The sequence below is a fragment of the Nicotiana tabacum genome, chromosome 7 (assembly GCF_000715075.1).
Source record: "Nicotiana tabacum cultivar K326 chromosome 7, ASM71507v2, whole genome shotgun sequence".
Lineage (NCBI taxonomy): Eukaryota > Viridiplantae > Streptophyta > Magnoliopsida > Solanales > Solanaceae > Nicotiana > Nicotiana tabacum.
Window position 1 is genome coordinate 68154699 of NC_134086.1, and position 72089 is coordinate 68226787.

A 72089-nucleotide genomic window follows, 5' to 3' on the forward strand; every position below is an offset into this window, starting at 1 on the left:
CTAGTATAGTTTACATTATTCTCTGTGTGGTTTGCAGGCTATTACACAGAGGGAGTTTACCCAGTACGCGCAGAGTACTCACCACAGAGAACTCATCATAAAGTATTCACCCGAAGGGCAGAGGTTGTAGCAGAGGCTGTAGCGGTTGCGGGTTTTTCTGGGATTCCAAAAAAAAATTCTAAGTGCTCTTCTTTAAGTTGATGATGGTAGTGTCACACTCTCAAATTGGGATAGGACGTGATTGACACCTAACCTATATTACCCCATCTAAAAAATTACGCTAATAAAAAATTAATTTACTTCTCTCAAATAATTATAATAATATCAAATTAAATGAGACACAAAAAGTAGTGTAAAAAAGATGGAAGGATTCTTTTCTGAATTCATGCCCACAAGTTGTACATTATGGGCAACCCTAAGTATTTAGACATAAGACAAACCAAAAAAATTCCTCACACAAGGCTCCTCTCCAATATTATCATACTCCTAATTTTAGGTTCTATAATTTACACCTTTGCTTTAACTTTGCACCAAAAGCATCTCAGTAGGTATAAGTACTTTATTATGGAGGCAATACACATGGGTTTCGGCCAATAGATATGGAGCACGTAACCAACTTGGTCCTTTTCACATGTCAAGAGAATCAATCTCAAATATTTATCGAAAAAGAAATTTCCATGGCATTTTCAAACCATGTATAAACTTAGACACTGGCATTTCATTACCAACAAAGATTTTATTATGGTGTGATAAATATGATCCTTTTATTCTTAATCGCTTCAAATTAAAGAAGAATCCGGATAGAGAGCGGTTCTCCTTTTAGTAAACCTTACGTGGCTGCTTCCGAATTAGTCGTGTATTTTAATAAATTAGTATTTTTACTAAACATAATTTAAAGTTAAAGAGAAGAATTTGATTCAGTACATAAACCTAAGTAAATTATAATCTATCTTTTCTTTACCTTTTGGTCTTGAGATTGTTCTCACGAGAACTTTTGAAAGACAAAAATGCGTACCATTAATTATTACTTCATATGATTTTGAAAATTATTTCAAAGAAGAAAGGACTTTGGGTGAAGTTTAAAAATCATGAAAAAAGTATGATAAATTTCCTTTCAACAATTAAAAACTCTATACCTTATTCTTTCCTTTAACTTTCTTATACAATCTCAATTTGACTCAAATTGGTTTGGTTTGGTTCGGTAATTGCAAAATTTGAACCAACCCGACCTATATACACCCCTAACCTCAATACCACATTTTTCAGTATCAGAGGCTTTTATTGTCTAGTTTAACTGTAACTCAACATTTTATTTGTGTAGTTACAATTACAAAATGTATCCTTAAACTAATCATATTTCCATTCCGGAAATTTTAGAATTTTCCTTTTTTTTATACATTTCTTCCTCTAATTTTTTTAGAATATTTCATTTATAATATTTTCAAATTTAGAAATAAAAATAGTAAATGTTTAAAGGAATGGCTATTAATTATTTATCAACTCAAATAAAAGGGTTAGCTTTTGTTTAATCGTATATATTTTGAATAACGCAACATTTAAGAGGGTTGAATGGTAGTTGTAATAGTATCAAACTTTCAATAGAATGTCTACCTAAAAGAGGGTTGCAACATCAAGATCGATTTATTGCCTTTTTCTTCTGCCTACTCATATACTTTTTAAAAGTATACCATGAATGCATAAAATATTCTTAATTTCTTATCCTATCAATTTCATGACTCATCTAGGAGTCTATTCGAAGCATAAGATCATGACTTGTGAACTAGGAGAAGTAACTATAAAATGTTCATTAAATAACCATTTTATTGACAGCTTGTTTGGATGGTTGTTACGCATTGTTTTATAATGTATCGTATCGTACTGTATTGTATTGTACTGTATCGTTTGATAAATATAATATTTGGATAGATTACTGTCGTTTGTCATCGTTTCATGATATCACACACCAGCAATATGAAGAATAAACTTGCAATATTATAAAGAAAAATTATTATACAAGGTAAAATTTACTATATAAAAAAGTAGGCTAAATAATAAAATAAAATAATTTAATAATAATAAAGGGTGCGATTGAGAGAAAAAGACAAGGTAACGACGCGTCCACACCAAATTGGTCGTTACATAAAGTGGCACATTTCGTCGTTATGTAACGACGAATTTAACGATACAATACAATAAAATTTAAGTAACAATCAAAAATAAATATTATATTTAAAATAACAATACAATACGATACAATGGGTAACAACCATCCAAACAAGCTGTGAGTAAACGTGACCACTATTTTAAATTGAAGCTATTATATTAGTACATTTTCGTATTACTTGGTCAATTTTGATGACCACATATTCATGACTTCGTGTGAAAAAAATGAAAGATGTTCCCTCATTTCGCAACTTGCCCCTTATTGGAGACAAATCTAGAAATAAAGAAGTGAGAAATTCATATTATGGCTTTTTATCAATAACGTGGCAATGTACAATTGGTCCCGGTGTAACTTAATGTGAATTAAATTACCAAACCCATATGTATAAATTCGCCCCACAATTTTATCATTGAACCGGAATTTAATAATTAACCTTCCACCTCGATTCTTTTTTTCTTCCTTACATAATTGATTCTATACTGAACTTCATATCCAAGAGACTCATAAATAAATCTTAAGATAACTGCTATCTGAAAATTGAATTATAACATACACATTAACATGTCTGTAACTGAACGCACTAGCAAAATCATGAGTCTATCTGAAAATTCTGAGTACATAAGACTTCCAGGCATTCCCCTAGAATAGTATAAATAAAGGTGTCTAAGAATAAATATAGGGAAAGGTTTGCTGCTACCACTAAGATGAATCAACAGAGAGTGCACTCTAAGTCACGTAAATCTGTCTCTAGCCACGGGCTTCGTCACCTACAAACACAATGCCTACTACACGACGTAGTAGGACCAAACGGGTTAAGTACCACTAAAAGGATACCTAGAAAGTCTCACTGACAACCCCCTAAGGCGGAGGACAAGGGTAGCATGGTGTCACGCCCTTACTCTTGAACTAAGCGCATGTGTGACACTTGACAATGCACCCACGTTCTTGCACAACTTGATCATAATTATGACGAGTGCAAAATCGGTGTATAAAAATGATACTCGCTAGTAAAAGATGGTGTAGTTATTAAATCGACTCCACAAGAATTAGTTTAAATAATGTTTGAATAATTTTCACCTTAATACTATTCAGGAAAATAAACCTTTGGTTTTGGATTATTAAAGAACTAAGAATAACAACTAAGATTATCAATTACGATTAATTATGAGAGAATATGGGATTAGGTTGCAACGATTGAATATCAGTGAGAGAAATAAGGGCTCTAACAATACAAGTGCACAACTACTATTTAAGATCTAACTTTGTTCTATGCTCTAACTCTTAAGTTCTATTAACTCTTTCGATTTCAATAGCTGAGTAGATTATCTTTAGAACTCAAATTCTCTCCTCAAATGAATGAGAGTTCCGTTAAACAAGCTAATGAAAAGCACTATGAACATGTGCAAGAATATGTTCAAAGATTGGTCCAAAAAAGAATGTCTCTCGACTATTCCTCAAGATTAGGTTAATTGATAACTCCATGAGCTCTTTCGATTACCTGTAAGAGTAGTTAAATTCACCCAAACAAGATAACACAAAGATATTTGCAACAACACTTGTCTTTCGATTAAAGTAAAACCGCAATTAGCTTTGCAATTCAATTAGAAACTCGTTCAACGAATTCAAGCAACTAACAGAAGTCAAATTCTTAAACAACAATCTTGGCAAAATATCTGCCAATAACCGTAAGAAAGACTACTCTATGGCGGAGAAATTGTTCATTACAAGAGTATTAAGAAAACAAAAAGACATTACAACCCACAAACTCAAATAAACTTTCGTATTGAATGATTCGATAAAGTGTTCCAAGTCTTCGTTATTTCCTTGCCTTCTTCTCTCCAAAAGCTGCTCCAAATTCCAAGATACCTAGTTTGGGACGAGCTTAGGCTTTATATAGGTCGAGAAAAATGCCCAAAAATTACAAAAGTAGGCCTGACTTAAGTTTCCCGCAGGCGAACGTGCGTTGTCGCGCACCTGGGTGCGCATTTTTGGTAGTGTCCAATAAAAAGAATGTAACTTTGTGTATGAGAGTCTAAAAGAAGAGTCCTTTGAACTGATGGAAACTAGACCCAAAACTCTACAGTTTTTCACAAGAATGATAAAAATTATGACGATCTGATAGTTCATTTTGAGTACCAGCACCTTTTTCTCTGTTCCGAGACCTCCAATAGCTTTATTTGATAATTTATGATTTGTGTGCGTAGTCCTCATCAATTTTTGAAAAGTTTATATGTAAAATTGTAAAGAATGTGATTTTTTGACTTAATTGAGGCTTGAGTTGACCACGGTCAATATTTTTGGTAAACGACCTCGATCGGTGTTTCAACAATTTCAGTTGGTTCATATGATATTTTTGGACTTATACGCATATTTTGTTGGGGTCCCATATGAACCAAGTGCGTTTCGGCATATTATGTGTTAATTGGCAAAAGTTGAGTTTCAAGTTGAAAATCTTGAGTTTTGATGATCGATTCTTGATTGTTATTACACTTGTGTGCATGTTCATATTGGAGCCCGAGGGATTCGGATGAATTTCAAATAAATTGTGGAATGTTATGAACAGCTGCTGGAAATTCTGCTGGTGTGAGGTTGTAGGTCTCACGTTTGCGAGAACCTGATCGCAATTGCGAGCCTCGCATTTGCGATGTCAGGCTCGAAAGTGTGAAGAGGGAACTAGGGACTGGCCTTCGCTTTAACGAAGGATTCGTCGCATTTGCAAACATGAAGGGAGTCACATTTGCGATATTAGTCTCGCATTTGCGAAATAGGCAGGATAGGTGATAGATTCACTTTTGCGAAGCATTGTCCGTATTTACGAACTGGAGGGACTTTGCGAATGCGAAGGGTGCGTCTCATTTATGATGACTGCATGGCTGGGACAGTGATCGCATTTGCGATCAGTGGTTCACTTTTGTGAGTGTCGTAATTGCGAACAAGAGTTCGTGATTGCGACATTTGCAGCTGGGTGAAAGTTGAAAAAATCGGAACTTATCTCATTTTACACTAGCTTTCAACCCTAGACTCTATAGAGGCTATTTTTGAAGAGTCATTTCTTTCTAAATTCATTGGTAAGCAACTTTAACTAGTCTTCAATCAATTTAAACTACTTTTTCATGAATTTTAACATCAAATCTATGAATTTCAAAGTAGAAATTAGGGGTTTCGGGTAGAATATAGAAATTTTATAAAATTGAGATTTAGACTTCGAATTGAGATCAGATTTCGAAATAAATATCATAACCGGGCTCGAGAGTGAATGGATAATCAGATTTTGGTCCAAATCTCGAATTTCGATCAAGCGGGCCCTTGGTTGACTTTATAGATTTTTTCAATTATGATCAAAATTGTACCTTTTTCATTTGTGGATAGTTTCTAAAGCATATTTTGAATTGTTTGAACGATATTTGATTACATTCGACTGGTTCAGAGGCTTGTTCTAAAGGAAAAGCCGTAGTTGATTATTAATTTATTTTGGAAAGAGGTCAGTATTTTGGTTAAGCTTGATTTGAGAGAAATACTATATAATCGAGTCTATTTGCTATGTGAAATATGTGTAGGGAGGCATATATGCAAGGTGATAGTGTATATGTGTGGGCCATGAGATAAGCATGCGGGTGGAATTTACCTTACTTGTACCATGTTAATTTGTGTATTGTGTCTTCCATGCCTTAGATAGATTGTTAATTCTTTGATTATTCACTTTCAAGTTGCTTCATATATTGTATTGAGATTGTTGCGATACTGGGTATTAAAAACGTGGAAATTGTTGATTGGTTGTTGACTCTAATTGTGAAAAGATTCTCATATGATGAGCGGAGTTCAACACTATTGTTGAAGTTGAATTTGCTTTCCACCTTGTTTTGTATTGTATTGTTGTGATTGCTTGGTGAGGAGGAGTAAAAAGCACGAAGGGTGTTGTCATGCCTTATTTTCATATTGACATCTTTGCTTGAGTGAACGTGAGGCTAAAGCACGAAAGTGATACCGTGCACATGCTTATTTATACTACATGGTGAGGATGAGAATAAAAGCACGAAGGATGATATCGTGCACTTTCACTTATGATATATGGTGGGGATGAGAGTAAAATCATAAAGGGTGATGTCGTGCAAGTTGATGACTTTGTTGCTTTGACTTGATATTTGAAATGCGGACTTGCTTTAGGGGTTTCAGTATTTCTTTTAAAAGAGGTTTACTTGGTGATTCTTACTCCTTGTTTTCGCTTGTTGCCCCTCTATACATGTCCCTACCCTATTGTTACTTTTGATGCTTTACTTGTTATTTCGTTGCTTTATACATATAATTACATAGGTTTTAGTAGGTGTCTTGTCTTAGCCTCGTCACTACCTCGTCGGGTTAGCTCGACACTTATTGAGTATATTGGGCCACTTGTACTTATATTACACCTCTTCACTTATTGTGTAGATTCTGACATTGGTACCAGTGGAGTCCCGATAGGTACTTAGCGGATACCAGACAGTTATTCAAGGTAGAGCTGCATCCCGTTCGCAGGCCTTAGATTCACCTTCCTACTTTTATTGCATTGTTTTCATTTTGTTTCGGACAGTGTTGTATTTCTTTCAGAGTCTTTGTGTTTAGTTGGATCTAGAAGCTCATGTGCTTTTCTATTTTTATTGTACTATTTCCATTTTTTTTGGATAGTGTTGTATTTCTTTGAGAGTCTTTGTGTTTAGTTGGATCTTAGCCTCATCACTACCTCGTAGGCGTAGCTCGACACTTACTAGATACATTGGGTCACTTGTAACTATATTACATTTCTGCACTTCTTGTGCAAATTCTGACATCGGTACCAGCAGAGTCCCGAAAGGTGCTTAGCGGATACTATACGGTGATTCAAGGTAGAGTTGCATCCTGTTCGGAGGCCTTAGAGTCACTTTCCTATTTTTATTGTATTGTTTCCATTTTGTTTCAGACAGTGTTATATTTCTTTTAGGATATTTGTATTTAGTTGGATCAAGAAGCTCATGTACTTGTGACACCAAGTTTTGGTGTGGTTTACGTTAGTTATTGGCTTTATAAAAACTTTTCTTAAGTACTCCATATGCTCCTCCAAGGTGTTATTGTGGATGAATACGTCGTCTAGGTAGACTACCACAAACTGATCATGGTAGGGATGAAAAATCTTGTTCATCAGGGTGCAAAATGTGGCTGTTGCATTGGTTAAGCCGAAGGGAATCACCAACCACTCAAAGGCTCTATATCTCGTCATACATATTGTCTTCGACTCATCCCTTTCTGCAATGCAAGCCTGGTAGTAGCCTTTATAAAGATCACCCTTGGTAAAGTACTTGGCTGCCCAAGTCTATTGAACAAGTTGGCAATGAGAGGGATGGGGTACTTATTCTTCAGTGTGACCTTATTAAGTGCCTGGTAGTCTATGCATAAGCGCAATAATTCACCATTCTTCTTCTGGACAAGACTAATGCGCCAAAAGATGCCTCCGATGGGCGAATGTGACCGACATCTAGTAGCTCTTTCAATTGTTTCTCGAGCTCCTCCAGCTCGTGCAGGGCTATACGATATGGGGAAAATGCAGGTGGCTTAGCCCCTGGATCTAACTAAATCTCGTAATGCACCTCTCTCCTAGGAAGCAAGTGCTTAGGTAGCTCCTAGGATGTATTATCTTTGTTCTCCTCAAGAACTTCTCTATGCAAGGCGGAAGTGTCTCCTAAAAACCTTTATCTTCCTCCAGACTTACAATGGTTGAGACAAACGTCGGCTCCCCCTTCTTAATCTCCTTGAAAAGTTGCATAGATGAAAGTTGTGCTTGTCTCTATCCGTGTGGCATAGTCAGACACCATGGAGCTCCTTCTCGCTCCATAATAGGAGATGTTAGAGGTAGGGGTCGATCAAAGTATGACAATGTATAAAGAACTCTTGTCCTAGTATGATGTCAAAGATATCCATAACAGTTATAGTAAAGTTTGTCTTACTTTTCCAATTTCCTAAATTGACACCAACCCCATTAGCTAACCCACGAGCATTTTGTGCCTCGGCATTCACAGTCTTGATGCGAGAGTTAGTTGGATCAAGCTTCAACTTTAGTCTCTTTGTGGAAGCCTCGGTCATGAAATTATGAGTCACTCCAATATCCACCATTGCACGAGTGAGCTTGTTGTTGATGGTGAGATCCACGTACTGATTGTTATTCTCGGTAGGTTGGATAGCTTGCTTCATAACAGTACCACATAATCCAATCATACCGAACTGTGCAATTCCCGAACTCTCTCCTTGCGGCTGCTCCTTCATTCACACACCATGGCACTGAGGCTCTTTAGGTTGGGATAATTCCTGAATCCGTGCGACCCTCCACATATGTAGCATCCCTTCTTCTCGGTGTAGCCTTGGCGTCCTCTTGACTTTTTGGCGTCTTGAGTCTTAGAGTATTTTTCTTGTATATATTTGTCTTTTCCATGGTCCTCCCCCCCCTCCCCCACTTTTGACGGACTCCTTGCCTTTGCCTTTGTCATGCTTGTCATGCCTGAAATCCATCAATGATTCAGCCTCCTCCACTATTGCTTGTTCTATGTTCGCTACTTGTCTGCATTACAACTTCTACTTAGCCAAATTTTGTAACTCGTCCATAAAGTGAAACAACAAGTCATCGTTGGTCAGGTTGGGATTTAAAGCATAAGGGTAGTGAACTCCTTGATATAGTCACGTTTTCTTCATGTTTGCTTCAACTCCCTAAGCTTAAGCCTTGCCTCGTACAAAACATTATTTGGGAAGAATTGTCTCTTAAACTTAGCCTTGAACTGATCCCACGTACTAATAACACATAGAATTTTCTCCAAGTCATCCATCTTCCCTCTCTACCATATCATGGCAGTCTTTGAGAGATACAACACAATAGTATTGATCTTGTCCTCGTCGTCTCTCACTTTGACATGTCTGAAGTAGTTCTCCAAGTGCCAAAGAAAGTTCTCCACTTCTTGTGCATCACGGACAACTTTGAACACTGGGGGTTTAGGAGCCTCGATCTTGGCCTCCCTCGTCATAACAACATTGCTGGCTGCTTTGGTTACGCCATCATCGATGTGCTCCTCGAATGACTTTATCTTTGCCTTTATGGCATCGATAGTACTCAACATCTCCATGAGTCTGTACGCCAAGGCAGTGATGGTTTTGCCTTAGCTCCATCTCAGTCTGTGTACGTCCCTCCAAGTCATTTCAGATACTCTCAATCTCCTCAAGAGTATGCCCATCAAGAATGCTAAGGGTGTCTTCCACCTTCTCCAAGTTTGGCCAAAGATCTCCATGGTGTCCATCCCTGCATTCACCTTCATAATCCACTCTTTACCGAGCGAGACATCCTCGGGCAGGACCTCCACTTCATCCTTGCTCGCCTTAGGGACAATTGATTCTTGGGATGTAAGCCTTTTATTTGACACAACTTCGGGCGACACCTCTTCGCTTTTGTTGGTGGAATTCCTCTATTTTTTACGGCCCTTCTTGCCAGCAACATCCTAAATGACGTTGGCTTAGGTGTTGGCATCATTAATTTCTCCGTCGTTCTCCATTTTCTTAGTTGCAATCTTTGTTCTGATACCATGTTGTCATGTCCTTAGTCTTGAACTAAGTGCACATGCGGCACTTGGCAACTCGCTCACGTTCTTGCATAGCTTGATCACAATCTTGCTATGTCAAGTCTGGCTAAAATTATACACTTAAGATTGCTAAGGGAATGCTAGATAATAAAGACAAGAGAATTTTGCCAAAGAAGTTTTTGATATTATACAGAACTTGATTGTTTTGCTTGGTGAGTTATAAATGAATGTCCCCCTTTATACACTAGTTTTCAAGGGTCTAGTGTGTAAATATTAATTGTTGCACAAGTCTTTAATATTTACAAGATAAGAGTTTTCTCTAGAATTCTCTACAATGATAGAAGATTCCAAGGACTTTCCTAGCAAATCTATAAGGATCTAGGGTCTTCCAAGAAAAATATCTATATTTATCTAGAATCTTCCCACAGCTGCTAGCCTTCTTCCTATATAAGCTTCAACATGACATTAATATATGCCAAATAGCGCCTATGACCCATGATGACATGGTGGTCATCACAATGGGCTATATAACTATAAAAATACAGCAAGTAGAGAAGACAATTCACATAAAAATAATTGAATAATCTAAAAGCTAAAACTGATTTTGATAACTGAATTCAAACTGATAATTGACGGTTGAAGCTATAAACTGAGTTTGTATTTAATAACTAAAATTAAAGCTGAAAACTGAGTCTAAAACTCATATCTGAAATTGGAAATTAAGATTGAGTTATTTTTAAGGAAATAGCTTTTCTCAAAATTTTGCACATAGTGGCCCTACATATATAAGCATCTGGGGACGTGGAAGAACTGTTAAAGTTGTTTATGGGCCTCTGGTCATGCTCACTCAAGCTCAACTTGTATGTGAGGCCACCAAGTAACTCAATCAAGCTTAACCCATCTGAACGCTAGCACCTGCAAGCATGGGGTAGCTAGCCTGGCCACCGTGACATTCATGCTCGTGGAGGTTGGCTACTTCTCCCTTTTTGAATCTGAATGTGAATACTTAGGCCCTCATGGATAAAGTGCCTAGTAGACTAACTCACACACACTATACTCTTGTGGATAAAGTATCCACCATACTAATTTTTTTTTTAATATGAACCGAAAGTCTAAGCAATACACGCAATTTCACATAAATAATCAATCACAGCACATCAAGAAACTAATCATTATCTGTTCTAAATCTAACTGGAAGGTCTGAGAAATACAAGTTGCTTCACATAATTGAACAATTAAACATAATCGAATAATTACAATAAGTCATACTATTTAATCTTTCTCTGTCTTAGAGGTTTTCACTTGTATATATATAATAAGGCTAGCAAACAAGCAATATACTATGCACATTCTAATCTAACCCTTGACTTTGGGGAATAAATCTCAACTCACCTCTAATAGGGTGCTCAAGCTTTTCCTTCGAAAAACTCATGAATTCGGCTCCTCAAAATCTATAATTAAGTAGTTACAATCATTATTCCATCTATTAACTCAATCACATATTTCATTCTAGGAATTATTGGCCATTAATGGCTTTTTATAACTCTTCACCCATAACTCTTATAAATTTCTTAATCTCTAATCATAATCTGTTATAAATTAACTAGCTCTAATACTAGAAATTAACGAAACTTACTTTGAACAATGCCTTCACAAACCCTAAGTTTTGGATCTTGACAATTTCTTTGATTCTTGGGCAAAAACTTAGGTGTTAGGAAGGGAAATTTTCATAAAACACTATCTTTTAGTAGTAATTAGCCATTTATAGATACCATTTGCTATAATACGGATTATAGATACCTTTTATGTGGTTATAAGATGTATTTGATATATTTAAGCTATTGTATTCATGAATACAATAGCAAAAATAGGCATGAATCAGGGATGTCCAGCTAATCGGTTGTTGTATTCGAGTGTATTCGACTGTATTCATGGAGTGAAATATGGGATTACAGCTGGATAGATTATTGTATTCGACTATATTCACAGCGTGAAATAGAGGATTACACTATTTTAAAACAGAAAGTGAATCAATTAACATAATAGACTCCTAATATAACTCAACAAACTCAATTATAACACACAAATTTTGTATTTTCAGTTATAAAAAAGATTCTCAACCGAAAATACCCCAAAAACATAGCAATCTTCAGAGAAATTATTTAATACATCTGAATACATAAATTATATCAATTAAAAAAAACTTATGAATACATTCATGGTATATAGCGAGACAGTGAATACAATGAAATACATAGAATACAGCGAGATACATTGAAATACAATGAGAAAAAAAGGCAGTGAATACAATGAAATACATGGAATACAACGAGACACATTGAATTACAATGAAAAAAAAGACATGAATACAATGAAATACATGAAAATACATTGAAATATATTAACAGAAGATCAAGTTGCTCAGCCCCAACCTTCATCGTCTTTGTTCAAGAACAAACCAACCGAATTATATGTCGGCGGCTGCTGTCTTTGCAATCTTTAGGTTGCCAATGCCATTTAGTATAAAAATTATCAGGTCTACCATTCTCCGAACAACGAAAGCCTTCATCTAAGAACTTACAATTCTTTGATTTATACAGTGGATAAATTTCATCCCAAACCCAATTCCCATAAAAAAGATCACAACTTTATGCTCCCTTTTCCAAAAAAATCCAACTTTTCAGTCTTGTTATATGGGACAGACGATCCATTCAGCCCAATCAACGTAGCAAACAATGATGTTTGCTGATACAAATGAGGCCCTTTGTTTACTTTTCTGTAATCCAACAAAAACAGACACAAGAATAAGCAAACAGTGAAGAAAAAGCAGTCAAGTACACCTGGTGATGGCTCAAAAAGCTTCAAGCATTTGAATTTCTTGAAATTTTTTAATTGGGTCATTGTGTTGAAGAATGTAGGAGATGGGCTTTGCACAAATCCGGTGGAAGAAGGAGGAGATCGGAAATTTTAATGGGATGGGGGAAGAGAATGGGATGTATCAAAGTAGAGAGAGAAAGAAAATAGTGTAACTGATTAGCATATTTAGTGGCTTAGGGCTAGGAGGTACCCAAAATTAAATATTTTGCTATAAACCTTAAAAGGTATCTATAGAATATAATTTTTTTAAATGGTATTTATTTAAAATAAATAAGGTGTTAACCTTTGCTATAAGAGGTAAAAATTCCTTTTAGGAATTAGAAGGTATTAAACGATGTTAATCTAAAGTTTCTAACTTGAATCTAGGGGTGGTAAATAGGCGGGTTGGGCTGAATTTGGGTGGGTCAAGATGGGTTAGGTCAATAAATGGGTCATTGCCCAACCCAGCCCAAAGTGTACTTGGGCTAAGATGGGCTGGGTCAAAATGGGCTAAATAATGACTCATAGCCCAACCCGCCCAACTTGATCTATATTTTTTAACCTTGCTCATCTTGCATAATTTACCTTAAAAAACAGAAAATTGAAGGGAAAAAAAAGTAAAATCGGGGCAACTAACTAAATTTCTAAATAAGTTGGGTTGAGATCCCATTATTTTGGGTGAGTTTCCTGAGTTGTATTTGGACTGCTTAATGAGTCAGAATGAGATATAAAAATAATGAGTTAACTTAGGCTCAGCCCAAATAAACCCATGAACTAAAATATTTGTAGTCCAACCTATTAATCTCTAGGCGAATTGGACAGGTCGGATAGATTTGGGTTCAAATTGCTACCCCTACTTGATTCTATGGTAGGAACCTTACCTGGGTGGATTGGTGAAGTGCTAAATCGTTCTTGCTCTCAAAAAAACTGTAAAAATAAGTGAATTTCTCTCTTCCCAGAGTGCCTTAGCCTGGCACATTATTCCACACATCGCATGGCACCTCGGGATTTTTCAGAAACTCAAAATTTGCCCATCTGACCCAAATTTGGCTTGGCACGTTGTGTTAGGGTATTTTTTTCGAAACAAATTGCCGCTTTGCTACCCTTCAATAAAAAGTTCATAACTTCTTGTAAGAATGTTGGAATGATAAACGTTTAAAATTTTGAAAAGTAGACTCAAAGTGCTTTCATTTGATAGATAACTTATAGCTTAATTTATTATACATTAGGAGATATAATTGCTTAAAGTTAGGTCATTTGCGACTATGTTCCACTTTTTCTCTTAAACATTTTCGCTTTGTTCCAAACTACCTCTCATCCTTATAGATATCTATATAAACTTCCAAACATAAAATTTAGGTGTTATATACCTTCAAAACTTCTCAAACACCCATGTATCTAACTTAGGGTTGGAACGTTAACGTAATACTAAGTGGAAAAATTTTCTGAGGTATTACATTGTACAAGAATATTCCCCTATAATTAATCTTCAACGGAACTTGAGAATATCAAATACGGTACTCCTTTCAATTTGAAGTTTTAGCGGAATAATATTTGGCCCTGCTTCCGTCAATTTTCTGCTAGATTTGCAGAGATTTAACTTCTTGGATTTTGAATTTCTTGTTAAGAAAAGTTGTTAGCTTAAAGGAAACGTATAGTATGAAGAAGAAGAAGAAAGAAAGGAAGAAAGAAATCGAGGTAGGGGAGGGGGGGGGGGGGTGTTAATTATTAAATTATGGATTTGTTGGATCTTTAGATATGGATTTGGTAGTTTAATTCACATTGAATTACGCCTAGACCAATCACACACTGCCGTATTATTAATTAAAAGTCGCAATATTAGTCCGTTAGTTTTAAGAGATATTTTTAAGGCTGTTTAACGGGTGGGCCGGGTTGGAAAAAGGAAACTGGTCGGTTTTCAATCCGGGTCGGTTACGGGTTAGTCTAAAGTGGGCTTAACGGGTTTGGGTCCATCCAGGTAATAAATGAATCGTAAGGGTTGCGGGTCCAAGGGGCCGGGCCGGGTTAGTGTTTATTTTTTTTGGTATTTTGTATAACTATTGTAACTTATATTAATATAAGGTAAAAATATAAAGAATACAATGAAGATGGAAAAAAAATTGCACTTATAAATTGCAAGTGCTTTTTTATTTCAAAATTCAAACTTATAAATTGAAGTTTACATTTAACAACAAGTAAATTAACGAAAAAAGAGTAAATTCAAAAGTTTTGTAATGCCTTAGTAAGTTCTTCATAATCAATATGATTTTCTTGGCCATCTTCTGGAGTGTTAAATTCATATGGGTTATCATGTGTTAATATATCTCCAAGTTACTCGCCTTCTGGGCTATCAACATCTTCGCGTCCCTGATTTATTCGTTCCGATCTAATCCAATCTCTGAAACATACTAAAACTTCCAAAGCATTGCTTCCCAATGAGTGACGGGTGTATCCAAGTTGTTGTCTTGCTTGACTAAATGCACTCTCTGATGCAACAATTGAAATTGGCACATTCAGCACGTCCCGAGCCATAGCGGAAAGAACAAGAAATTGCTTTTCATTCTCATGTCACCATCCCAACGGTGAAAATTCCTTTGTGCGAGGCTCTTTTTGCTTCTGCAAGTAGAATTGAAGTTCATCAATGTTCCTGCTACTGGTTTGAGTGTTAAAAAATGTAGAAAAAATATTAAAACTATCAAGGCCTTCATCATCATCCACAGTAGTAGAAGTGGTACAATGCATAGTGGGATTAACATTGCCTACATTAATAGCAGCATCATCAATTATATTTGCACAATAATTATATAATTGTTATAAATAATCATTTAGCTTGTTCATACAACAATATATATCTGGGTTTCAGTTGGTCCAATATTCATATAAGTATATAAAGTATTGATTAATTGGTGACAATTAGACATCTTAATAGAAGGAATTGATCGGAGCCAACCCTGCACCACTACAAAGTAGCAAGAGTGGTTGAAGTAGCTTTTACCCGAGATGGTCGGGATCGAATTCACAGGGAGCTAGAAGTGGGAATTGAATTCCTATCTAAACTAGAGATGCGTATTGCTCTTAATTACTCTTCCAATTATCTTTTGGTTGGTTTTTCACTTCGAATATTTATGCTAATAGTATGCTAAATTAAACTAAGAATGATTGCTTGTAGAGTATTCTAATAATTAAAGAGTCACTAGGGAAGTGACTTTCTCCTAGGTGAATGTTTGACGGGTTCTCGATTGTAAGACAAGATTGTCATGTTGGGGATTACGATATAACCAATGCACTAAACTTTTCACTCTATACCTCTCGGTAGTTTGAGTGATTTTGCGCTAATTGACTTTCTCAAGACCAATTGGGTATGATAATTTGTGCAAGTAATTTAGGTTCAAATCGGGTATTACTATCTCTAGGTTTAACCCTTTAATTGGGGCTATCAATCTCTTGAATATGCCCCAATTCCTTGTTGGACTAATTTTCCTAGACTTAAACTCTCTTTCTCAAGAAAAGCCCAAGTCAAAAAGGCACAAATTAGTGTTTGCAACCACTAATTCAACATGAAAAACACAAATTAGTCCAAATATCAAACACCCATAGACATTCAAGCCTTAAAACTCAAGACCCATCAAATACCCATACTAGGGTTGAGCCACAACCGTAGCAATGGGTCTAGCTACTCATAATAATGAAAGAAAACAAAGAAATAGATGAAGAAAACCCCATAAGATTTAACTACAAGCTAATAATTGAAGATTCAATGATAAAACTACTATAAAATTATTCAAAATGGTTAAGAACAACCGTTCACGTGCTCAGCCCAAAGTCAGATTACAAAAGATGACCTAAAAATGGAAAAAGAGAGTATTTATACTAGGCCAAATTTTCTAGACAAAAATACCCCTGCGGGGGTAGTGCGGTCCGCACAAAATCGGGTACGGCCGCGATGAGGCTTTTTGGCTTCAGGGTCTGCTCTCTAAACTTGGCCACCGCAGCCACGGTGGCTTCAATTGCGGTCCGCACAAAAAGGACCGCGGACCGCATTGGCATTAATTCTTCAAAGTCCCAACTCTCTGAACCTTTTCTTTGTGGACCACACAATTTCAATTGCGTCCGACATGAGGCCGCAGTCTGCACAAAATACTTTGCGGCTGTAATGCTTGAGTTTCCAAAATATGCACTCTCTGAATCTCATCACTGTGAACCGCACTAAATGGAATGTGGCCGCAGTGGATCTGTTGCACTATGCTTGGACTTGTTCTTGGTACTTGTGCATGTTTCACTCCTTTTTGAGCTGGTTTTGACTAATTGTCACCTTTTTGACCAAACCTTACAAACAAGTACAACATGTAAGCCTTTGGGACTATTTTGTATACATTATTTAATCAAAACTCAAGTAAGAAGGAGTGTAAAATAAACCATAATCCATAGTTATCAACAATCAGACATCTTAATAGAAGGATTTAAAACAGCACCAATTAAGTAAATCGGAGAAATTGGAAAGAAATATTTTTTGAATTTTGCTTACATTTTTTCAACAGCATCCTTATATTTTTCTTTCTTCTTAAATTCAAAGAGTAGAAAAGAAATTTCAGCTATATATACTAAAGTCATAGCAACAGTAGGGTAATATGCTCTAGAAAACTCAACAGTAGCTGTATAAAATTTATATAAAATTTAACAACATCATTAATGGCCTCCCAAGTATTAGTTGTTAACATACAGTTTGGATCAATACAATGCGCATCATCAATTTCAGTTATTGGCAATCTATATTTGTAGCAACATTTTAAAAATATGTATGCATAATTCCATCTAGAAACAGTTTCGTCTGGCATGGGTCTGGGCTTAAGGTTATGCTTGGTACACTTATTCTTAAATTCCCTAATTCTAGATAGTCTATTATTTCCTTGAATAATACCAACTGCTCTTCTAACATGAGTAATCTCAGTTGAAAATAAATCAAGGTCACTTTTAACAATTAAATTATAAATATGACATGCACACCTAATATGAAAAATTTCGTCAAGTGATGGTTGCAAATGCAGTTTTAATATTGAAATTGCGGCATTATTGTTAGAAACATTATCAAAAGACATACACAATATTTTTTCTTAAGATTATAAAATTCAACATCTTCGCAAATAGTAGTACTTATAAACATAGCAATATGACTCTGATCTTCATCATATTTAAAAGCGATAATACGTTTTTGCATACAATAATTATCATCTACCCAATGACATGTAATTATAAAATAATCTTTTCCATTAACAACATGGCCAATATCAGAAGTTAGAGAAACTCTACAAGGAAGGTGGTCAAACAAATAATGTATGCATGTTTGATATTGTCCATGAAGTCTAAAAATGTCAAATCTACAAGTATTTCTAGGGATACCTTTAAATAAAGGATTATAAATCCTTTAAATATACATAATAAAATATGATGAAGAAGCAAAAGAAAAAGGTAGACAATCCAAAGCAATCATTTTTGTTAACTCTTCACGATCCTTTATTTTTTCATATTTCATAAGTCCTCTAGTAGTAGGGTTTAGAGTTGCTTGATTTTGATCTAAATCAGAGCCCCATTGCTCAATTCTCATATGTCTACTAAGTGTCCCAGTCCCCCTAATTGTCCTCCAGTCTTATGTTTAAAATCATCATTACAAAGTCTGCATTTAACTCTATCAGTACTGATCACGCCCAACTACGTCTTATAAAAAGGACTAAGCGGTCGCTTGAAATATATAATCTGGTTCAGTCCGGAGTCGAATCCCACAGGGAACTAACCTATTTACTACAACTTTTAACACAACTAATGAATAACTCAAACAATCCCCGGATGCAAGATTTCTAATGGATAATGAGTAGAACTTAGTGAACTAATGAAAAATAATAATAAAACTAGAAATAATCGAGAATATAGTTGAATTCAATGGTAGAATGGTCTAGTGTTATTGATTTTCCCAATTGTCGGATTAATTCCTGACACGTTCACTATAATCTCGCCGTAATACTCTATAAGAATATGAGTTCTGGGTTACAACAATTATCTCTCGATCAATTACGATAATTTACTAGCAACATTCTCTCGAACTGCTCTAGTTGCCAATTTATGCAACTCAGAATTATCCCACCAAAACTTCGTTATCTCTAACCCCGCTTTTAAATTCAAGTAATTAATCTCTTAACTTACCCGAAAGTGGTATTGTTCAACAACAATCTAACTTAGTGTTCTTTCTCAAGCAACATAAGGTAACTAGACACGACTAATCAAGGGCCCTTTCAATTAATCACAGGACAAAACATAGTTGAATAATTATAGAATAAAAAACGGCTTAATTATATCAAAATGTAATCAACACTTCATCCAACAATTGGTTCCATCAACCCTAGATTAAATGTTTAGCTACTCATGGTAAAACAAGATAAAGCCCTAAGATAATTCATAATTCATAATTCATAAAATAATGATAACAGGAAGAAGAATGAAAAACTTTAATGGTGTCTTGATCTTCTTACACTTGTTCTTGCCTCCAGTTGAGTCTAAAAATAAGCTTAACCTTGACTTGGGCGAGTTTGTTGAGTTTATATAGGGTTAGGATAAGTTTTCCACGCTTTACACTTTGGCGCCTGGATTTTCTTGGCATTCTCCAGATCGACCGCGGTTGTGGACCAACCGCGGTCGTTTTAGACAATTCTGTTTTGCGCCTTTTTCCACCGCGGCCTACCGCGGTCGCGGTGGACTGTTGCCCAGTTTTTCTTCGCCTTTTCTTGCTCGTTTTCATCCGAACTCTTCTCGATTGGTCTTGTATCTACATATTTGACCCCAAAACACTCTATATCCTCCTCCTAACTCGGAGTAGTTCCTGCAAAGCATAAAAACCTCAATTAGAGCATTTTATTATCATTTAGCACTTAAAACATCAATAAAATATGGTTAACTTAGAGAATAAATAGCATCTACATCGCATAATATAGGCTACTATCAAGTACCTACTATTTCGTCAAAAAATTCCAAACCTTCATTTTTTTTCTCTGATTAGTAATCGGGGCCACAGGTGGTCTACTACTAGCACCACGACCACCACCCCTGCTACCAACTCCAACACTAATAGGTGTAAGTGGTGTCTCATCTTCAATTATACTCCCTCCGTTTCAATTTATGTGAACATATTTCCTTTTTAGTCCGTGCCAAAAAAAATGACCTATTTCCCTATTTGGAAACAATTTACCGTTATGCAATGATTTATAGCCACATAAAATATATGTGCTTTATTTTACACCACAAGTTCAGAAGTCTTCTCTCTATTCTTAAACTTCGTGCCCAGTCAAATGGGTTCACATAAATTGAAACGGAGGGAGTAATTCATTATCTTCTATATCGAAATCTTCCTATAATTGTTCATAATCTATATTATTATCAAGTAATGTTTCAGAAACATGTGTAGAGCCATTTAAATTACTACCAGATGTTGAAGTAGTACCTCTTTTTTTTTCCCGATTACCCCGATTAGTAACCTTATACAAACTCTTTTTGCCGCATTAAATATATTATGAAAATTAACTACTATCAAAAATTAAATATGTAAATAAAATAGTAAAATAGAGAAAGAGTTGGAGGGAGTGCACCGAATTCAACAACAAATTGAACACTTGATGATTTCGTAACTCTAATGTTACCACGAAGAAACGTCAATTGTTCAAAGTTTGAAGTTCAATTGTTCAAACTTCAAATAATAAATAATACGATAAATTAAATTCCAAAAAAATGAGAGCCAAATAGTTGATTGCACTTTAGGTGAAGACTAAGAGAATGATAATTGAGAATATGAGTTTGAGAATGAGAGATGAGTGAAGAATTGAAGAAGAGGGAGGTGTATTTATAGTTTTTCAAAAAGCTAAATTAATAATTACAAAAAGTATTATTTTTTTAAAAAATTGCCCAAAAAGGGCTATTTGTGCAATCCAGCCGTTGGGCAACGGCCAAAAGCCAGCTGACCGTTGCCAACGGTCTAAAATGTTTATAAAAAAATCAGAAATTTAGCCGTTAAACCGAGCCGATCTGGGCCGGGCCGGTTAACCGGTTCAACAGGAATTTTGGTTGACCGGGTTTGACCAATCCGATTAACTGGATCTATTTAGGTGAACGGACCAACCCCCTAATCCAGCACACTCAACCCCCCCTCCCACTATCGGTTCGGGTTTTAACCGTTCTGAGCCGGTTCGGAAACGGGTCAACCCGGCCCGTTTGACACCCTTAGGTATTTTTATGCAAAAAGACAATATTCAGGGCAATGCTGGATCAGTTAATAGACAACATTTATAAACCAAATCGAATAGATTAAGAGTGTGTTTGGTATGAAGGAAAATATTTTTCAGAAAATATTTTCCAATTTTTCCATGTTTGGTTTCCTTAAATCTTTTGGAAAATATTTTCCTCCAATTTGAGGAAAATATTTTCCTTATCAATTGAAGGGAAAATACTTTCCAAAACTCCTTCTCAACCTTCCCCACCCTCACCAACCCAACCCACCCCCTCTCTCCAAAAAAGGATTCTTTTTTTCAAATTTCAGTTTTTCTGTTATCACCCACCCTACTACCCCTCCACCCCACCCCCACCCCCTCCCGCAAAAAAAGAATTTTTTTTTGCAATTTCAATTTATTTTTTTTCGTTTTTCTGCACCACTTACCCAACCCCCCTCCCTCCCCCCAAACCCACTCATTTTTTTTTTACTTTTTTTTTTGTATTTTTAAATTTATCTAAAATAAGTTTTTCTACCTCCCTCCCCCCCCCCCCCCCCCAAAAAAATATTTTTAAATATATTTATCAGTTTTAGTTTTTTTATTTATCGGTTTAAAGGTAAGTTCCAAAGTTATGAGTTCGAAGGTTTATGTGTTTGAAAGTTTACGGGTTCGAAATACCGCGGTTTCAAAAGTTTAGCGGTTCGAAAGTTTATGAAATTTGTGGGTTCGGAAGGTTGTTGGTTTAAAAGTTTATGTCTTCATGTTTATTATATTTAAATTTTTTATGAATACTCTTGAGAAGTTATTTTCCTTAATTTGCGTGCCATTGAAAAATGAATAAGATTATTACTTGTTTACGGAAAACATTTTCCGTTATACCAAACACACCCTAAGTGGCATTTTTAGCCATTTTCCTAAAGAATAATCCAAAATGCACCCAAGCCACGCCAAACATTGTCTGCGAAGTTGAATAACTTTTTAAGAAAACGTAGAAAGTGCTTATCATTAAACAGCACCATATACAATAGTATAATTATTAGCATAGATCCGGTCTAAAATATACTTAACATAAAAATAATTTGACTTCTGGCTTTAAGGAAAAATACAAGGAAACATTGATCCGTGACATATGCTGTATCTATTACACTTTTGTGTTGTATCTAGAACTCATCCTTGGTTTTTATATGCTAATCTAACTATCTAAGGCTAAATTTCCAAAATAAGTGATTTTTTAATTATTTTTATAAAGATTAAGAAATTCATCTTTTAATATTAATTAACAATAAAATTGACCATATTAACCTTTATTATATTTTTACATAAACACTCCTAGCACATACTCCAACACTATTTACTCCAAGGTCAATGTAAAAAAAAAATAATTAATTCATTCTTAAAATCTAAAAAAATAACTTATTTTGAACCATAAGAAAAGGACAAAAAATCACTTATTTTGAATCCGAGGAGTACTTATTGTTGGTCCGTACGACATCATTATCTGTTTAATATTAAATGTAACACTTTCCAAAAAGTTAATACTCATTCTTTTAGGATAACCTGATTAATCACATGCTAGACAATAGCTTCCCACGTCTGGCAGAAGAACACTTACTTACTATTTATATACTCCCTCAAGTTCAAAATAATTAATTTTTTAAATTTTTTTTGTGGTTCAAAATAAGTGATTTTTTCAGATTTTAAGAATGAATTAATTATTTTTTTCTACATTGCACTTGGAGTAAATAATATTGGAGTATGTGCTAGCAGTGTTTATGTGAAGAGATAGTAAAGGTTAATATGGTCAATTTCATTGCTAATTAATGTTAAAAGGTAAATTTCTTAATATGTTAATATGTGTGAAAACAACCAAAAAATCACTTATTTTGGACCGGAGGGAGTAACCTACTAGAAATCTGGTCCGTAATTTAAGATCTCAAAATATGTAAATCTGGTCTTAAGCTTAGAGGCGGATAATACCCTATTAGACTTAGTTTCTGTCGCTAATTGGAATTAATGCGTGTGTATTAAAGCGAGCAGGCCAAAAGGTCTTTCTCCAGGAATTTTAATCAATCAATGAATTATGCAGGTCATGCTCAATTTGCAACTAGGAAACCTGGTCATAAAAGTATAATATAAAGATTAGTATCCCATAAAGATTAGGAAACCTGCTTTCATACCTGTAGTATTTAATTACAGAAAATGGTTAACATCCCATTAGTATTGCCATGACGTAATAAGCCACAATATTGTTTACTCAAACCCTTAGCAAAAGAAGTTATAGTTAACATCCCTTGACTATAATATAAAGCTTGCCCAACATTCCTAGTGAACTGATATATAATCAACTTGTATGTCCTTAAAAACTACTTTGCTTGTAAACTCCAAGACTAATTTAGAAAAAATATTCTCTTTAGAAAAAATATAAAGATCAACAAGAAAATTATAAGACTAATTTGAATAGGATATGGTATTTGAGTCATAATGCATACAGATGATGAAAGTCAACAACAAAACATTAAAACGGAAGAAACAGACAGTGTTAGCTTATTTATTTGTCTCATTAAATGGCTCTTCTGCAACAACAGATATAATAAATTGTGGAATAAAGAAACAGATCTTACATTTATCTTAAACTAACAATTGAACACAACTTATGCATCAAATACAGTAATACTTTATGCCAAGATACTACACTTGCAGAGTTGAAATTGTGATATTTATATCACGACGTACATAAAGCTGCATCAAAAAGAAAAAATTGAAATTCAAAACCAGCCTTTCAAAGTTCTATCAAAATGCCAGAATTAGAAAGTACCAAGAGATAATTGATCCAATTTCATAGGGTAAAAAGTATATGAAAAATGAGAAAACTCACGTGTCAACTATCTCACTATAGACTGGATCGAAATAGACAAACTTGTAAGACTATTTTGAATCGGATATGGTATTTCCTTATAAACTTATCTTTTCAAATTAAAACTTCCATAGTATTATACGTTACACAAACAATAAAAATTCCATGTTTGTGGTATCACTATTTTTGGGAAGTTGCGCTAGCTAACATAACACAGAATCCTCTACCCCGTCATAAGTTTAAAAGGTTTTACTACATTCACAAAAATGCAGATTCAAATGACCTCTTTGACATGAAGAAGTGATCATTCCCTCCATTTAAATGTATTTTTGAGGGTGGTGCTGAGATGGCAGTGGATATTGGCTGTGGTTTTCTATTTTGTGAAGAGCAGTGCATCTCAGGTCTATTTGGCCCTGGCAAGCCTCCAATATGAAGATGAGATTGGAATTATTGGAAATTTCAGCAGAGAAACACATATGATACAAAGCAGTCACAAGTGGGATTTGCAAAAGAAACCTGCAGTTTCATGTAAATCCACAGAAAATAAATAATGCCAACATTGACTTGTTGGCAACGATATCATCACTATTTTTGCTAGACAGAGTTACTATTGGAGATTTATTTATGGAGCAAGGATATAGATGTTATGAGTCGCAATTATTCTTTTGACCGTTTAAATGTAAATCCATAAACATGGAGTATGCCTCATCCTTATGAAATTAACCAAGCATGCAAATATATTCTAAAAAATCATAACCAACAAATAATAGCTTAGCTACATACAACCCGCAAATCCACAACCAACAAAAAGCATAAATTCCCCAAATGATACATACTAAAATACTCTCAATCAACAAAATAAATTTAAGTTATAGCATGTTCATCAAATGAATAGTCATTTTCTACAAGCACTTTAAAAAAATAAAGACAACTCAATAAGTGGCTTACACACTTTTGGACAACATACCACTAATGCAAGGGGGAGTAAATGTTTTAGAAGAACATGGCAACCATGATTCCTTATGCCAGAAATCTTGTAATCTTTCAAGTTAGCACATTTAGAAATATTACCTGAAAATTCATCTTTAAATTCTTTAAAAATCTGAATGAGTCATGGATGTTTTTGGTTTCTAAAGAAATTTTAAAGAAATATCTTGAAATCAATTACTCTTCCAGACCAGAGGAAAGTAAGTGTTTTTTAGACAAATTGACTTCATCCAGAAGATTATAACAAATAGAAGCTGAGAAGATCACGTGCAAACATACACCTAGGACTCCATTCCGTGATTCAATAAATAGTGGTGACAAAGTTCTTATGCACAGCGTGATTAGATGATTAAGGAACATTTACACCACATTAAAGAAGAAGGAGAGGTGGTTACTATTAGTGGGAGAAGTATTCTAACCACAATTAACCATCTCAAAGTACAACAACAGCTCGCCAACCAGTCAACCAACCAACCAACCAGGGCATGGACCAGTAATACGAAACCAAGGGATCAACAAAATTAGAAAACAATCAGTCAATCTGTTGTGAGTTCCTGATAACTATTTGTTCTCACCAACACCTTTAACAATTTATATTCAACTCTTTAGATAAAACTGCACAACTACTGCAACTTTTAGAGAATTAACAGTCGACAGAAAGTATACAGAAACTCAGCAACATATCAGGGGAGCAGAGGATTCGTGTAGTTTTTCATAAATGATGGCAGAACTAGCTTTATATGCAATAGTCAGGTTAATATGATAGGGCTTAGGCTCTAAACTAAAGAACTTCCGTGTAACATTTTCAGTTAAGGTTCAAAAATTATATCTCCCAGTTATGGTGAAATTACATTTTGTAAGACAAGGCTTTCTTAGAGCTCCAGTATGCTTCACATCTCATCTAGCAGCAAAATGGTCATAAACTGTAAACTACATGCAGCCATTACGTGACATATTTTGTATAATGGTAGTGTTCGAGCCAGCTAGCGCGCACCTCGATTAATTTCACTGGGTACCACTACCTCCCATAGGTACAGGGTAGCTCTGCCCACCAAGGCTTCGACAGATAGAAAGAAATTACCTAGGACTTTTGCCTCCATGTGACATTAGAAATGATGAAGAGTCATTTTTACAAAAGTTAATTATCAATCACTGATTACTTAGAGACTAGGCTCGATTATGAATTCATTGGGAGAGAAAACAATCAACCAGAATTTCATTTTATTTTCCCCCTCACAGATAAACTTGAAATATTCATTAGAATCTGCAAGAGAAGAGTTTGGGGAGTTATCTCTTACCTCCATTCCTAATACTTCATATTGGAATAAAGTGTCCAACCCTATTTTTGCTAATGGTATACTGACAAGAACCTGTTACAACTAGTGAAGAACAAAAAAAAAAAGAAAATTAAACCAACAAAGAGTTGAAGAACATACCAAACAGTTTGACGATGAAAATCAGTGATTAGAAACATAAATCCAAATGGAATAGAGTAAATCATCACTTTAAGCGACAAAAACCAGAAATTGAGAAAGATTCGAGCGGAATTAGAGAAAAAATTGTCAATTTATCCAGAGAAAATAACGAGCGTTTTAAGGCTTTCGAGAGATGGATGGCTAGGTTTTGAGATATTAAGTAGATTTAATCCCTATTATGACGAATTTTGTAGAATGCATTGTAGCGACTAACAATACTGAGAATATTGAACTACAGACGTTTGCAAACAGGGTCCAGGTCTATTCAGAAAGAAGCATAAATAATTAGTAAAGTAGATTATTTCTTTTAGAAATAAATAAATCAGTACGATATTATATACTCATTCTATAATTCAAATTAATAGAACGCTATCAGACAAGGGTTCAGTCCAAGTCCATTACTCTCCTGGACTCCCCTCGGATTTGCTCGTTCACTCCACTCTCATGACTATTGCAGCTTTCCTTCCTAAATCTCGTTTTCACGTCCAAACTGCTTGTGCTTTCATCACAATGTTTGTCAGAGTGAAACAAGATTCGATATTAATTCACCAAAGAAGTAAAAGAAAGAAAAAGATTGCCAGAAAGAGAAAAGAAACAGCCTTATACAAGGAAAAAAGACCAAAATCGGATATTATGTCAGAACTTAACACGACTTCATTATTCTTATTGTTCTTCTTTTAGCTCTATTAAGTATATCCCCAAATGAAATGGACAACAGGTGCCGCAAAACCTGAATGTAAGACTAACCAAGCTGTTGGGACACCCTGCCTAGAGGAAAATCATGTCTTCTAAACCTTTATTTAAGACAACAAAGCATACTTAGACAGTACCTTGGCTCTGATACCAATTGTTGCGGAAGCCAAATGTATATAGTGTGAATAAGTCACAACTACTATACCAAAAATTATGACAGCCACCAAATAATAAATAAGACAATAAAACAACAATAAAGGGAACACCAGAATTTACGAGGTTCGGCTAATTTTGCCTACTCCTCGGACACAACCAATATTTTATTTCACTCCAAAAATACAAGTGAAATAATACTAAAAAGAGAAGATACAAATGCCTTAAACAGATGAGAAGGCAAATGAGAGGTGTGTTTCAATCCTAAACATTAGGCCTTCTTTTATAGGGGAAAAATCCCCTCCAAACTTAACTCCCAACCAATGTGGGACTTTGGCATTTTGCCAAACTTCAACAAATCTCCACCTTGGCAAAATTCCACATTTTCAATTCTCTCTCAATAACAAATTTTGGTTGTGTCTTCATCTTCAATCTTCAGTGTTCAACAATGTTGATCAAATCCAAACAATGTTGAAACTTGACCGCAGTCACCACCTTTGTCAGCATATCAGCAGGATTCTCTGTAGTATGAATTTTCTTCACCGTGACTCCACCTTCTTCTATGATTTCTCGTACGAAATGATACCGAACATCAATGTGCTTCGTCCTTGCATGATAAACTTGGTTCTTCGCTAATTGAATAGCACTTTGACTATCACAAAAAATTGTGATACCTTTTTGTTCAACACCAAGCTCCTTTAGCAATCCTTGAAGCCAAATTGCCTCTTTCACAGCATCTGTAATAGCCATGTACTCTGCCTCTGTTGTAGACAAAGCAACTGTTGACTGCAAAGTAGACTTCCAACTAACTGGTGCCTTTGCAAAAGTAAACACATAACCAGTAGTTGATCTTCGTTTGTCCATATCACCCGCAAAATCTGAGTCACAATATCCAACTACAGACTGATTGTCTTCCTGCTCAAAAACTAACCCGACATCTACAGTATTATGAATATACCATAGAATCCACTTCACAGCTTGCCAATGCTCCTTCCTGGATTGTGCATATATCTGCTAATAACTCCAACAGCTTGTGAAATGTCAGGCCTTGTGCAAACCATTGCATACATCAAGCTACCAACAACATTTGCGTATGGTACCTTTGACATATACTCTCGTTCAGCTTCATCCATTGGCGACATAGTAGTACTTAGCTTAAAATGGGAAGCAAGTGGAGTACTAACTGGCTTAGTCTTGTCATCTATGCCAAAACGTTGAAGTACTCTCTTCAAATATTCCTTTTGAGATAAACAGAGTTTCTTTGAACGTCTATCTCTAATTATCTCCATGCCAAGAATTTTCTTTGCCTCACCCAAATCCTTCATCTCGAACTCCTTCTTCAGTTGAATCTTCAACTTATCAATTTCTTCCAAATTCTTGGAAGCTATCAACATATCATCAACATATAGGAGAAGATATACAAAGGAACCATCTTTAAGCTTGTGCAAATACACACAATGATCGTATTTGCTTCTCTTGTACCCTTGCCGCAACATAAACTCGTCAAATCGCTTGTACCATTGTCTAGAAGATTGTTTCAATCCGTACAACGATTTTTCAAGTTTGCACACCATATTTTCTTTTCCAGCAACTTTGAATCCTTCTGGCTGAGTCATGTAGATTTCCTCCTCCAAGTTTCCATGTAAAAACGCAGTTTTTACATCCATCTGAACTAGTTCCAAATCCAATTGTGCTACCAAAGCCAACATAATTCTAATGGAGGAATGTTTTACAACTGGAGAAAACACTTCATTGTAATCAATTCCCTCCTTTTGAGCATATCCTTTGGCCACCAATCTTGCTTTGTAGCGAACATCTAATTGGTTAGGAAATCCTTCTTTCTTTGCAAATACTCATTTGCACCCAATTGCTTTCTTTCCCTTCGGGAGATTGGCCAATCTCCATGTATGATTCTGATGAAGGGACTGTATTTCATCATTCATGGAAATCCTCCACTTATCTTCTTCTGAACTTTGGACAGCGTCTTTATAAGTAGTAGGAACATCATCAGCTACAATTGAGGTTGCACAAGCAACCGTCTTTATGAGACGAACAGGTTTCGTTATTGTTCTTTTTGGCCTGCTGGTTGCTATTGATTCAAGTTGTTGTTGAGATTCCTGAGTTGGAATCTCCTCTACTGGCTCTCCTTCCAGAGGGTAATCTTCATTTGTTTCCTCCTCTGCTTCTTGTGTAGGAAAAATAAATTTTCCCTCAAACTCCACCTGCTTAGAAGCACCTTCATTTTGTTTGGTATCTTCTGTTACCTTATTTACCATAGCAAATTCATCAAAGGTAACATCTCTGCTGAATATTACTTTCTTTGTCATAGGACACCATAAGCGATATCCTTTGACTCCAGAAGTAATTCCCATAAAAATAGCCTTCTTTGCCCTTGGATCCAATTTTGACTCCGTCACATGATAATATGCAGTTGAGCCAAACACGTGCAAAGAGTTATAATCTACAGCAGGTTTTCCGTACCATTTTTCAAATGGTGTTTTGCCATCAATAGCAGCAGATGGTAGACGATTAATGAGGTGGCATGCATATGTAATTGCCTCAGCCCAAAATTCTTTGCCCAAGCCAGCATTGGACAACATACACCGTACCTTCTCCAGCAAGGTCCGGTTCATACGTTCTGCCACTCCATTCTGTTGTGGTGTATGTCTAACAGTGAAGTGTCGGATGATGCCATCATTTTCACAGACCTTATTGAAATGATCATTTTTGTATTCACCTCCATTGTCTGTGCGAATACACTTGATTCTCCTGCCTGTCTGATTTTCCACCATCGTCTTCCATTTGAGAAAAATTCCCAACACTTCATCTTTGCTCTTCATTGTATACACCCATACTCTTCGGGAAAAATCATCAACAAAGGTTACAAAATAGTGCTTCCCACCCAATGAAGGTGTTTTGGAAGGACCCCAAACATCAGAGTGTACATAATCCAAAATGCCTTTAGTATTATGGATCGCTGTACCAAATTTAACCCTTGTCTGTTTCCCTTTAACACAATGCTCACAAAACTCCAAGTTGCAAGCCTTTACTCCTTTTAACAATCCTTGATCTGATAGAGTTTTCAAGGATTTTCCTCCAGCATGTCCCAAGCGCATGTGCCATAGCTTGGTTGCTTCTGCCTCTTTGTCGTCACTGGATGTTACTGTCGCTGTCCCAATAACTGTACTGCCACGATAGCGGTACATATTATTATTCTTCCGATTAGCCTTCATTACCACTAGTGCACCGGAGCATACTCTCATCACTCCATTTTCTGCAATGATTTTGAACCCTTTTGATTCTAGGGCTCCCACAGAGATGAGATTCTTCTTCAAATCAGGTACATATCGAACATCTATCAATGTTCTGATCATTCCATCATGGTTCCTTAATCGTATTGAACCAATGCCATATGAGGTAAGAGGGCTGTTATCCGCTGTGTGGATGACTCCATATTCTCCTTCTTGAAATTCCACGAACCAGTCCCTGTTGGGACACATATGATAGCTACAAGCCGAGTCCATCAACCATATGTCTGATGATGTTGATGACTCTGTTGTAACTAATGAGAAGTCTGAATCATCACAATCAGCTACATTTGAATCCATAATAGCCTTTCCATTGTTATGTTTGGCCTTATTCTTCAACTTCGGACAGTCTTTCTTCCAGTGCCCTTTTTCTCGACAAAAGGCACATTCATCTTTGCTGGGTCTGGATCTTGACTTGGATCTTCCCTTCTTTGTCCTCGTTTGATTTTGAGGACGACCCCTCACAAACAGTGCTTCTCCTTCTCCGCCCTTCTGTTTTTCTCGCTTTCTTTGTTCATAGCTGTACAAAGCTGAACAAACTTCTCTGAGAGAAATTTCGTCATTTCCATGGAGTAGAGTAGTTTCAAGGTGCTCGTACTCATCAGGAAGTGACGCCAACAACATTAAGGCCAAGTCACCATCATCATAAGTTGTATCCATATTTTGCAAATCTGTGTCCAACTTATTGAAACTGGTGATATGTTCATTCATCGTGGTACCAGGAACATAGGTGAAGTGAAACAGTCTCTTCTTCATGTACAATTTATTTTGACTGTTTTTCTTCAAAAATTTATCCTCCAGTGCTTTCCATAATTTACTTGCAGAAGTTTCCTTTGTGTATGGATATTTCTGCTCTCTAGCAAGGTAGGATCGAATGGTACCGCAAGCAACACGGTTGATAATTCTCCAATCTTCTTCTCCAATAACATCTGGTTTCTTTTCTTCAATGGCCAGATCTAACCCTTGTTGAAAAAGGACATCTAGAACCTCGCCTTGCCATATCCCAAAATGTCCGGACCCGTCAAAAATTTCTACCGCAAATTTCGCATTTGACACAATTCTTGTCATAAGCAAAGATGCCAATGATGACGTATTGTTGACACTTGATGTAGATTCTTCTTGTTTATCGTCCCCCATATTTGACACAAATATTATTTAATAGCTGACGACACAAATCAAGATTATTTCCTTTCTGATGTAGAAGATCAGACTAAGCTGCAACTACAGAGCATACTCAGACAGAACCTTGACTCAGTTACCAAGATAAATCTTTTCTGATGTGGAAGATCAGACTATGCTGCAACCACAGAGCATACTTAGACAGTACCTTGGCTCTGATACCAATTGTTGCGGAAGCCAAATGTATATAGTGTGAATAAGTCACAACTACTATACCAAAAATTATGACAGCCACCAAATAATAAATAAGACAATAAAACAACAATAAAGGGAACACCAGAATTTATGAGGTTCGGCTAATTTTGCCTACTCCTCGGACACAACCAATATTTTATTTCACTCCAAAAATAGAAGTGAAATAATACTAAAAAGAGAAGATACAAATGCCTTAAACAGATGAGAAGGCAAATGAGAGGTGTGTTTCAATCCTAAACATTAGGCCTTCTTTTATAGGGGAAAAATCCCCTCCAAACTTAACTCCCAACCAATGTGGGACTTTGGCATTTTGCCAAACTTCAACAATACTACGACCTAATAACCTTTGTTTCATGCAAATAGTGACAAAATAAAAAGGAGGAATGCTTAGAAGAACTCCAACCAATACAAGAAAATGTAACGTATAGCTTCAAAGATACACATTGTCTTGTTCTATATATGACTAAAAGGAAATGCAAAAGGACAACATCAATTAGTAAAATGAAATGGGTAACAGAACTCTTACAGTTATCGACGACATGGCTGTTAGTCTTCATGGTTATCGTGTCCCCAGTCAGCAACCAACGAGGGACTAACAAGGCTTTCAACATAGATTTCTGCTTCAAAACAGCTCTCAAATTTAGTAACCTCTGGTTGTCTGATTGAATCATCCTTTGGATTGTTTATCATAAAAGTTGACCGATACAAAAGTAAAATTTCACCCTTATTTGACTGGCAAATCGGTGGTGAAAATGACATGGCAAAGGGTCGATAATGGACATAATTCCCAGGATCATCAGGACAGTTAATGGTGAACATCTTTGTCCAGAATGCTTCAACTCCATAATCATTCATAACCCACACATCAGAATGACTTCCCTCATGGTTACAAGTCACGACAAGATCACTTCCAAAAATTCCCGGCATCAAACTAAATTTTTCTTCTCTATAATTGGGCTGCTCCACCATTCCCCATGTCTCATTTGCTAAATCAAAACAAATGATGTTGCATCTACTATAGTCATTGAGCTCATGAACACTAGCAACTGATGTCCAATAAAGCTTCCCTTTAACAAATATACCTGAACTATTTACCATAAAGCCATCCTGAAAATTATCCACCGTTCTCCAAGAATCCGTCTTTAGGCTGTAAATTCTGATCTTAGTATTGTATTGGAAAAAAACTGAATTTACATTGTAGGTGACATGGCATGACACGTGGACTGGTCAAATGGTCAAAACACAATAAATAGCCAAGAGGCACGGGCGACAACAGATAAGGGAAAAAGAAAACAACATAGGTGTGGACCGTTACTAAAATAGGTACGAGTCTCGTACCTATTCGAGTCATTTAAAGACCGAAGATTGGAAGAAGTTGAAGATACAAATCTGATGACATAAAAGAGTCTAAATACAACATTAAATATCAAATACGTTAGAATATTTGAATTAAATAGAATTGATTGTGTAACGTTTCTTTTAATGTCATTTATTGCTCATAATTGCCTCATTAAGACAAAGGCATTACATCATCTCCTAGAATCAACTATAAAAGGAGAAGGACTCAACATCTGTAGGGACACGAAATACTATTGAGATCTTACTGAAATACAAAACCATTTACTACTTTACCATCATTCTCAAAAACATTTTATTTTCGTCTCCTGATTATCAGTAACCCAAATTTCTTTTTAGCTTTGACCAAAGACTCAGATTTTTGGTTAAACAAATTGGTTCCGTTACCGGGAATCTGATAATCTTTTCTTTTAAGCTATATCTTGTCCACTGTTATCACCATGTCAAACAACAACACCGACAATAACAGTAATAACATATTGGGAAACCATAAAAATCAAATCCATCAAAATCAAGGTGACGTGGTTCCCTCCCCTCCAGATTCACCACGTCAATCTCGTGAAGGCACTCCTGTTACTGAATCCCGTGCTGATCAACAAGAACAATCTGAACACTTTGAAGGAGGTACAAATGAAGCTTTACAAAAGCTAATTGATGCACAGGTCAGCAAAGCTCTTCAGGCTCTAGTTAGTCGATTGCCTGCTGCACCACCCACACCAACTCCTAATAATAATACATTGGAGAATCCCCGTTCTGGTCTTGTTAATTCTGGAAATGGAGGAACCACCAGTGAACCACAGTAAGGGGGACTAGGTAATTCAAATAATTCCTATTTGCAAAATTTAGTACTAACCTTGTAGAAACAGATTAAGGAACAAAATGAGCGTATTGAGCAAATCCTTGGAGTTCCGCCTGTAATAAAAGGAGTAGACATGGACAAATACTCACAACAACCTTGGAAGCCAAGTGCTGCTCCCCTTCCAATTCCGAAAAAGTTCAAAATGCCTGACATCCCGAAATATGATGGTACTACAGACCCACATGACCACGTGACTGTATTTACAACAGGCGTGAAAGGCAACGACTTGACCAAACAAGAAATTGAATCAGTACTGGTCAAGAAATTTGGAGAAACACTCACCAAGGGTGCATTAACCTGGTATTCTCTTTTATCTGAAAATTCTATAAATTCGTTTGCTGAGCTTGCAGATTCTTTTATTAAAGCACATTCGGGAGCACAAAAGGTTGAGAAAGGAATGGAAGATATTTTCAAAATCAAACAAGGGGATTCAGAGTTGCTTAGAGATTTTGTTGATAGATTCCAGCGTGAAAGAATGACTCTACCCCGTGTGCCTGACAACTGGGCTGCAATAGCCTTTGCGAGTAATTTAAATGACAAAAGTTCTGAAGCCACGAGATGACTCAAAGAAAGCCTTCGAGAATTTCCTGCAACCACGTGGAATGATGTTTACAACCGGTATAGTACGAAGCTGCGAATTGAAGAAGATACCGTACCTAAGTTTCATCATGAAGAAAGGGGTGGTTCCAGAAGATCAGAAGCCGAAAAAAGATCAGGTAAAAACAGGTACGATCCATATATGGGACCTGCAGGAAAAGACCCACGGTCAAAACAAGATAGCCAGCAATATGATCAAAAATCGAGGTACAGGGACTCTGGTTCTTCTTCAAAATTCAGGAATGATCGGAACAGACAAGAGTCACGAGATGATGACAGAAGTTTAAAGGCACGATTCGGCGGATATAATTTTAATATCTCTACCTCCGAGCTCGTGGATGTTTTGAGAAGCATGGGAGATAAGGTACTGTGGCCAAAAGAGATGCAGTCAAATCCAAATAGACGCAATCCAGATCATTGGTATGAATTCCACAATGATCACGGGCACAAAACTTCAGAATGTAGATTCTTGCAGAGTGAAGTGGATCATCTATTGAAGCAAGGGTACCTCACTGAGTTATTTAGTGAAAAAGGAAAACAAGCCTATATGAAAAATAGGCAAGAGCCACCAAAGCCTCCTTCACCCAAGAGAACAGTGAATGTGATAAGTGGGGGAGAAGATATTCACGGCATAACCTACACAGCCTCCAACAAGGTTTCTAAGGTAACAATTACACACGGGAAACGGGTGCGGCAGGTTTTAGAAAATGAAAGTATTTCGTTCGATGATGCAGATACCGAAGGAGCGATAACTCCACATAATGATGCTCTGGTAATATCTTTACTTGTACATGATACTAATGTAAAACGAGTTTTGATTGATCTAGGGAGTTCCGTAAATATTATACTACTAAGGTTATTACGTGAAATGCAAGCTGAAGACAAAGTGATACCCAAGGCGCACACCTTGTCAGGCTTCGACAATTCAAGTGTGGTAACAAAAGGAGAGGTAATTCTAACAACTTTTGCTACAGGTGTTGTTAAAGAAACTAAATTTCAGGTAGTTGATATGGAAATAGCCTACAATATGATCATGGGGAGACCATGGATACATGATATGGATGTTGTCCCATCAACTTTACATCAAGTTATTAAATTCCCATCACCATGGGGAATTCGCCAAATTCGTGGGGATCAGCAGATAACTAGAAGTATCAACGCTGTAACAGGAACAAAAACCGTAAATAAAGAAAAATAGCAATTACAGAAAGCAGTTGAAGGTGTAAAAGATCAAACTTCAGCTGAACAAGAAAAGACAGATTTGGACTCGAGGCCTGATACAATTCAGGAACCTGAAGAAATGAAAGCATCAAAACAACAATTGAAGAGCTCGAGGCAGTGATATTATTTGAACAATGGCCTGAACGGAAGGTTTATGTCGGAGCCAATTTAAGCTCAGACATGTGAGGTATGATAATTGAATTTTTAAAAGCTAACGTAGACTGCTTTGCTTGGTCCCACGCTGATATGACAGGGATACCACCGGATGTGATGACTCACAAACTCAATGAGGACCCCTCTTTCATACCAATAAAGCAAAAGAAAAGAAAGCAAGGTGCTTTCAAGAACCAGGTGATTCAGGATGAGGTCCAAAAATTGTTAAAAATCGGATCGATCCGCGAGGTAAAGTATCCTAATTGGCTAGCTAACACGGTGGTCGTACCCAAGAAAAATGGTAAGTGGCGCGTTTGTGTGGATTATACCGATCTAAACAAAGCCTGTCCAAAAGATTCTTTTCCTTTACCGCATATAGACCAACTAATTGATGCAACCGCAGGTCATGAACTTTTAAGCTTTTTAGATGCATATTCGGGATATAATCAAATTAAAATGGATCCTAGTGATGAAGAAAAAACTTCTTTCATCACAGACAGGGGGACTTACTATTATAAAGTAATGCCCTTTGGTCTCAAAAATGCTGGGGCAACCTATCAAAGGTTGGTCACCAAAATGTTCCAAGAACATTTAGGGAAGACAATGGAGGTATATATAGATGATATGCTCGTCAAAACCCAGCAGTCTCATGATCATATTTCTCATCTATCTGTTACATTTGATATTTTGCGAAAATTTAATATGAAACTCAACCCAGAAAAATGTGCATTTGGAGTTGCATCAGGTAAGTTTTTGGGTTTTCTTGTTTCTAACCGTGGTATTGAGGTAAATCCTTCTCAGATCAAAGCAATAGAAGAAATCCCTGATATCCTTACTAATAAAAAGGAAGTCCAAAGATTAACGGGAAGAATTGCAGCTTTGGGGAGATTTATTTCCAAATCCTCAGAAAAGTGTTTTAAGTTTTTCTCTGCATTCAAAAAGCAAGATCATTTTGAATGGAATGAAGATTGTCAACAAGCCCTTAGAAATTTGAAAGCTTATTTGTCAAAACCACCGTTATTGGCAAAACCAAAGGTGGGGGAAAAGCTTCTCATCTATCTGGCTGTATCTGAAGTTGGGGAAGTGGAGGAGGGATTATTGAGCTTGAATCTTGTCTTGAAGCCATTGGAACTGCGTATGGAAGAGAGATTTTCACAGGAAGCTGTTACAATAGATGAAGTCCCAACTTAGTTTTGTTTTGTTACTTATGTACCGGCCCATACTATAAGGCCCAATTATTTATTTTGTTGTAGTAGCATGTACAGGCCCATACTATAAATAGTTAGTTCATTGTAATTAGTGGACGGATTGATGCTTACAGAAGAAAATGAAAAATATCTTTCTCTATATCGTCTCTTTCTCTCGAACAGGTCTCAGCTTGCTAAATTTCGTCTAATTTCTTTCATTTCCTTTAATCTTAACATGGTATCAGAGCAAACCTGGTTAATTTCCGGAGGAACTACGTTTTTGTTGTTCGATTTTCTGATCTAGAACAATTTTTGTTGCACTATCGATTTCTATATATTTTGGTGATTTTTTGTTCGTCCGAGCTGCAATTTTCAGTATTGATGTCGATTTCGTCTTCAATTGTGCTGTTGATGCAAAGTACGTTTGAAATTTCAAGCTTCACAACATGAACGCAATTTTAGGGTTTTCTCACACAATTGATGATATTTCTTCTCTAATATTTGCATATTATGATAGATATTTTGTGCGAACTGTTGTTTTCCTTATGATATTTTCATAATCATGGCTATTGATTCTCAAACACCTGTTGTACCTGAACTTCCGAACACAAATTTAAATCCTAACTCGATCCTTTTCATCCCTTGTATCTTCACCCTTCTGATACTCCGGGTACAGTATTATTCTCTGTTCCTTTTGCTGGGATAGGGTATGGAGAGTGGAAAGAGAGTATGATTATCTCACTTTCAACTAAAAACAAACTCCAAGTTATCAATGGTTCCCTACCCAAACCTGCACCTACCTCAACACTCTATCCTCATTGGGAGAGATGCAATAACATGGTTAAAGCTTGGATTATGAATGCATTATCTAAGGACATATCCATGACTATATTATATTACAAAACTGCTAAGGAGGCTTGGGATAATCTAGATGAGAAGTATGGTGTTGCATATATATCTCAATACTATAGCCTTCAAAGAGCCATAACAGCCACTACACAGGGATCTTCTGATATAACTAGGTATTTTATAAAGTTGAAGGGTTATTGGGATGAAATTGGTAACTGTACTTTTGGTAGGCCTTGCACTTGTGGTGCCTTGCCGGAGTTTATTGAGGGACAACAACTTGTTCAATTTTTATCGGGGTTGAATGATACGAATGCTTCTGATGACGAGTCTAGTACCATTAGTTGCAAAGGCATAACTTATTCTGATCAGAGATGAAAAGTAGAGAGAGATCAAATCTGATTCCCCTATGTTCTCTTCTGATTCAGCCTCATTCCTAGCCAATTCTCTTGCTCCTCAGATTGGTCCCTCTCAAGTTAATAACTCTAGAAATTATCCTCAAAGAGTAAACTTTGATCCTAAGAAATCTATGTTATTCTGCAAGTACTGTAAGAAGTTTGGGCACACAATAGACAAGTGTTACAAGCTTCATGGATTCCCCTCAGATTTTTTCACTAAGAATAAAAGAGTTGCGGCTTCTGTACATATGGATTTTACTCCTGAGACTCCTCCTCTTTCTGATCCTCAACAAGTTGTTGATGCTCCACATGGTTTCTCGAAGGAGCATTATGCTCATATTTTGTCACTTTTTCAGCAGGCCCAACTCTCATCCTCTGCTTCAACATCATCATCATCATCTACTGCTTATGCCAATTTTGTAGGTTTGGTAAACAACACTGTCTTTAATTTTGATGGTTTATTTGCATCTACCGCTTCTAAAATAGATTCAATATCTTGGATTTTGGATTCCGGGGCCACTAATCATATGACCCCTCACAAGCACCTACTTCATAATATACAACTTTTAGTCACACATTCTCTTGTTACATTTTCAAATGGATACAAAGTTAAACTTACCTCTATAGGCTGTCTATCACTGTCTTCTACTATCACCCAGAATAATATACTTTTGGTACCTTCTCTTCAATTAAATTTAATCTCTATACATCAACTTCTCACTCAACTCAGTTGCTATGCTATTCTCACTACTATTTCCTTGTTCCTACAGGGCCGTTCTCTGAAGAGGCCATTGGAAATTGGTAGAGTTGAGCATGGCCTATACATTCTGCATATGGGTTCCAGCAAATCTGATTTTGTTTCTATTTCTTATTCTAATGTAAAATCTAGTGATTGTTATTTTCATTCTGTCATTAGTCCTGTTCCCTCTTCCCTTGTTATTGATAGTTCAGTGCTTCCTACTTCTTGTACTTCTACTTTCATTAATAAAAATGATGTTTTGTGGCATCAAAGAATGTGATATATTCCTTTTGTTAAAATGATATCTATCCCACACCTGTCTTATAAATTTTCCTCTAAACAATCTTTTGTTTGTCCAATCTGCCCCATGGCAAGACAATAAAGGAATTCTTTCCCTGCTAGTATTACTCATTCTTCAAGGCCTTTTGAACTTGTTCATTTTGATCTTTGGGGCCCCTATCATACTGCCGCCTACAATGATTTCAAATATTTTTTGACCATTGTAGATGACTATAGTAGGGTCACCTGGACACATCTTCTCTCTTGAAGAGGCAATACTTTTTCCATCATTAAAGCATTTATATCCATGGTTTCCACCCATTATAATAGTAGTCTTCAGACCATTAGAACAGACAATGCCTTTGAACTAGGATCTTGTTTCTCCTATGCTGATTTTCGTAGTTCATTGGGTATCTCTCATTAGACCGCTTGCTCTCATATTCCACAACAAAATGGGGTTTTGGAGGGAAAACATAAACATCTATTAGAAATTGCTAGAGCCCTCTTGTTTCAGTCCAAATTGCCTACTAAGTATTGGGGTGAATGTATTCTCACAGCTACAAATCTGGTTAATAGATTCCCTTCCATTGTTATTTCAAACAAAACCCCTTATGAGGTCTTGAATGGTCATCCACCCTTTTATGATCATTTAAGATTTTTTGAATGTTTAGCCTATGCTTCTGTCCCTATACCTCATATAGACAAACTCTAATCCAGAGTTATACCTTGTATTTTCTGTATCCCTTTTGGAAAGAAAGGGTACAGACTCCTTCACTTACACAACAGATCTATTATATATTCTAAAGATGTCTCTTTTGTTGAACATATTTTTCCTTCTACATCTTCTCCTTCTACTTTCTTTCCTTCTTCTGATACAAGTTTTTCTTATTCTGATCTCTTCGCTCCCCCTTCTTCTCCTCATTCTCCTCCTGCACCAACTTCATTACCCTCTAGTTCTTCTGTTACACCTTCCCCTCCTCCACTTAGAAGGTCATCTAGACCACATAACCCTCTAGTTCATCTCCAGGACTATGTTTGTAACTTTGTTCCTCAATCTTCAGCCCTTCCTGTCATGCATGAACCTCAACATTATCAGCAAGTTGTCTCTAATACTGCTTGGCAGGAAGCTATGCTAAAAGAGTTTCAGGCTCTTGAGGCTAATCAGACTTGGGACATTGTCCCTCTTCTTCTTGGCAAGAAAGTCATTCCATGTAAATGGGTATATAAGATCAAATAGAGGTCAGATGGGACCATTGAGAGATACAAAGCAAGACTTATTGTTAGGGGTGACACTCAACAGGCTGGGATTGATTACAGTGAGACATTTTCCTAGTTGTCAAGTTCATAACTATCAAATGTCTCCTTATTGTTGCAGCCAAGAAGTCCTGGACTGTTTACCAACTTGATGTCAACAATGCATTTCTGCATGGGGACCTTTCTGAAGAAGTGTATATGAAGGTTCCCCTTGGGTTGTCTATCTCTGGTTCTTATCCTGATGGTTCTCCTCTTATCTGTAGACTTAGAAAATCTCTTTATGGTCTCAAACAAGTATCAAGACAATGGTTTGCCAAGCTCTCTAATGCTCTTAGATCCAAAGGATACCATTCTATTCTTAATGATTACTCCATTTTCACCAAATTTTTTGCCACTTATACTGTTATCCTTGTAGTGTATGTGGATGATATATTATTAGCTGGTGATGGCATTATGGAGATGGGGTCTTTGAAATCCTTTTTGGATGCTCAATTCAAGATCAAAGATCTTGGTAATGTTCACTATTTTTTGGGTCTTGAAGTTTCTAGTGTTGGTGAAGGCTATCTTGTCAATCAACATAAGTTTGACAAAGACCTTTTGGATGGGTTTTGACTGCACTCCTGTTGTGTCTCTTTTAGATCTAAATAGTAAGCGTACTCCTACTTTTGGGGAACTGCTTCCTGACCCTTCTCTCTTTAGATGACTGGTTGGGAAACTCAACTTTTTCCAGCAAACCAGACCTGACTTGTCATTTTCAGGGCAACATCTTAGTCAGTTTTTGAATGCCCCCAGGTATCCTCACATGCAAGCTGCTTTGCATGTCCTTAGATACCCGCTTAATAATCCTGCCAAGGGCATCTTGTTCAATAGTTCTATGAATTTCTCTCTCAAAGCTTATTTTGATTCAGATTGGGCCACCTGATATTCTTCAAGAAAATCTGTTACTGGTTTTTTTGTTACATTGGGTGATAGTCCTATTTGTTGGAAATCTAAAAAGCATCCTACTGTGTCCCTATCTTCTGCAGAAGTTGAGTATAGGGCTTTGAGGAAGACTGTTGCTGAATTGACTTGGCTTGTTCGACTCTTGGGTGATCTTGGTATCCCGATGTCTCAGCCTGTCCCTATTTACCGTGATAACCAAGCTGCCCTAAGCATTGCTAAGAATCCCGTGCAGCATGAAAGAACCAAGCATATAGAGATTGATTGCCATTTTGTTAGTTTATATGAGTCCACCAAACTATAGAGTACGTGGTCCTCTATGAGTTTTCACTAAGAATACTAATGAAACAGTAAGTAAATAAGACACGGAATTTTTACGTGAAAAATCCCAACTCAAGGGGATAAAAACCACGACCTACACTTGTAGGCTTTCAACTTCACTAACTTGTAAACACACTATTACAAGCCACTTTGTAATGACTCTATTACAAATACTTCAACTCAACTAACTTGTGATACACTTACCAAGTTGAGCCCTAGTATGCAGGCTTCATACTCTGCCATGTTGTTGGTGCAGGGAAAACTGAGTTTAGCAGATACAGGATAATGCTGACCCGTCTCTAATACCAAAACTGCTCTAATACCTACTCATGTGAAATTTGCGGCTCCGTCAAAGAACATCCTCCAACCGTCATATGCTTCCGTAATGTCTTCTCCCATCAATGATATTTCTTCATCAGGAAAATACGTTTTCAAGGGTTCGTATTCTCCTCCCACTGGATTCTCAGCAAGGTAATCTGTCAATGCTTGTCCCTTGACTGCCTTTTGAGTTACATAGACGATGTCAAACTTACTTAGTAGTATCTGCCATTTAGCTAACTTCCCAGTAGGCATGAGCTTCTGAAAAATGTACTTCAGAGGATCCATCCTAGATATGAGGTATGTAGTGTAGGCACAGAAGTAATGCCTCAACTTCTGGGTTGTCCAGGTCAAAGCACAGAAAGTGCGTTCAAGCAGAGAATACCGTGCTTCATAAGGTGTGAATTTCTTGCTCAGGTAGTATATGGCTTGCTACTTTCTTCTCGTCTCATCATGTTTTCCCAAAACACATCTGAATGCTTCGTCTAACACGGATAGATAAAGTAGCAACAGTCGTCCTAGTTCTCGCGGGACCATAACTAGCAGTGTGGATAGGTATTCCATGATCTTGTCAAAAGCTTTCTGACAATCCTCGGTCCAACTTGCCTCGACATCTTTCCTTAGCATCTTGAAGATGGGTTCATATATTACTGTGGACTATGCTATGAATCGGTTGATGTAGTTGAGCCGTCCCAGGAAGCTTATCACGTCATTTTTGCTTTTAGGTGGCGGTAGCTCCTGAATGGCTTTGACTTTAGTCGAATCTAGCTTGATCCCTCGGCGACTCACAATGAATCCCAATAACTTCCCTGCAGGAACCCCAAATGCACACTTTGCAGGGTTCAACTTCAAATTGTACCTCCTGTGCCTGTCAAAGAATTCATCAAGTATGCTATGTTATTTGTGGCCTTTTTGAATTTGATAATGACATCGTCCATATACACATTTCCTTGTGTATCATATCATGGAAGATAGTCGACATGGTCCTCATGTAAGTATCCACAACATTCTTTAGACCGAACGACATCATTTTGTAATAGTATATACCCCAAGGCGTAATGAAAGTTGTTTTCTCGGCATCTTCTTCATCCATCCAAATCTGGTGATAAACCTGCGAAGCAATCTACGAAGGATTGGAGTTCATGCTTGGCGCATTTATTAATTAGGATATGTATATTTGGAAGTGGGAAGTCGTCTTTGGGACTTTCTCTGTTTAAATCCCGATAATCAACACATACTCGGACCTTCCCGTCTTTCTCCGAAACTGGCACAATGTTAGCTAGCCATGTCGGGTACTTAACCACCCTGAGAACCTTGGCTTTGATATGCTTGGTAACTTCCTTCTTGATTTTCATACTCATGTTTGGTTTGAATTTTCCGAGTTTCTGCTTGACTAGCGAACACATAGGATTGGTAGGCAACTTGTGAGCCACTATAGATGTGCTCAAACCGGTCATATCGTCATACGACCATGCGAAGATATCCTCATATTCCTTTATAAAATTGATGTACTCTTCCATCTTTGTTGGTGAAAAATCAATGCTGATGTGGGTCTCTTTCACGGTCTTGGTGTCTCCCAAATTTACTGCTTCCGTTTCGTCCAAGTTGGATTTAGGCTTGTTCTTAAAATTCCCAACTTCTCTGACAATTTCCTCGGGTATCTCATCTTCTTCCTCCGAGTCATTATTCTCCTGTTACGTTGCCTCATTACATGTCACATTCACTGGTTCATCAGGAAAAGTAATAATAACACTGTAGAAGGAAAAAGTATAAAAATAGTAATGAATAATGATACAGGGTAAATGCATTTGATTAAAACTGAGAAAATCGTTCAAACAAAGCTTGGCTCGGTGGACCGAGCATTTATTTTGAAACAAAGAAATCTTAAAACAAAATTGCTGAAAAATTTAAATTCCTAGAATAGCTATAAACTCTACCAAGCTACCTAAGGACTCGGTAGGCTCGGGATGGTGTAGTGGTCCAGTTTCTGAGAACATCTCCCTTTGCCACAGTCTGAATGGAGAGGCCTTCTTCCTCCTCCTCCTCAATTACGGCACTGCAGTCCATATCCTCATCTTCCAAGAATAGATCTTTCAGCCCAGCTAGTGCTTCTTCTTCAGCAGTTCCCCATATTATGTTCGCCTCATGGAAAGCCTGTTCCAAACGGGGTATCGGTTGCTCAAGAGTGTAATATGGTTCACACCATGGGGGCGACCATTCCCTGTACTCCTGCCATGCATACTGGTATCCGAGCCCAATGGTGGTACCATGATTTTTCAGTCATATCGTCTTGGTGATACCATGGAGGTTCTTTCTCAACCCTTTATCGGGTTCACATCCGGACCATGCCAGTATGCTTTCTATTTTGTTACTCCACCACTTATCTTTCTCGATGGCATTGACCCTTTCAATGTGATGATAAGTTTCCCCTCCTAACCTCCTTCTGTGTCCCATGGCCGGGATAGTTTGACTAGTGTAGATGGGATTGCTCCCGTCCCATGAATGATTACCTCCTGACGGTTCCATTTGAATTTTACGACTTGATGTATTGTGGAGGGTATGGCTCCAGCAACATGGATCCATGGGAGGCCCAAAAAAATATTATATGAGGCTATTATGTCAAGCACTTGGAATTCAACATCGAACCAAGTTGGTCCCATCTGCAAGAAAAGGTTAATTTCCCCAATCGTGGCCCTCTAGGACCCATCGAAAGCCTTCACATTCATGGTTCCGGTCAGTATTTCATTGAAACCTTTGTCCAACCTTTTTAGGGTATCCAGTGGACAAATATTCAGACTAAACCCTCCATCAACCAAGACCCTCGCAATGAACTTGTCTTCAAATTGTACCGTAATATTCAATGCTCGATTGTGATTCAGACTTTCGGGTAGCAGCTCATCTTCGTGGAAGATAATCTTATGGCTCTCCAGCACTTGACCAACTATGTTGGTCATTTTTCCACCGGTGATATTATTGGTTACATAAGCCTCGCTCAATACTTTCATCAAGGTGTTCTTGTGTGCCTCTGAAATCTGTAGTAGTGATAGGATAGATATATGAGCAGGGACTTTGTTCAGATGATCAACAACAAAATATTCTTTTGCCTGTACTTTCCTCCATAAGTCATCTGGTTCGGTCTCAATGGCAGGTTATCTCGCAGCGACATCTTTGCTTGAACCTCCCAGGTGTTCAGGTGTGTAGACTCTTCTAGTTCTAGTCATCCCTTGTGCGGCGTCAGATTCCTCCATCTTAGTCTTCCCTTTTCACCGAGCCTCGGTGACATAATCCCAGGGTATTGCCTTTGAGTTAAATAGGGGTATGGTTGGCACCGTCACAGTAAAAGGTGTGACCACTTCTACTTCAAAGGGAGCGGAGGTGGCTGCGGGTGGAGCTACTTCCACCTCGAATGGAACTGATGTAGCTACCTCAATGTCAATAGGTGCCTAAGTCTGAACCACAATGGGAGTAAGTGTAACTAAAACTTTAAAGTCATTGCTTTCTCGGATAAGCCCGATTGACCCTTTAGGGTCCCATTCTTCATTTGTTTCTATAACATGTACACCGTTACCTCTATGATCAGGGAGGGGATTGTTGCAGATATTAGGCGCGGTTTACTTTGCTTGTATGACCTTGTTGTCAATGAGTGTCTGGATTTTATCCTTCAATGTTCGGCACTCAGCAGTGGTCAAGTTCTCCCTGACTTTATGCTTCCCCCTTAGTCAGATCCATGTTTCAATTATACTTCCCCCTTTTAGCATCATTAAAAATACACAAGCAGGCAAACAACATAAAGAAGTCTATCCTAGCTAACTCATGCCACATATGTGTACACAACATGATAGAGAAGAGAAACAGAGAAGACAAACATTGAGATAACAAAAGAGGATAGATTTTATATATAAAACATATGCCTTTGCTTAAAAAGCAAAGGCAAAATTGGACTATTGAAAACAGGAGCAGTACTGATACATCCCAACCACATCAAAACAAAAGAAACAAAAATATCTGCCAAGTCATAAAAACTAAAAAGAGACAATCCAGAAATTGGTCACTGAAGGGGTTGCTTAGGGGGAACTAGGAGTAGAGGGTTTGGAGGCTGCAACAAGAGTTTGGAGAACTAGGTCTATTCGGGCGTTGGCCGACTTTTGCTCGTTGAGCAGTTCTACTTTCAGGTTCTCCACTTGTGTCCTGAGATCAACATTTTCTTTTGTCAAAGCCACTTCCTCATTTGACTCTGGAGCCCCTTGGGCCTTCGAATCTCCTCAATTGCACTATTTTGAGCATTAATGAGGTGTGAGATTATTGATGTACTGCCTAACCCCCCATTCTTCTCGATGCACTCACATTCTTCCAACGTTGTTTGTGAGAAGGTCTGCTTCTTGGTTCCTACCTTGCCTTACCCTAGTGGCACCTTAAAAAACTTAAACACTTGCGCAAGCAGAAACCCAGATGGAAGACCATGATTGCCATCCTTGAAGGTTGCTACTTTTTGCATGTGTTCGATCATGATAGCAGGCAGGTTGACAGGGTTAAAACCACCAAGTTTCTCCATTAGAAACAGGTCAGACTTAGAAGTCATGGACCTCCTCTCAGCACGAGGCAACAGAACTTTGTTCACCAACTCGAAGAGCAACTGATAAATAGGGAGTAATGCCTTCTTGTGAATCTGGTCCCCTTTTGGTTTGCATTATCCTTTACCTCAGCATTCCAGAAATTATACGCACACGCATCTTTCACACTAGACACACCAACCATCGGGATTTTTAGAATATCCCTAAGCATACTCACGTCAAACACAATGTCCACCTCATTCACCAAGGCACAGATATGGTCGATATCAAAGGGAAAGAGGTTGGCATAAAAGCTTTGGACCTCATCCTCATACACTTTGGGTTCATCCATTTGGAACAGATGACCCCATCGTTGAAACTCAACCATTGCAAGAACTTAACGCATACCAGCCATATCAGAATTGCTGGGTCAAAAGTGAGACTCAGCAGGACCTTTTGGTGCCTTAATCGTTCTGAAGTAGAACTAATTTCACTCCTCATCTTTTTCACAAAACTAGGTTCCTTAATGGTTTCAGACTTTCTCTTGCCAGACTTCACACCATAAGATAACCTGCACAGTCAGTATCAACATACCCAATGAGATTAAAACTGTCACCTAAGGGGTAATACAGGACCAGATCTTGTGTTCCCTTAAGGTATCTCAAAATTCTTTTGGCAGCCTTCAAATGAGATTCCTTGGGATTTGACTGAAACTTTGCACATAGTACACTGAAGACAATATTGGGTCTGTTGGCAGTGAGATAGAGAAGAGACCCAATAATGCCTCTATACATAGTTTGATTCACAGAAGATCCAGTTTCATCCATGTCCAGTCGAGTAGTCGTTGCAATGGGAGTGTCTATCACTTTTGATGCTTCCATATCAAACCTCTTCAAGAGCTCCTTGATGTATTTCTGCTAACAAATGAATGTGCCATTTATGGACTGCTTCACTTGAAGACCTAAGAAGAAATTCAGCTCCCCCATCATGCTCATTTCAAACTCACTTCCCATGAGTTTTGCAAACTCTTCACACAGAGAATCAGCGGTTGCCCCAAAAATTGTATCATCAACATAGACCTGAACAATGAGCAGGTTCCTTCCCCGTTTCTTTAGAATAAGGTGTTGTCACTTTTCCCTCTTGTAAAACCATTTTCTAAGAGGAATTTTGACAACCTTTCATACCAAGCTCTAGGAGCCTGCTTCAACCCATATAATGTTTTGTCCAGTTTAAACATATTTTCAGGGTGTTCATGACATTCAAACCCTGGAGGTTGCTTCACATAGACTTCTTCCTTAAGAAGTCCATTCAGAAATGCACTTTTGACATCCATTTGGATTAAGGTGAATTCCATATGATATGCAAAAGCGATTAGGATGGTAATATCTTCCATGCGAGCAACCGGAGCAAACGTTTCATCATAATCAATCCCTTCCTCCTGATTGTAGCCTTGAACCACTAACCTAGCTTTGTTCCTTGTAGTGTTTCCATGTTCATCAAGCTTATTCCTGAATACCCACTTGGTTCCTATAATGGTTCGATCTGAGGGTCTAGGTACCAGGTGCTAGACATTGTTCCTTTCAAACTGATGCAGCTTATCTTGCATGGCTGTAATCCAATCTGCATCTTTCAGGACTTCCTTGATATTTTTAGGTTCTATTTGGGAGAGAAAGGCTGAGAAGAAAAGTGAATTTTTGGCTTTTGAGGAGTAATTATGTTGTCAAGAGATGAGAGCTTTTGTGTTTCCATTTGGGCATTTGAGTTTCATTTGTAGAGGTGCTGGGATATCTAACTGGTTCTCTTGTGTTCTTCTTTCAGGTATTAGTGGAGTACCCTGTACTGCATCAACCACTCTTTCTTCAGTTTCAGTGATTGTAATTGAGGTACCTAGTTCCATTGAAGAAAAGGCAGCATTGTCTCTACTCGGCTCCTTCACTTGGCTCATCATATCTACCTTTCCATTTGTCATGTCAATGACTTCACCAGGAACCAGTAAGGGCTCTCTATCTTGATCATCTTTAGCACTTTTCTCATAGGAAGGATAGGACTCATCAAAGATAACATGAACACTTTCCTCAACACATTAAGTCTGCTTGCTGTATATCTTATAAGTTTTGCTTTGAGAAGAATACCCCAAAAAGATTCCTTCATCACTCTTGGCATCAAATTTACCAAGCTGATCCTTTATATTGTTGAGAACATAGCATTTGCACCCAAATGTTCTTAGGTGAGTCAGTTTGGGTTTCCTTCCATTCAGCAACTCATAGGGGGTTTTGTTCAGAAGAGATCTGATCATGCACATGTTCACCAAGTAGCAGACGATGTTAACAGCTTCAGCCTAGAAGTTCTTTGCAATCCCACTGTCGATCACATTGTTCTTGCTATTTCCTCAAGAGTTCTATTATTTGTCTCCACTACTCCATTTTGCTGGGGGGTTCTTGGAGCTAAGAAGTTGTGAGTAATGCCATTTTCATTGCATAACTCATCAAATTTGGCATTGTCAAATTATGTTCCATGATCTGATCTAATACATGCGACTCTAGACTCCATCTTCACCTGTATTTTCTTCACAAAAGCCACAAACACCTCAAAGGTTTCATCTTTAGTTCTAAGAAATAGAGTCCATGTGAATCTGGAGTAGTCATCCACTATCATAAAAATGTATCTTTTTCCTCCTCTATTTTGCACTCTCATAGGGCCACATAAATCCATAAGCAGAAGATCGAGTGGATTTGAGGTGTTTACATCTTTTTTAGACTTAAAGGAGGACTTCACATGCTTTCATCTAGCATAAGCATCACATACTTTCTGTACTTTGAACTTTGACATGGGCAGACCATGGACCAGGTCCTTCTGAATTAGTTTGTTTAGAAGAGAAAAGCTTGTGTGCCCCAATCTTCTATGCCAGAGTTCAGCATCATCATCAACAACTTTCAGACAACTCAAATCACCACTTTGTATGGACTCAAAATCAGCAACATAGATGTTTTTGTATCGCTTGGCCACAAGTACCACTTCACTAGTTACCAGATTAGTACTTGTACATATTTTCGACAAGAACTCCACCTTGTTTCCTTTATCACATATCTAACAGACACTCAAGAGACTATACTTAAGACTATTGACATAGTACACATTCTCAATAGAGTGAGTGAGTGATTTCCCAACTTTTTCAACTCCAAGAATGTACCCTTTTTCCCATTGCCAAAAGATACACTCCCTCCTTGCAGGGCTTTTAGTGAAAGAAAGTTCATGATGTTCCCAGTCATGTGCTTTGAACATACACTAACCATGAACCATTGTTGACTGCTTTCTTTCACTATTCCCTACACAAGGAGATCAAGAGTTAGTTTTAGGAACCCAAGAAAGTTTGTCTCCCTTGTAGTAGGCAAGAGGATGAATAAGAGCTCTCTTAGTCCATGAAGGTAATATGTATTTTTTGTGGGTGGAACCTGGTCACTTTTTAATAGTTACATTTTCAGCAAACACTTTGTTTTTCTAAATGGACTGGACCCTGGCTTGGCAATTTTCCTTGAAATGCTCATTGTTCCCACAGTGGGTATACAACCAGTTATCTGGTACAGTAACATACTTGCTATGGGAGTTGTAAGGGGTTTTCTCCCTTTGGAACCCTATTCCCTGCCTGTTTCCACCATTATTAAAATACACGGCAGTGATATCCTTTGAGGACCAGGTCCACTTTAGGGACTTTTCAAGATCATTTTTTATTCTTTCCAGTTCAGTTTGGAGATGCTTGTTTTTCTCAGATTCAACACATAGACTAGTTCTCACAGCATTCAACTCGTTTTCAAACCTAATGTGTTCCTCACTGGCTACCTCTTTTCCTTTTCCAGAATTTCCAGGTTTTGACTCAGTCCCTAGTCCCTCTATTGTTTCCCTTAGGTCTGCAATCACTACCAAGAGATCATCTCTTCTTCCTCAATCTCAGTCACTCTCTTCATTAAGGCTTTTTTTCCTGAAATTTTCAATAGTTTCCTTATGGTCAATAACTACAACCACTAAGTCATCTCTTTCATGTTCTATGTTAGCAATTTTTTTGGTTAAAACAAATTTTTCTTTCTCCAGCTCACAAAAGGTTTCCTTCAGATCAACTATACACACTACTAGATCATCTCTAGTTTGTTCAGCTTCTCCTATCTCTAAGGTCAAGGCATCCTTATCCTCCACAAGACTATGATAGGCATCAATCAATACACTAGCTAAAGACATGAGTTTCTTAGGAGAGTAGAATTTCAGATTCCTCTGAACATCCCTAAAATTTACCTCACTGTTTCATCATCATCTGATTGGGCCATCAAAGCAAATATTGAATCATATTCATTTTCCTCACTTTTAACTGCCATCATGGAGCTGTCACCTGCATCAGTTTCATCTTCAGACTCACTAGAGGAGTCTCCCCACGCTGCAAGAGCTTGTTTCACCACATTGTCAGCAGATCTCTTCCTCTTAAAGCCTTGTCAGGAATCGGGTTCCTCTTGGCTGCTTTCTCAAGGTTGTACTTGGAGTACTCTTGCTTCAGGAGAGGACAATCTTTGATGAAGTGCCCAGGCTTTCCGCACTTATGGCAAAGATCATAGTTCTTTGGTTTGCTAGAGCTGCCCCTTTTCAGTATTCCTCTATTTCTTTTGACCATATTCTGAAATCTTTTGGTTAAGTAATCCATGTCACTGTCCTCCTATCGAATCATTACTTTCAGCTTTGAGTACCAGATTATTTTCTTTCTTTGGTTCTCTTCTTGCACTGTCTATCTTCCTCTTCATCTCGTAGGTCTTCAGATTTCCAACCAGCTCGTCTATGGTCAGCTCCTGCAGGTCCTTTGCTTTAGTAATAACATTCACCTTGCTTTTCCAAGAACTAGGAAGGATACTGAGAATTTTCCTCACTAGCTTATTTCTGGGAATGATTTCACCAAGTGAGTGTAACTCATTTATGATAGAGGTGATCTTGTGTGCATATCTTGAATAGATTCATCGTCATTCATCCTAAAGAGTTCATACTCGGTGGTGAGCATATCAATCTTGGATTGCTTTACTTGAGTGGTTCCCTCATGTGTTGTTTGCAAAACTTCCCATATCTCCTTGGCAGTTTCACAAGCAAAGATCCTATTGTATTAATCATGTCCTATTCCATATACCAAAATCTTCTTGGCATGAAAATTTTTCTCCACAGCTTTCCTATCTCCGTCAGTGTATTCTTTCCTAGTTTTTGGCATTGAAAATGGAAGGTCTGCAAGTGCCTTTGTTGGGATGTAGGGACATCACATATGACATCCCACAACTCAGAATCTTCAGCCATGATAAAATCATGCATTCTTGTCTTCCACCACCCATAGTATTGCCCATTGAACCTGGGTGGTCTGTACGTGGATTGACCTTCTTCAAAATTTGGTGTAGCATCCATACGGATCCTTCCTAGGTGTTAGCCTGATAGGAGGAACTCGCTTTGATATCAATTGTTAGTTTATATAAGTCCACCAAACTATAGAGTACCCGGTCCTCTATGAGTTTCCACTAAGAATACTAATGAAACAGTAAGTAAATGAGACACGAAATTTTTATGTGGAAAAATCCCAACTCAAGGGGACAAAAATCACGACCTACACTTATAGGTTTTCAACTTCACTAACTTATAAACACACTATTACAAGCCACTTTGTAATGACTCTATTACAAAGATTTCAACTCAACTAACTTGTGATACACTTACCACAAGCTACTTTGTCACTCACTAGTTACAAAGACTTTAACTTATGACTAACTCTAGTCACAACACAAACTAAGTTTATGGTTTTACAAAGGGGTTCTTAAGCAACGCTTCTAGCTAAGCAATTTAGAAATTACAACAAGAACAATCACAAAGTTACAACTCAACTAAGGACAACAAAATACTAGATTTAGGAACTGGTCCGTAGTAACGTTTAACTTTGTTCTTCAAGATCTTGAGAAGTAAGTTCACTGTTGTAGAAGACTTGACAGCTTGAAGTGAATTCTCAAGTGTTCAAGTGATGTTTTGTTATAATGCTCTTGTTAATACACCTTTGATGACATCACTTGAATGATGAAGCACATGGTTGGTGAAAGGTCAAGTGACTGCAAAACTGCTGCACTATGTGCACTGTTTCTGTGGCAGTCACTTTCCAACTATGCACAGTTGACTTCCGTATTGCTGTCAGGGAAACACAAGGGATCATGTCCTTGTCTTGTTTCACTATTTTCTACACTTGCAGCAGTTCACATTAGCTAGAGTCCTGGCTGGAATCCTGTAACGACCCGGTCAGCCGTTCTGAGAATTTTAGCCCGTTTTCCCCAATTTCTGCTTCTTTATGTATTGTTCAACTGTGTTGAGTTGTATCGAGTTGGTAGGTTTGGGTTCGAAGTAGTTTTGGAGTGAAATGAATACCTAGTCTCTTAGTTAGAAAGCTAAGTTAGAAAAGTCAATCGGAAGTTGACTTATGAGTAAACGAATTCGGATTTGGATTTTTATGATTCGATTAGCATCGTTGGGTGATTTTAGACTTAGGAGTGTGTCCGGAATATAATTTGAAGGTTTGTGGTATAATTAGGCTTGAATTGGCGAAAGTTGGAAATTTAGAAATTCTTAGGCTTGAATTCGAAGTTGATTTGGTGTTTTGGTGTTGTTTTGGGTGTTCTGGAGGTTCGACTAAGTTCGGGGTAGTGATATATGACTTGTTAAAATTATTGGTTGAGGTCCCGAGGACCTCGGGTGAGTTTTGGGTAGGTTTGGGTTGTGTTGCGCTCGTTTTCCTTATGTTTCGACGCCGTTTCTTCAAGCATAAATGATATCATATTGAACAAATGAGCTCTGATTTCTTTTTTGATTGAACCATTAGATCCGTATCGTAATTACGGACTCGTAGAAAAAATATTGATCGAATTTGGACATCGTATGAGAATTTTAGTGTTATTTTACTAAGAATTAGGTTGACAGATGTTTCAGATTAATTATGAAATTGCCACTAGCAACGTATTTAAAAATCTGCACTATTTGCAAATATTAAAACCTACATATCTCATTCATTATAAGGTCAAATTGAGTGATTCAAAAGCCTAACTTGACTAGAATTTCACAAGGAATCCATTGGAGGCATAAAATATGAGTTTCGAAATCGTTTGTAATGAGAAACGAGGTAGAATAGCTGGCAGAAAAATATATAAAACTAGGATTTGTTTATTCGATCATATTTTGAGTTGGGGAGCTCGGATTTTGGGCGATTTTGGAGGCGATTTTCACCATATGGATTGGGGTAATATTCTCTACTCGATTTTGGTTATATTTCATGAATCCATCATCGTTTTTGGGATTTGATTGATGATTTCAAAGTGAAATTGAGGGAGTTAGGGTTTGAGTTTTTGATAGTTTTAAGTGAGGATTTGAGGGACCAAACAGAGTTCGATTTTGATAAATTTTATATGGTTAGACTCGGGAGAGAAAGAGGTTTATTATCCTACCACTTTTGACTAATTCCGAGGCATGGGCCCGGAGGCCGGATTTTGGTCGATTTCGAATTTTTGGTATATTTTATAGTTTTTATTATGGAATTCGATTCTTTAGTATATGTTGATGATATTAATCTAATTATGGTAAGATTCGAAATTTTTGGAGACTGAATCCAGAGACGAGGGCATCCCGGAGTAGGATTTTATGCGGTTGAGGTAAGTAACAGTTTTAACTCTAGCTTTGAGGGTATAAACCCAGAGAATTTGATATCATGTGATTGTTTGGAGGGGATGCCCATGCTAGGTGACGGGCGTGTGGGTGTATACCTTGAGGGATTAAGACTTGGTCCATCCCGTGAGGCTGCGAGGCCCAATAGCTATTATTTGTGGTTATGTGTTTACTTGTTGTTGAACTTATTTGCCTTCATGTTAGAGATCATGCTTAGGCTTTATTCATCCTCACATTATTTGTACTCAGTCATAGAAATTATTGTACATGTTTACCTTAGTCTCTATTATTTGCTAATATGTTGTGATACTTGATGTGGGCTGTGTCCCCTTATTTGTTGATGATGGTGAGGCTAGTGAGGTACATGATTGAGTGAGGCCAAGGGCATGGTTGTCAGGATATTGATACCATAGTGCGTGAGTTGTCCGCGTAACACATGAGTTGACCGTGCGGGTCTAGGTATTGATACTATAGCGCGTGAGTTGTCTGTGTAGCACGTGAGTTAACCGTGCGGATCCAGGTATTGATATGATGGCACGTGAGTTGTCCATGCTTAGTGCTTGGGCTTTGGTAGCCCCTCCAGAGTCTGTACACACCCCCAGTGAGCGCAGAATATTGAGTGTATTGAGTATTGAGTGTTGAGTGTTGAGTGCAAGTGCTGAGTGATGGAGTGACATTGTTGTGAGGTTGCATTTACTTTTACCGTTGCTGCATTTATTTGTTAAATTTCTTTGTGGCATTTACTGAGTTATGGAATTTACCTATTTATTCCTGTTATTTTAAATTGTGAAAATAAATAATTGGACAGTTTTGCTTAGCTCGTCACTACTGCTCAGTTCCTTAGTTATTTCTGTTACTACTGAGGTGGTTGTACTCATACTACACCATGCACTTTATGTGCAGATCCAGGTGAGTTAGAGCGTGGCGATCGTTGAGTTCAGGCCGGCTATCTTTGGAGACTGCAAGGTAGCTGCTAGCGTCCGCAGGGCCTTGTTACTCCTTTTGTCATTTCTTCCTTTGGACAGTTAGACAATTTATATATCTTAGTTCATAGTTTTAGACGCTCGTGACTTAGTGACACCCCGATGTTTGGGACTCGTTTTCGTATTTTATATTATTTATATTTAGAGTTGGTTTAGTTTATCAAGAATTAAATTATTGGAAATATTTTATTAAATTCTTATAATCAAATAAGTAGTAGTAATTTGGGAATAGGCTTGCCTTGTAACACGATAGGCGCCATCATGACCATGGTTAGATTTTGGTCGTGACAAATCTGTTCATATGTAATGTGTACCAAGTGTGTCAGGTTCCCTATCTGGTTCTTGACAGTAAGTTTGTTAGATCATCAAAACATAAGGCAAAGACATTGAAAACCCATCACATTTTGTCAGGGAGAAGCTTGGAGATGGTCTGGTTGCTTTTCATTACATCCCCACTGCTTCTCAACTAGCAGATATCTTCACAAAATCCTTATATGGTATTCAACACAACAATTTTCTATGCAAGTTGGGGGTTCTTTCACCCCACAGCTTGAGGGGGGGTGTTAGAATAAATGAAGACCCAACTTAGTTTTATTTTCTTTCTTATGTACAAGCCCATACTATAAGGCCTAATTATTTATTTTGTTGTAGTAATATGTACATGCCCATACTTTAAATAGTTAGTTCATTGTAATTAGTGGAAGAATTGATGCTTACAGAAGAAAATAAAAAATATCTTTCTCTATGTCGTCTCTTCCTCTCAAACATTCTAGGTCTCATCTTGCTAAATTTCGTCTGATTTCTTCCATTTCCTTTAATCTTAATAGAAGCTTACCAACTTATCCTTCATCTTGCCTCTCATTTGCAGATTTTGGGCATTAAGGGTTTTAGTACTCCTTCAATTTGGCCTTCGCTTTTTAGTGTGAAAGATTTTCTTCATATAATAAAAAATATGTCCATTTTAAATACTATACTTCCTTTCAACTGTATTTGTGAAATAAACTGTAAATCAGATGACGAAATAAATGAATAAGCATCCAGTAGTAATTTAAAAGAAAGTTCCATAATAAAATACTTTATTAATAAATCGATAATAATGGACACTACAATTTATTGGTTAAATATTGTGATGACCCGGCCAGTCGTCTCATGAGTTACCATTCTGTTTTTCCCATTTCTATTTCTTTATGCTTTGTTATCCGTGTTTTGTTGTATCGGGTTAGTCGGATCGAATCCGGAATAATTTTGGTAAGGTTTGAGACACTTAGTCTCTTTTAAGGAAGCTTAAATTGGAAAAGTCAACTGGATATTGACTTATACGTTAGAGGGCTCGGAAGTAAATTTTGATGGTTCGGTTAGCTTCGGAAGGTGATTTATGACTTAGGAACGTGATCAGAATGAGTTTTGGAGGTTCGGAGTAGATTTAGGCTGGAATTGGCAAAGTTGATATTTTGGAGATTTTTGGTTGGTAGGCGAGATTTTGATATAGGGGTCGGAATGGAATTTTGAGAGTTGCAGTAGTTCCGTTGTGTCATTTGGGATGTGTGTGCAAAAATTTCAGGTCATTCGGACGTGGGTTGGTTGGTTTTTTTTATCAAAAGCGGAATTCGGAAGATTTTTGAAAGTTTGGCTTGAATCCGATGTGTTTTGGGTGATTTGATATTGTTTTGATAATTGGAACAAGTTTGAATATGGTATTAGGATATGTTTGTGCTTTTGGTTGAGGTCCCGGGGGCCTCAGGGTGGTTTCGGAAGGTTAACAGGAAGTTTGGATTGTTGTTGCAGCTGCTGAATTGCTGCTTCTGGTATTTTCGCACCTACGGATTGGGTACCACAGGTGCGGCGCCGCATATGCGAGAGAGTGGCCGCAAAAGTGACTAGAGGTATGTTTGACTGGGACCGCAGACACGGCTAGGAGAACCGCATCTGCGATGTCGCAGATGCGGGCGAGTAACCGTAGACGCGAATGGCTGGGAACTTAAGTGATTCCGCAGAAGCGGACGTTGAACCGCAATTGCAGTGCCGCAGAAGCAGGTATGGGACCGCAGATGCGAGAAGGCCTGGGTAGAAGGTATAAATTGTCTTCTTCACAAAATTTTGCTAAGTTTATCATTTTTGAAGAAGGGAAAGAGGCTAAAGCATAGGATTTCAAGAGGAATCAAAGGATATTAGTTGGGTAAGTTCCCGAAACTTAATTACTTAGGTTTAAGATCATTTTTTCCATTGTTTAATCATGGTTTTAGTGGAGATTAAGGAAGAAAAATTGGGGATTAGGGCTTGAGTTTAAGAGGCCTTTAAATGGGGATTTGAGGGGTCATTTGGACTCCGATTTCAGTGTTCTTGATATGTATAGACTCGTAGGAGGATATGGATTCCGCTGATGTGGAAATTATCGAATTCTCAGACATATGCCCGGGGGTCGGGTTTTGATAATTTCAGGATTTGTGCCATTTATTGATTGTTTTCACTTGGGCTTCGTCCCCTTAGCATATTTTGACATCCTCATTCAGATTTTGGATAGATTCGACGCGAGTGGAGGCCGATTCGAGGGGCAAAGGCGTCGCGAGTTAGAGATTTGACCGGTTCGAGGTGAGTAATGATTGTAAATGATGTTCTGAGGGTTTGAAACACCGGATTTCACATCGTAGTGCTATATTGAGGTGAGGCACACGCTTGATGACGAGCGTGGGGTCGTTCACTATTGGGGATTGTGACTTGGTCTGTCCTGATTGATGATTTGAAATCTATTTGCTATCATCATTATTTGGGCCTCGTGCCAACTATATGCATCCTTCGGGGCTTTCTATTGATATTTCCTCACTGTTTTGACTTTATACTTGAACTCAGTCATGTTATTTTCTACTGTTTTCATACTCGGCCATGTTTAATCAGTTTTAATACTTAAATGATATTTTAAATGATGTTTGGGCTGTGAAACATTGTTTTACTATTGCTCGAAGGGCTTGTGAGGATTTTTGACTAAGTAAGGCCGAGGGCCTATGTTGTGAGGAAACATTTGATACTAATTATGAGGCCGAGGGCCTGAGATATGTACGTCACGAGGTGGCTTGATTGATATGAGGCCGAGGGCCTAGTGATGATGCCACGAGGTGGCTTGATATTGTGCTTGGCCCGTAAGGGGCCCCTCTAGGAGTCTGCACACCCCCAGTGAGCGCGGGTACCCATTGTGATGTGAGATTGAGCCCGAGGGGCTGGTATTGTTTTGAGATGTTGCCCGAGGGGCGGTTTTGTTGATACAGTGCTCTAGGGGCAAACCTTTATGTGTTTATTTTTCTTAATTGCCTGTTAATTACATGCTATTGCTGAAAAGAGTCTTTTTTGGAAATTTTACTTGAGTTAAAGGATTTTTACATGTCTTTCACTGATTTACTATATTGAAATAGTTTTACTGCTTCATTATAGAGTACCTTGTGCCTTACGTGTTTTCTTGCTTTCAATCTTTATTTACATTTGTTACTCACTGAGTTGGAGTTGTCGCACCTCCTTTTTTCCTACACCCCCGAAAGGGTATAAGGGAGTTTTTTCCAACTTAAAGTGACAATCGAAACGGGATTCATTTATTATTAAAAATTTAGATTCGCCACTTGGGATAATTTATGGTGTCCCAAGTCACCGGTTCAAATCCCGAATCGAGGAAAAGATTGACTCTGTTTTACAGTCCGCGAATACAGAAATCCGAGTAAGGAATTCTGTTAACCCGGGAGAAGGTGTTAGACATTCCCGGGTTCCGTGGTTCTAGCACGGTCGCTCAACTGTTATAATTGGCCTATTATCTGATTTTAATCCATGTTTTAGCCTATGGTTCAATTTTAACTTATTAACCGCTCTTACTCATTTTTAGGAAGATTGCAACGTCATTTAAAATATGTCTTGAACCATGTCACATAAATGCACCCACGGTCCACGACATATTCTATTTAACGTTGTTGGGATTTGGATTTGGGTCACATGAAATGCACACCCGAGTTTAGGAAGGTAATTTCCAATTACGCGCCTAAAGCAACTACGCATTTTTCAACTTTGCGAGGACCATAGAAAATTCGCTAAATAGCATGCCTCGAATTCTAAGGATTTAAAATTAATTAAATGAGGACCATGAGTTTTGATGTTTTATTGTGGATGGAGTGGTATAAATTGATAAGTACAAAAGGCCTAAAGGAATGGGTTAGCTACATGTATATCACTGGAGCCTTTTGTTATAGCATATTACAATTCAGAAAGGTGGAGTTGACATTTATGTGAAAATAATAAAAGACAGGTGCCAACTTTGGGTTCATCTCCATATCATCTTCAAAAGTCCGACTTTCATTTTCAAATTCTAGAAAGAAACTAACAAAATTTTATAACAAAATAATGAATCTTAAATGACCATATGAGCACAAAAAAAAAACCATGCTGAAAACTATTCGGATGAACCAGAAGGAACAAAACAAACATGAACATACAAAAATGCATTTTAAACTTGATTATAACAAAGAACACTTAAAGTAATTAATTTATTTAACACTATGCTAAAGAGAAAGTTGTAATTGTTCAACTTTACATACTTCTTTAAATTTCAAAATATGAACATGGTGCTACATGAGCTTGAAATCTAAATGTAAACAAAACAATACCTGCTGGTTACACGTCATGAGCCAAGAAAAGTAAAAAAAACGAGACAGAGTCATGAACATACTAAAATAACGTTAATATTTGCAAATCTCAATTCACTCAATCAAAGAAACATCATTCATGCGAACAGATTAAATATGAAAGAAACTTTATCAAAAGAACCAAATCAATTTGCTTCTGCTTCAATAAAGATGCTCTGATATTTTTTAACTCAAGAGCTTGAATTACATACCTACAAGAGAGTGAAGTCAAACGAATAAAATCTGAAAGTTGTAGAGTCAATACAGCAACAACAACAAAATCTCTATCAACTCTTCTTCAAACCCAAGATTCAAGGCCCGAAATATTGAAAGAAAAATTTAATGAAAATTTTCAACCTAAATTTCTCTCCTTCCCCTCTCTTTTTTTTTCTTCTCAAATTTTCTCTTCTATTTATAGCAAATTTTCGAGATTTTTTTTTTAAAAAATATTTTATTATTTTATTATTTTTTAATTAAAAGAAATCCCACTTACAAATTGCTTTTGTTTTTTTTATAAAAAGAAATCTCACCTTTCTTTACTTTTATTTTTTAAATTCCAACTTTAATTACTTTTATCTTATTTAAAATCCCCCGTTTTTTACTTTTTAAAAGAGAATTCCACTTATTTAACTTTTCTTAAACAAACAATCCACTTTCTTTTGCTTTTCTTTTAAAAATGCTACTTTTTTTACTTTAAATTTTTTTTAATTTTCAGATACTTTTATATTTGTTTTTTAATTCCAACTTTCTTTTACTTTTTATTTTTTTAAAATTTCCACAAAACTTTACTTTTATTTTTTTAATTTTCTACTTTCTTTTACTTTTTAAAAGAGAATTTCACCTACTTTTACTTTTTTTTATTCAATACTTCCCTTTTTCTTATTTTTTAAATCACTCCTGAAAATTAAAAAAAAAATATTTTTTCGAATTTTTTTTATTATTTTAAAATAAAAATAAAAATAAAATAATATTAATAGTAATAATTCACCTTTTAAATTTTGTATTTTTACCCTTTAATAAAAAGTGTAACAAAGCTAAAAATTATAGGTTAAACCCCCTAAAATATTTACATAGAAGAAGTGATAAAAAATTAAATATTATCAAAAATTAGGTGCTCACAGCTGCCCCTCTTTGTTTGGAAAGATGAAGAGTTTTCAAGCAAAGATAAGGTGAGCCATGTGACTAATTTTTGAACATATTTTTATTCAAAAGGGAAGAAATAAGGATAAGAGAAAAGAGAAAGGGTGCAACCGAGTCTTGGTTTTGGACAACTTACATATCCCGGGTTATAGGGGAATCAGGTTGCGTGTAGTTCAAGAAGTTTTGGTAGCTGGTACTACCGAAGAGCTGTGATTTTGCTGCTATTGCTGTTGTTTCTGCTTACTAATTTCCTTATTACACCGTGACAAAATAAAAGAAGTCGGACTAAACTATGATATACGAATTACAAGAATCCTATCTATATCTTGAACTTGCAGTTTCTGCTGCCCTGCTGACTTGTACTCTCTGAGTGAGATTCCTTTGTTGCTGACTTGAATTGCATTATGAGATGCTTTCTCTTTGTTTTTCAGGTGGTTTCCTGATTGCTGAACTCCTTTGAACCTTGCTGCTTCCCTTCGTTCTCCAGGTGGGCTCCTGATTACCAACACTTGCGCTGCTTTTCCTCGAAACTTGAACTGCTTCCCTTCGTTTTTTAGGTGGTTTCCTGATTGCTGAACTCCTTTGAACCTTGCTGCTTCCCTTCGTTCTCCGGGTGGGCTCCTGATTGCCAATACTTGCACTACTTTTCCTCGAAACTTGAACTGCTTCCCTTCGTTCTTCAGGTGGGCTCCTGATTACCAACACTTGACTTGTTGCTTCTCTTGCTCTCTAGGTGGGCGCCTGATTGCCAAAACTTGAATTGTATTCCCTTGCTCTCCAGGTGGGCGCCTGATTGCCAAAAATGAAATTGTATTCCCTTGCTCTCCAGGTGGGCTCCTGACTGCTAAAACTCGAATGTATTCCCTTGTTCTCTAGGTGGGTTCCTGACTGCTGAAACTTGAAATGTATTCTCTTGTTCTCCAAGCAGGTTCCTGATTGCTGAACTCGAAATGTATTCCCTTGCTCTCCAGGTAGGCTCCTGACTGCTAAAACTCGAATGTATTCCCTTGTTCTCCAGGTGGGCTCCTGACTGCTGAAATTTCAACCGTCTTTCCTTGTTCTCCAGGTGGACGCCTGATTTCTGAAACTTGGTCCATCTTCTTCTTGAAACTGCTTTTCTTTGACTTGTTCTCCCTCGTTCCTCCAGGTGGGCGCCTGATTACCAATACTTGTGCCAATATTCCTTGAAACCTGATTTGTTTTCCCTTGTTCTCCAAGTGGGCTCCTGATTGCCGAAACTCGAACTGTTGTTCCTTGTTCTCCAGGTGGACGCCTGATTGCTGATACTTCAACTGTTGTTCCTTGTTCTCCAGGTGGATGCCTGATTGCTAGTACTTGGTCACGCTCTTATCTTTGATATCCGTGTTGTTCTCGCTATTCTTCAGATGGGCACCTGACTTCAACAAAAATAGACAAAACAAAAGAAATTTTTCTGCCCTAGTTTGGTAGCTGGGCGCATCTGTGAGTTTAAACTGAATCACATCACCAAATATTACTAAGAATTTGAAAGCTAGGTCCCATTATCCAGGGGGTCCTAACAACTCTTAACTAAACGACGATTTTAAATCTAAGCTATATCTTGTTATCTAAGGAGGTCTTAAACTAATCCCCTCGACAATTCTTAATTAAACGACAATTTTAGAGCTAAATTATATCTACTGAAGGGTATGTCTTATGCTAAATCTTGTTATCCAAACCAGTTTTAAACTACGTCCCATTTTCCAAGCGGGCCCTGACAACTCTTAAATCAAGTCTTATCTTAAGAGTGACAATTCTATGGCTAAATTATATTACCCTACAACAAGAACTTATGCTAAACCTTGTTATCTAATGGAGATCTCAAAGCTAGGTCCCATTATCCAGAAGGGTCCTGAAAACTCTTAATTGAATCATATCTTAAACATGCGAACTTTAAAACCATCTTATTCCTTGGGATACATTTATGCTAGATTTTACTACTCATGACTGTTTTAAATTTTAAACTAGGTCCTATTTTCCAGGAGGGTCCTGACAACTCCTAACTAAATTCTATCTCCAGAATGAAAATTTTGAAACCAACTTATATTCTTTTGGGGTACATTTATGCCAGATCTTGCTACTCAGTCGTGTATTTTGAATTTTAAACTAAGTCCCATTTTCCAGGAGGGTCCTGAGAATTCTGCGATCAAACCTGCATGGTACTTGTCTTCCTTACAGGGTGTTTCCTGAAACAAATGCCATCTTTGCTCCTGTTTCAAATCAAAGAAAATCTTGTCAATTTAAATGTGGTGGTTAGTTGTGGCATTCTTGCTGGGGGTGGTTTTCTCTTTGCTAGGCTTTGCTTCGTTTCGACTGCCTTGAACATGATCGAAGGATTGTTTTGACCTTCTGACTGATCCTTAACTGCAGGATCCCCAACCGTTGTTCTCCATTTCTGACCTTTCTGTCTGAACTCGTATATCTCCCACGACATTACTGAACCATTCCACCGATTTAACTTTTGCTTACACCATATGTCCCACTTTTCATCATATCATCTCTGGCATGTTCTAGCCGCATTTTGCTTTGTGCAATTTCGAAACTGTTAGTAAGCTTTGAAATTCCTTCTTATTTGTTGAAATAAGGCTAAACTTGGAAAAATTAACAGCAATGAAATGCAATGATTTTGGGAATTAAGAATAAAGAAGAAAATCCGAATTTGGATGACTGTTGGAGATAGGAAAAAGGACCTTATCTGAGTGGAGTCACTGACAACAATGATCATGGTATGCATTTAGGATCAATCGGCCCAGTCTATTTAACCAATCTCTTTTCCAATTGTTTTACTTTGTGCTCCAAGATGTTCCACAACCCAATTTACTTTCCGCCAACTTTACGGATCTTGTTTGACTTGTAGTGCCCTGAAGGGTTTTCACCGACAAACCTCTCTCATTTGTTGATTCCTCAATTCTTTGTCGCCTGATGGTGCCCGTGAAGGTTTTCATCAATAAGACTCTCTCATTTTTATTTTCTCTCAGCTTTCGTCGCCTCATGGTGCCCGTGAGGGTTTTCACCAATAAGACTCTCTCATTTTCATTACTTTCCCTGCTTGGACCAGAGTGTTATCCTGATATGAATCACCTCTATTTGCTCGACTTGGCATCTCTCGAAAACTGATCGGAAGGTCTTTCTTTGGACCGTACTGTGGACTTTTGGATGGGGTTAGAAAGAAAGGGTATCAAAGGCTCAAAACAATTTGACATGGGTTTAAAATTACAACTTTTGGAATCACATTTCTTATTACAAATACAACCTCTGTCCCAGTTTCTTGCTTGGGGATCTTTTGACTTTTATTTTATTATGACCGAACCGTAAAGCTGCCTACGTATCCTTAACAGGAATCAGGTCAAACGTAGTTCACACCTGAATTTCCTTGTTGTTATACTTTTCACTTCTTTTCTTTTCCCCTTTTCTTTTCTTTCTTTTTCTTTCTTTTTCGTGATTGATTCCAATAGAGGGGTATGAAAGAAATAAATAAGGCTCAGAAAGGGGAAACAAAGGGTAAAGTGTTTAGATAGCAGAACAAATTGCCTTCATCATTTCAATCTTCGAAATAATGCCAAATACAAACAATCAACAATTATAACAAAGAAATCATACATAATATCTTTTTACTGCATCAAAATTGATAGTCATGTCTATGCATTTTCCTTCGATATCTGTTAAACATAAAGCACCATTGGACAATACTCTGGTTACAATGAATGGCCCTTGCTAATTCGGGGCGAACTTGCCTTTTGCTCCAGCCTGATGTGGAATGATGCGTTTCAGCACTTGCTGGCCCACTTCAAACTTTCGGGGACACACCTTTTTATTGTATGCTCTTGCCATTCTCTTTTGATACAACTGGCCATGACACACAGCTGCCAATCGTTTTTCATCAATCAAGCTCAACCGCTCCAAACGGGTTTTGATCCACTCATCATTATCAATCTCAGCCTCAGCGACAATCCGAAGGGATGAGATTTCAACTTCCACAGGTATCACTGCTTCGGTTCCATATACCAACAAATAAGGGGTTGCACCTACTGAAGTATGGACAGTAGTGCGATAACCTAGCAACACAAATGGTAATTTTTCATGCCATTGCCTGGAACCTTCTACCATTTTTCGAAGTATCTTCTTTATGTTTTTATTGGCTGCCTCAACTGCTCCATTCGCCTTGGGACGATATGGGGTGGAATTGCGGTGTGCAATCTTAAACTGTTGACATACTTATTTCATCAAATTGCTGTTAAGATTAGCACCATTATCCGTGATGATCACCTTTGGGATTCCAAATCGATAGATGATATTTGAATGAACAAAATCGACCACTGCTTTCTTGGTTACAAACTTGAAAGTTTTGGCCTCAACCCACTTGGTGAAATAATCAATGGCTACCAGAATGAATCTATGCCCATTGGACGTTGCTGGCTCAATTTGTCCAATGATATCCATGCCCCAAGCAACGAAGGGCCATGGTGCTAACATCGTGTGCAATTCTGATGGTGGAGAATGAATCAAATCTCCGTGTATCTGGCACTGATGACATTTGCGCATAAAACTGATACAATCTCACTCCATGGTGAGCCAATAATAACCTGCTCGGAGAATTTTCTTTGCCAGCACATATCCGCTCATATGTGGTCCGCAGACTCCTGAATGTACTTCGGACATGACAACCGTAGCTTGTCTAGCATCTATGCATCTTAACAATCCAAGGTTTGGTGTTCTTTTATACAAAACTCCTCCACTTAAGAAGAATCCACTTGCCAACCGTCGAATTGTTCTCTTTTGATCCCCCGTGGCTTGCACTGGATATATCCCCATTCTGATGTACTCCTTGATATCATGGAACCATGGTTCGCCATCAAGTTCTTCTTCAATCATGTTGTAGTAAGCATGCTGATCTCGTACTTGAATGTGCAAAGGATCGACATAGGCTTTGTCCGGATGGTGCAACATTGACGCTAGGGTAGCCAAAGCATCGGCGACCTCATTATGGACCCTTGGAATATGCCTAAACTCCACTGATCGAAACCGTTGACAAAGATCATGCAAACATTGTCGGTAGGGTATGAGCTTCAAATCGCGTGTTTCCCATTCTCCTTGAATTTGATGTACCAGAAGATCCGAGTCTCCTAAGACCAAGACTTCCTGGACATCCATGTCTGCAGCTAGCCTTAAACCCAAAATGCATGCTTCGTATTCATCCATATTGTTGGTATAATGAAAACGAAGCTGAGCTGTAACAGGATAGTAATGCCCTATTTCAGAAATAAGCACAAATCCTATTCCCACTCCTTTCATGTTAGCAGCCCCATCAAAGAAAAGTTTCCAACCTGGTTTTTCGGCCTGTTCTAGCTCGTCGATATGCATCACCTCTTCATAGGGAAAATAAGTCCTCAGTGGCTCATACTCTTCATCGACCTGGTTCTCGGCCAAATGATCGGCCAATTCTTGGGTTGTCATCGCAGTTCGAGTCACATAGATGATGTCAAATTCTGTGAGCAAAATCTGCCACTTCGCAAGTCTTCCTGTCGGCATGGGCTTTTGAAAGACATACTTCAATGGATCCAAGAGTGAAATGAGGTAAGTAGTGTAGGATGACAAATAATGTTAGTGTATTACTATCGGCCCTACCAGGCAACATCTACCTACACAAGCTCGATCAGGAGATAGGGAGGATCAGTTGCGACACGGATGGGAATGCATGCTACGAAAGATAGGGTCGAGTCTGATACATCAACCGTGAAAGCGAGGACTTTCTTTTAGCTACCGGCCCAAACAAAAGAGATTAGCCTCTTGATCGATCGATTGATTGGATCGAAGTACGAAGGGGTTGATTGAAGTCTGAGATCAGCCCAAGACTAAGGCCGAGCAACTAGCTGCTGCAGGATTGGACGGTAGCGAGAGCACGACCACTTATAACCGACTTACTTGATAATGCCTCCACCCTTTCTGACCAGTCCTTCGAAGGAAGAAGCTTCCGACCTATCCTCGATCTCAGACAGGAAACTTCCCTTTTTTTTTACTTTTAAGTAAGTAAGACCCTGTCCTCTTCCCTTTCGACATCAAGATAATTGACGAAGGTGGTGCTTTGAACGGGGATGCCGAAGGCAGGGCTAGTGACTGGAGTGAAGTCGTAACAAGGTAGCCGTACTGGAAGGTGCGGCTGGATCACCTCCTTTTCAGGGAGAGCTAATGCTTGTTGGGTATTTTGGTTTGACACTGCTTCGAAAAGGTCTGCAATAAGAGGCATAAGGTACTTGTTCTTGATGGTCACTTTGTTCAGCGCTCTATAATCGATGCAAAACAGTGGTTGGAACAGCTCGCAAAATCCAACCACTTCACCTACTTCATTGCCCCCAACCCTCTGTGCCACCCAAGTTAGGGCGCAACATGTCCTTTCCAGGTGAGTGTACTTAACCTCATAAGCCGTGAACTTCTTGCTAAGATAGTAGATGGCCCGTTCTTTCCTGCCTGTGATGTCATGCTGCCCCAGTACACAGCCAAATGAATTTTCCAAGACAGTCAAGTAAAGAATCAAAGGTCTCCCTAGTTCTGGTGGGACCAGCACAGGCGAGTTAGACAAGTACCCCTTTATCTTGTCGAATGCTTCTTGACACTCATCAGTCCACTTGATCGCAGCGTCCTTCTTCAGCAACTTGAAAATAGGCTCACAAGTTGTCGTGAGCTAAGCAATAAACCTGTTGATGTAGTTCAACCTTCCTAACAGACTCATCACTTCAGTCTTGTTCCTCGGAGGTGGAAATTCTTGTATGGCTTTGATCTTTGATGGGTCCAATTCGATGCCTCGCCGGCTGACTATGAATCCCAACAGCTTTCCGAAAGGAACACCAAATACACACTTGGCAGGGTTAAGCTTGAGGTTGTACCTGCGAAGCCTCTGGATGAATTTCCTCAAATCCCCAACGTGGTCGGCCTGACGCTTTGATTTTATGATCACATCATCTACGTATACCTCAATCTCCTTGTGTATCATATCATGAAACACGGTAGTCATGGCCCTCATGTAAGTTGCCCAGCGTTCTTCAAACCAAATAGCATTACCTTGTAGCAATAAGTCCCCCATGGCGTGATGAAAGCCGTCTTTTCTGCATCTTCTTCATCCATTAGAATCTGATGATACCTGGCATAGCAATCTACAAAAGATCCTATCTCACGCTTGGCACAATTATCGATCAAAATGTGGATATTGGGTAGTGGAAAGTTATCCTTCGGACTTGCTTTGTTGAGATTGCGGTAATCAACGCATACTCTGATCTTGCCGTCCTTTTTCGGTACAAGCACGACATTAGCTAACCAAACAGGATATCGAGTGACCTGAATAACCTTTGCATCCAACTGCTTGGTAATTTCTTCTTTAATCTTCACACTCATATCAGTTTTGAATTTCCTCAACTTTTGCTTGACGGGAGGGAATGCTAGATCAGAAGGCAATTTGTGGACCACTAAATCAGTGCTCAAACCCGGCATGTCGTCATATGACCATGAAAAAACATCTTTGTACTCGATGAGTGCTTTGATTAACTCTTCCCGGATCTCTGGCTCGAGGCGGACACTTATTTTAGTCTTTCGGACATTGTTTGTGTCCCCTAAATTGACGACTTCTGTATCATTCAGGTTGGGTTTGGGTTTTTCTTCAAAGTGAATTAACTCCTTACTAATCTCTTTGAAGGATTCATCCTCATCATTGTATTCTGATTTGTAATCACAATCTACTTCTTGAACTAAAATTTCGGAATCAGATTGATTTTTAAGACTGGGTTGAGGATTCCTTATGCATGCCATGTCATTAGAACTAGCATAAAAAGAACTGTATAGAAAAGAAAAGAAAACAAAAAGGAAAACCATCAAGAATGATGAAGAAAGGGAAATTGTATTTCATTGAATGATAAAAGATAACAAGGTTTGCACACTCAAACAGACTGAAAAAAAATGAAATCTGGATTACAACCCTGGAATAATCCGTACAAACTTAAAGGAAAATCAAAGCAAACTACCAAGACTCCTTCCGAGTAGGGAGAGGAGTAGCCTTCCAATTATTAAGCTTTGTTTTTGGCCAGACAAATTGCACTTCCGCGTTGCTAAAACCTTCTCCAATTTCCACCATGTTTACACTATCGAACAACTTCTCAAATCTTTCAATTAACTCCTTGTCAGGATCAATCACAGAACTGGGAATTGCTGTTATTGGGCGACTCCTCGTACCGGACTTGACAAATGATCTGGAAAGACGTGGGACCGGCTTTGGAAGGACCCATGCCCTCTGTTTCAATTTCCTGGCTCTTTTTATGTCTGCGGCTGTGGGCTTGAATCCCAGACCAAATGTTCCCAAGTTTTCAGGAAGAGACACGGGTTGTATGATGCCTTGCAGAGCTGATCCCAAACCCTTTCCTGGTACAAAACCATTCTTCAGCATTTCATACGCTACCATGACTGATGCGGCGGTTATCTTTGGATTTGGGATACACTTCCCTTCTGGAACTTTCTCGACTGACATTGCGTCAGAAACTTGGTAGACCCATGGTCCCTTGTCATCTTCCATTTCAATGAATGGCACAATGGTGTTGCTGTGAGTGCAAAAATTATCTTCGCCGTGCACAACTATTTCCTGTCTGTCCCATTCAAACTTGACCATCTGATGGAGTGTTGATGGTACTGCTTTAGCGGCGTGAATCCACGGTCGCCCTAATAGCAAATTGTAGGAAACAGTTATATCCAGCACTTAGAATTCCATTGTGAATTCTACTGGACCTATAGTCAGCTCCAACATTATGTCCCCGATGGAGTCTTTGCCCCCGCCGTCAAATCCCCGCATACAGATACTGTTCTTATGGATCCTCTCATCTTCTACTTTCAGCTTGCTTAGAGTGGAGAGAGGACAGATGTTCGCACTTGAACCATTGTCAATCAATACCCGGGTAACCACGAATCCTCACATTTCACTATAAGGTAAAGGGCTTTGTTATGCTCAGTACCCTCTACGGGCAATTCATCATCAGAAAAAGTGACTCTGTTTACTTCAAAAATCTTGTTGGCTATCTTTTCCAGATGGTTTACCGAGATCTTGTCGGGGACATGGGCCTCATTCAAGATTTTCATCAGCGACTGATGGTGCTCATCTGAATGGATTAACAATGAGAGCAATGAGATCTGAGCGGGCGTTTTCCTCAACTGCTCTACAACAGAATAGTCATGCACTTTCATTTTCCTCAAAAATTCCTCTGCCTCTTCTTTAATTACAGCTTTCTTTACCGGCATTGGATTATCTTTAGCTATTCTGAACTCCTCGGGAGTGAAACACCTTCCTGAGCGAGTCAAACCTTGTGCTTCACAAACTTCTTCTTTGATTTCTTTCCCTTTGTAAATCACTGTCACCCATTCATAATTCCAAGGAACAACTTTGCTGTTGATCACTGGAAGCTGAGTTACTGGTTTTATAATAATAGGCTCTGTGCGAGCACCCTTCACAACCATAACAGGTTTACTTGTAACCCCTGGTACTACCATTTTAGCTTTCTCTGGTTTCACTGCAATAGTTCTTGACGACCCTTTCTCGGCTACCACAGCTGGCTTATTGTCTACCCCTTTCAACTGGACCACTAATTTCCCATTGGTTACCTTCTCCTTTGAACTGGTTTCGCTGGAACGGATCATCATTACCGTCTGCGAGGGTTTCTTAGGCTCCTCTCCTTTATGAACCAACTCAATCATATTGGTCTCATGGTGAGATGGCAGTGGATTATGATTGATATTTGGTGCTTCTGGGGCCTGGACCTCAATCCGATGAGTATCAATAAGCTCTTGCACAGCTGTTTTCAGTTTCCAACACTTATCTGTATCATACCCAGGGGCCCCTGAACAGTACTCACAACTCACCGAGTGGTCAAGATTTCTAGGAGGGGGATTTGGCATTTTAGGCTCAATTGGATTCAGCATGCCCAACTGCCTCAACCTGTGGAAAAGACTGGTATACGATTCCCCCAGTGGAGTGAAAGTCTTTTGCTTCTGTAACCTCTCATTCTTGAAGGCTTTGCTTGGTCGGAAACCCGTTTCGGGGGGATTTCTATAGGCTCTTGGGGGTGGATATGTGTTTTGTGGAGCTGGGTATGAATTTTGTGGAATCGGCGCACGCCATTGCACGTGTGCCGGGGTTTGGGTATAGGTTTGTGCCTGATGGACGGAAAACTAGGGATCTGGCGGTAGGTAGTATTATTGTGGAGGGCTATATGGAGTGTAGGGGTAATTTTGGTGGTAGGGTCGGGGTTGGTTATAGTAGGGTGATAGGCCTCTAGATCCGAACCAGGCTCCGGACTCAATTGTCGCAACATCTTCTTTTTTCTTTTTCCCAAGTACACCCCTAGTGCCGTTTTGGATGGCCTGGGTGGTTGCCTTGATTGCTGAATAACTCAGGATCTTGTTGGACTTAAGTCCCTCCTCGACCATGCCTCCCATTTTTACAACATCATTAAAAGACTTGCCGATTGCGGACACCAAATGACCAAAGTAGGTCGGCTATAAAGCCTGCAAAATGTAATCAACCATCTCGCTCTTTTTCATTGGGGGATCTACCCTTGCTGCTTGCTCCCTCCATCGGAAACCATATTCTCTGAAGCTTTCACTGTGCTTCTTCTCCAGTTTAGTCAAGGATAGTCGGTCTGGAATGATCTCAAGATTATACTGGAAGTGACAAGCAAATGCTTGTGCCAGATCATCCCATGTGTACCATCTTCCGTGATCTTGGCGGGTGTACCATTCCAATGCTGATACACTCAAACTCTGACTGAAGTAAGCCATTAACAATTCATATTTTCCTCCGGCTCCCCTCATCTTACTGCAAAAACCTCTTAAGTGTGCTACTGGATCACCGTGCCCATTGTAT

General features: G+C 37.9%; 1 protein-coding gene and 1 long non-coding RNA gene across 2 annotated transcripts; both read right to left on the reverse strand.

Annotated features, from left to right (window-relative positions):
* Positions 1-23349: 23349 nt before the first annotated feature.
* LOC107784666 (uncharacterized) lies at positions 23350-26368 on the reverse strand. The gene is made up of 2 exons (XR_001647725.2): positions 26112-26368; positions 23350-23573 (listed from the first exon to the last, which is right to left on the reverse strand). It is a non-coding gene; the product is annotated as an uncharacterized LOC107784666 (long non-coding RNA).
* Positions 26369-32224: 5856 nt separating this feature from the next.
* On the reverse strand, positions 32225-32776 carry LOC107784665 (F-box/kelch-repeat protein At3g23880-like). Its single transcript, XM_016605822.2, has one exon. It carries the CDS (start codon positions 32774-32776, stop codon positions 32225-32227), a length of 552 nt encoding a protein of 183 aa, XP_016461308.2.
* Between the last annotated feature and the right edge of the window lie 39313 nt (positions 32777-72089).

Coding starts and splice junctions, on each gene's coding strand:
- LOC107784665 (XM_016605822.2), bottom strand. CDS start 32,776: ATGGTAAATAGTTCAGGTATATTTGTTAAAGGGAAGCTTTATTGGACA.